Below are 72,089 nucleotides of genomic sequence, written 5' to 3'. Positions count from 1 at the left end.
CTAGAAAATTCATTTCCTGCAAAATAAAGTATCTTACATAATATTACTACACTATATTGTGACATTGCAATTATCTGTTGCAATGAATCATCAAACGTATCATAATAAATGCACTATCAGCATATTTATACAAGTTTAGAAAGGTGTTTATGTCACAGAAAAATATTCCGGAATTCATACAAACACTTCGTCAAAAAATGCATGCTTTTTCTTCTAGTTACCATTGCAATTGATACACATCCATCGGTATCTATGATGTAAAATGGAATCTATTCTTAAAGATATAATATGCTCAAATTTGGTTTTTAAAATTATGGTTACTGCTATAAAGTCTCTTTGTAAAATGTTAAATAAATATGATTTGAATACACGCAGACTAGATATATTACCTTTTAAAAACTTCACACACGATAAGCAAGACAATATAAATGCAAAGTGTCATTAATAAAGGCGTTTATTTTAAGAAAGGAATTTTAACTTGATCAGTTAAAGGAAATCTAGGTTTAAACTTTAACTGTTCAACGATTATGCATTCTCTTATTCCATTTAGACGTGTACCGGTTTGAATTTTCTAGATTCCAAGAAATTTCTGCAATAAAAGTATTATTCACTATAGATGAGCGCAGTATGTCTGTAATTTTGTTTTATTGATATAAAATGTACAAATTCAAAGAATGTTTGCCTAATAAAACGCTTACAGTTACATAAGAAATGTTTTCTATAACCAAAAGAAGGACACTTTTGTTGATAATGAATTAATTACGATTATAACGGAATTTAATAAATATTTTATCAATATTTCTCCCTAATGGCTGCATTTAATGTTGATATTTTATTGTCTTGGAACAAATCGAACATTCCATTATATAAAAGTCAGACGACAAGAGTATTTTAAATGAACAATAAAATATAGTTTCACTAAAAGGAATCCTACACGAATTTACGGCTTATAAAACACGAATCTGCATCAACATCTGATATTTCCTAGTGTACAGGAAATTATATTTCAAATTTGAGAATTCCCTGTTGTTTATATTTATAAGATTTCATTTTAATTGTTTCATCTGATCTTAGCGTGCATTGATATTTAGAAATCGCTGCATTTATCAATTTCTGAATATAAAACTTATACTTTTAGAATTGCATGTCATTGAGACATTATTATTACTTACTTACAAGGGAAAACAATAGAACTTTTTATATCACATCTTATAAAATGTTAACCAAGGAAGTACCAGCATTTACACCTCGTGATGTTCCAATATCAATCATTCATCAATTTAGCCACTTTTTCCACGAGCCCACAAATTTTGTATCAAATGTATACTGTATTTCATATTATAGCCTTGTTTCCATTTTTCCAGTCCTAAATTTCATATCTCACTTCTACTCTGTCTAGCATCGTTTTCATTTTCCGAGTCCAAAAGTTCCATATCCAATTTATGCTCGAAGTAACGGTTTTTATAATTAACTACAAAACAGTGTTTCCTTTAATTGATGTTTTTTCACCTCTTCATCATTTAAGCTAGAAAGTCGCCAAATGTAGTCACGTGTGTTTAAACTATGCTAAATTCTTGAGAGAGCTACTTTCTTGCTTTCAATTAATCAGTCGTTTTACATTTTCAGAAGTTCAAAACTTCTTCTAGAACCTTCCTCTTGAATAGTAGAAAGGTTACTATATTTCTTTTACAGCATTGGTGTGACTTTAAACTGTGTATGGCCTAACAAAATATTGATTCTTAATTCAATCTATCGTTGGAAATACATGTATATCACCTTGAAACTTAATGGATGAAGAAGAACTCTCAAATCTCGGCTTGTAACTTTTTGGGTAATTGCATTCTGGGTATGTATAGTGCGAATGGACTTTTTGTACTGTTTGTTGTAGAATTTGTCGGTATGTGGTGAAATACGTAAAATAACTAATAATTTATTCCTTTGTTGAAATCAGATATCATAAAGTGAAACTTAACACTTTATAAAGATCCATTCGTGTTATATAAAACATATGCATTTATCATATCTTCAAGCAGAAACATGTTTGCTTATTGTAGCAACTATAAGAAAAATCTAGAAATATAAAAAGGTGCTTTAATATGAAATGACACTGCTTGTTAACAAACACTTTAAAGATTATCTGTGTAAGAGTGTTTATGGTTTAAAAATTCTTAGCTACATTAGTTGAAGAAGAAATTCGATCCTCCAGGAAACTATCGAATATATGATGTATATATTGTACAATGTAAGACCAAATTATTTAATAATGATGATCTTCCTGGTAAACATTATATTTAGCCATTTTTTGGGTGTGTCCGTTATTATATGTATTAATTTAGAGGATATCGCTTAACAAAATATTAGGAGGAACAGGAAGAGTCAGGTTTCATTGATATGTTGCGAATTGTTTTTTGTGACAAATCGTTATCTTTGCTATTTTATCTGTGATATGTAAAGCTAGATAATAAAATTATAAAATTTACATCATTTAAACTCCGGTAACATTGCGCACAATCTTCAATCTGTATCATTACAATATACTGACCAGTTCTTAGACTTACTAGTTACATTTGAATAATTCCTTAGATATATTTTTATTTTTTCTTTATTAATTAAAACATAAAAATGGTTAATTTTCTTACTTCATTTAAATAAGGAATTGCTTTTTGTATTCAATTTTTACATAACATGATATAATTTAAATCATTATTGTGAACTTGTTTATATTGAGTTTGAATACGAAAATTGCTTAAGGATGAATGCATGCAAGAGCGCGGACACTTGGTATGTTAAAATCTCTATATTCGTTCGGCCATTACACGGCTAAATATTTTTGTGATTGACTAGCCCTGTTTAGAATTAAATCATAATTTTATTAACGGGGTTCAAAACTACGTTAACGGTTAAGCACAGAACAGAAAATCACTGGTCTATCATTAATATTATGTGTTTTTCCTTTATCTAAATTACTGTTAAAACAAGCATACAAAAATAAGTACTTTGATGTCTATAAATAATTCATTTTCAGGAAATTAAATGCTTTCTTAAATAACAATGCATTTAATACATGTATATAATATGTAAACTTGTTTACATTATACAGTGACATTAACTTATACATAACTTATTTCAAATTTCATGTCACTGTCGAACTATTGATAGCATAGAGTTTAAAGCATCGAATAAAAATGGATGATCGTTACATGCATGTTTATTATGATTTAATGTATTTCATTCTATTAACAATTTCTTATTTCTTTTCTTTTCAGGAAAATGATATATACAGTGAAGAAGTGCATTTTGTTGATGCATAAATAACTGCACTAGAAGATGCACAGAAAAATGCATAGGTTTCACAACATAAAGTGCCCTTTATAGTTATCTCACTACTCCTCATTTTTCATAATTCTGTTTGAGTTTCCTTCCATTCAATTTCGCAATTTCGCAATTTTATACTGAAAGAGAGTTTTTATTCGCTTAAACATCCTAAAAAACTGTCTGGAAACAGATTAAATTCACACACTCAATGATGAAGAATTGATCACTGCCTGCTAATCAAGTGTAATGAGATATTAAATAATTTATAACATCCTAATACCTCGTATATTTAATAATGATACTATTTTCATCCGTTCAATAATGTACGACACGCTGCAGGAATGAATAAAAAAAACTGTAAATGACAACATCAGTTTTGTTTGTGGTGCAAATAGTTCTCCTAGGTGAAAATTAAAGTCCATGTGAAGTAACTACGACAAAGGTTAAAGAGTTTTAGAGATTCATGTTACGTAGCCCTGAATGTCTGTTTTTCATTAATTAATTTTAATGATCAAAATAATGTCATATATGTTCGCCAATCATTATTAAAGGTATTTATTTTAGCTCTTCACTTTGTTTCCGATTTATTCATAGTTCAAGTCAGTAAATATTTGCATATAGCAAATGCCTTGTCTTCTATAAATTGTTTTGTTGTATTTTTGTGTGTTCTTTTTATTCTTTTTGTTGTTGTTGTTGTTGTTTTGGTTTTTGTTGTTGTTGTTGTTGTGACAAGTTGTTGGGAAGCTAGTGAGTACATAGAGTGATTCGAGGGTTCACACTCTATAATGAGAACACTGCCATGTGATCTCATGCGACAACCATACTGTGTCCGAGGTAATATGAGAATTTCTGAGTATCTGATAGCTCAAAAAGGTTTACACTAACCACTAAAACAATTAAGTTGTGAGACAAAGCTCAGGAAAAAGTTTTATAAGCTAGAGCTCAGATAAATATAATAAAACGGGAGCGGGGGTGATAACGTACATTGACGCTATAAACATGAGTAAATTCTCATCAAATATCTACAATCTGAAGGGGAAGTTGCTGGTATACATGCATATATTATTATTCTATAAACATACATTACACATGTACTATATTATGATATAGTAATACATATTGTAAACTCGCATTTGTTGAGACAACAAGTGATTAAGCAGATTTTTTTAAATTCAACTTTCAAAAAGTTTCACATATTGTTTTATCTGATAAATACGGAAGCGTCCTGGTGCCAATTCATAATGTTCTATAAAAAAAACTCCTACGTAGGAGATTAAAAAGCCTAATAAGGAGTTTGTAACTCCTACGTAGGACTTATATAAAGTCCTACGTATGTTTTTATAACTCCTACGTAGGACTTTATAACTCCTATGTAGGAGATTAAAAAGGCCTAATTAGGATTTTTTAACTCCTACGTAGGACTTATAAAGTCCTACGTAGGTTTTTATAACTCCTACGTAGGAGTTATAAAGTCCTACGTAGGAGTTTGTAAGTCCTACGTAGGACTTTAAAACTCCTAATTAGGTTTTTATATCTCCTACGAAGGAGTTTAAAAGTCCTACGTTGATTATAAACTCCTAATTAGGCTTTTTTATCTCCTACGTAGGAGTTATAAAGTCATACGTAGGAGTTACAAAGTCCTACGAAGGAGTTATAAAGTCATACGTAGGAGTTACATTTTTTATAGACCATGTTAAATTGGCACCAGGACGCTTCCGTAGATTCATTGATGACATGACAAAACTATTGTAGTAATGTGAACTATTGTAGTAATGTGAACTTTTTGTTAACGAACATTCATTGCATGTGAAAATGTTTGTTTTTTGTTTCTTGTTACGTGATGTCTTAAATGCACTGTGAAACATGATTCAGTGGTTATTAAATGATTCCATTACCTGCATATTCCATTTTGATATAATTGTCTCGAAACGTGACACAATCGCACATGTACATGTTTGTTAATGGCTAAATCACAAAAGCAATGCAACATCAATTAAATGTTTGATTTAATGCTGCATGTTACAACAGTTACATCCTCGGTAACCCAGGCTATTTACCGTATACATGTATCTTAAGGTAGAATATACGGAATGTGTACCGTGGGTTCCGACGATGCAACAGTTACAACATGTTACAAAAGCCACATCATGTTAAAATCGCTACAGCAACATGTTACAAAAGCCACAACATGTTGCAACAGCTACAACATGTTACAACAGTCACAACATGTTACAATCGCTACAGCAACATTTTACAATAGCCATAACAGAATGTTACAACAGCCTCAACAATATGTTTTAACAGCCACAACATATTACGACAGCAATCACATGTTTCAATAGCCACAGTAACATGTTACAACAGCCACAACAATATACTACAACAGCCATCACAGCATGTTACTACATGTTGCAACATCCACAACAACATGTTACAACATCCACAACAACATGTTACAACAGCCACAACAACATGTTACAACATCCACAACAACATGTTACAACAGCCACAACAACATGTTACAACAGCCAAAGCAACATGTTACAACATCCACAACAACATGTTACAACATCCACAACAACATGTTACAACAGCCACAGCAACATGTTACAACATCCACAACAACATGTTACAACAGCCACAACAACATGTTACAACAGCCAAAGCAACATGTTACAACAGCCACAACAACATGATACAACAGCCAAAGCAACATGTTACAACAGCCAAAGCAACATGTTACAACATCCACAACAAAATGTTACAACATCCACAACAACATGTTACAACATCCACAACAACATGTTACAACAGCCAAAGCAACATGTTACAACAGTCACAACAACATGTTACAACAGCCAAAGCAACATGATACAACAGTCACAACAACATGTTACAACAGTCACAACAACATGTTACAACAGCCACAACAACATGTTACAACAGCCAAAGCAACATGATACAACAGCCACAACAACATGTTACAACAGCCAAAGCAACATGATACAACAGCCAAAACAACATGTTTCAACAGTCACAACAACATGTTACAACAGCCACAACAACATGTTTCAACATCCACAACAACAAGTTACAACATCCACAACAACATGTTACAACAGCCACAACAACATGTTACAACAGTCACAACAACATGTTACAACAGCCACAACAACATGTTACAACAGCCAAAGCAACATGAAACAACAGCCATAACAACATGTTACAAACAGCCAAAGCAACATTGATACAACAGCCAAAGCAACATGTTACAACAGTCACAACAACATGTTACAACAGCCACAACAACATGTTACAACAGCCACAACAACATGTTACAACAGCCATCACAGAATGTTACAACAGCCACAACAACATGTTACAACATCCACAACAACATGTTACAACATCCACAACAACATGTTACAACAGTCACAACAACATGTTACAACAGCCAAAGCAACATGTTACAACAGTCACAACAACATGTTACAACAGCCAAAGCAACATGTTACAACAGCCACAACAACATGTTACAACAGCCAAAGCAACATGATACAACAGTCACAACAACATGTTACAACAGCCAAAGCAACATGTAACAACAGCCACAACAACATGTTACAACAGCCAAAGCAACATGTAACAACAGTCACAACAACATGTTACAACAGCCAAAGCAACATGTTACAACAGCCACAACAACATGTTACAACAGCCAAAGCAACATGATACAACAGTCACAACAACATGTTACAACAGCCAAAGCAACATGATACAACAGTCACAACAACATGTTACAACAGCCAAAGCAACATGTAACAACAGCCACAACAGCATGTTACAACAGCCACAGCAACATGTAACAACAGTCACAACAACATGTTACAACAGCCAAAGCAACATGATACAACAGTCACAACAACATGTTACAACAGCCAAAGCAACATGTTACAACATCCACAACAACATGTTACAACATCCACAACAACATGTTACAACAGCCAAAGCAACATGTTACAACAGCCACAACAACATGATACAACAGCCAAAGCAACATGTTACAACATCCACAACAACATGTTACAACATCCACAACAACATGTTACAACAGCCAAAGCAACATGTTACAACATCCACAACAACATGTTACAACAGCCACAACAACATGTTACAACAGCCAAAGCAACATGTTACAACAGCCACAACAACATGATACAACAGCCAAAGCAACATGTTACAACAGCCAAAGCAACATGTTACAACATCCACAACAAAATGTTACAACATCCACAACAACATGTTACAACATCCACAACAACATGTTACAACAGCCAAAGCAACATGTTACAACAGTCACAACAACATGTTACAACAGCCAAAGCAACATGATACAACAGTCACAACAACATGTTACAACAGTCACAACAACATGTTACAACAGCCACAACAACATGTTACAACAGCCAAAGCAACATGATACAACAGCCACAACAACATGTTACAACAGCCAAAGCAACATGATACAACAGCCAAAACAACATGTTTCAACAGTCACAACAACATGTTACAACAGCCACAACAACATGTTTCAACATCCACAACAACAAGTTACAACATCCACAACAACATGTTACAACAGCCACAACAACATGTTACAACAGTCACAACAACATGTTACAACAGCCACAACAACATGTTACAACAGCCAAAGCAACATAAAACAACAGCCATAACAACATGTTACAACAGCCAAAGCAACATGATACAACAGCCAAAGCAACATGTTACAACAGTCACAACAACATGTTACAACAGCCACAACAACATGTTACAACAGCCACAACAACATGTTACAACAGCCATCACAGAATGTTACAACAGCCACAACAACATGTTACAACATCCACAACAACATGTTACAACATCCACAACAACATGTTACAACAGTCACAACAACATGTTACAACAGCCAAAGCAACATGTTACAACAGTCACAACAACATGTTACAACAGCCAAAGCAACATGTTACAACAGCCACAACAACATGTTACAACAGCCAAAGCAACATGATACAACAGTCACAACAACATGTTACAACAGCCAAAGCAACATGTAACAACAGCCACAACAGCATGTTACAACAGCCAAAGCAACATGTAACAACAGTCACAACAACATGTTACAACAGCCAAAGCAACATGTTACAACAGCCACAACAACATGTTACAACAGCCAAAGCAACATGATACAACAGTCACAACAACATGTTACAACAGCCAAAGCAACATGATACAACAGTCACAACAACATGTTACAACAGCCAAAGCAACATGTAACAACAGCCACAACAGCATGTTACAACAGCCACAGCAACATGTAACAACAGTCACAACAACATGTTACAACAGCCAAAGCAACATGATACAACAGTCACAACAACATGTTACAACAGCCAAAGCAACATGTAACAACAGCCACAACAGCATGTTACAATAGCCACAGCAACATGTAACAACAGCCACAACAGCATGTTACAACAGCCACAGCAACATGATACAACAGACACAACATATTACAACAGCAACAACATGTTACAACAGCCATGAGAGCATGTTACAACAGCAAGTTACATAGAAAGTACGTATTTTTAAGAATATATTGGATCATATAAGATTTCAGGTAACAAAGATTGTTTTAAGCAATTCATTATAGACAAAAGTAGGATACAGAACAAAAATCAAATAAATAAATAAATAACTTAGATACCATTGCAAAGTTCCCTTTCGTACTGTGAAATACATCGATATTAGTTACTCTTAGGAACTGTAAGCCGTTAATACATATAATAGTATTTCTTTAACCGTATTTTTAAGTAAATGTTGGTGCATTCTTAATGTACCTCTTCGTAATTGAGCAATGTTGCTTTGGGATGTATTTGCTCCGAACTACGACATATTGTAGGAACCGTAGTAGTTCATACTGACTGAGATTTTAAAAGCAATTTCCATAGGCTATATTTCTATCAGCTCCATTACATGAATTCTCAGAAACTGCACTCTAATATATAGATATGTCATACGTACGGATTAGTACACAATATAAATTAAGTAAATATTGTGTTAAACGTACTCAACTGAGGTCCAAGATCCTAAAAACATGAAATTTGAATGTTTTATTTGGATCATCTTGGCCACTTAAAACAGAAATACATGTTATTTAATATAATTTAGAAATATACAGAGAAATAAGCTGAAATTGGCATTTGATCGTGTTATTCTTGAATGAAAGCGTTTGATTTGGGCTATTTTTCACAATATAAAATGAGCAGAACTTTATAAAAGGTAATGAGTTGTTGTTGTTTTTTTTCCTCATAGCTTTCGAAGCAGTGATAATTGAACAAATTAAGCTGTTTAATATTTTAAAACACCCACCGTCAAATTCCACTTGCAAAAAACTTTACTGATCTTTATGCCTTTTGCTTGTTTTCTCTAGTACTAAAGGGAACTTTGCAATGGTATCTAAGTTTGTTGCTGTTGTTGTTGATGCTGCTGCTTAATCATTTTATTTATTTCATTTGATTTTTGTTCTATATGTGTTTTTGTTTGTCTTTTTGTATCAAGAAAGGCTTAAATTAAATAAAATATCATTCCAATACGCGATTAGAACTGTGTGTTTTTCATTATTGCATTTCATGTTATTAGTTTAGATTGGAAGTTAAACAAACACAAAGTTGTGATAATTCGTTACTCAACTTTATTAACAACTAAAGTCTAACAAAGTACATTAAGTAATGATTTTTGTATCTCAGTTGTAAAATATTGCCAGGTTTTTATCCTGGTGTTACAACGTTCCCTTAACCTCTTTAATAATGTCATTGTCGGGGTTCGAATCCTGCTTAAGGTGGGGCTAGATGCTTGGGAGATATTTAAGTTTTCATTGTTTCTTTTGAGCATTGACAATAAATATGGTCGTTTATCCTTTTACACATCTGATACCAGTTTCCATTATCTTGGAGAAATCTTCCCTTTTTAAAAGTACTAGAAATATTGATCTAGACGAATTAAATATAAGGATATCTATCAAAATACAGTTGAATGTGTAACAATTTTAATCCACAATATCTCACATATCAAATATTTTATATTTTTAATGTGTTGCATGGTATGCGGACGACGTATTACATGCACTTATTTATGGACTGCTAAAATTACTGTAATAGTATCAAATCACAACGCAAAAACAGAAGATCTCACTTTACAAGTACAAACAAATTATCTTGATTTAAAATCAGCGGACAGAGTGATCTTTTTGATGTGATGACTCAGTTTATTTGTTGCCACTATAAAAACAGATAACAAAAACAAAAAACAGGAAGAAAATGCAAGTACTTTCATGTTCGGCGTTCATTCTTTCTAGAGATGAACATACACAAAAGAATACATCTGTCAGACATTTGACAAAAAATGAATGAAAAAACAACCAAAAATTTATCCTTCTGGTTATTTGTATACATTTCACCACCTATATAAATTCTGGAGCTTGTTTAGGTCTAAAATGAAATATCAAGTACTTCCACTACCTGCCCACAAACATTCATGCTACGTAAGAATATATTGAATGACAAGCAATGTAACTCTTTTTCAACTAAACATGGTAGGAGTATTTGACTATATAAATCACACCTTTACATTTGTCTCATGGTTTGGCACTGTAGCTACAAAACTAGGATACTAGTATATAATGCCTAAAACTTTGAAATTTTGATTCTGGACTTTAACCTGTTGCTTCAAATTCACGATTTTAAACCAATATAATTCAGGATATCAATAATAATAATTATTATCAATTAAAATCAATCAAATTAAAAGATGTTTTGGATAAAAATGTTTAACGTATTTAATCTACGTATCCTACCCAAATTTGCATGAATCGTTGGAGGGGTAACAAATATATGTTTTAGGCTGGTCTAAATGTATTATGGTGAACGGTTTCTGCCACAGATACATTTAAATTGCTTTATATCTGATATACAAGATTAATACAATATTACTATCAAGTTTTACAACATTTTCTCCTCTTTGATTTGCCTTTACGATCAGTGTCTACATTCACAATCTCGTCACCACTACTATTCATACGACCTATCCCTTCTCGGGTAGACGTCACAGTTTGACTTTTGATTCTGGCAACAACCTTTGAACCTGGAAATAAGAGAAATACATTTCAATGTAGCCTATATTCAAAACAAGTTTTCGAATTCAGTGGTGGGTAGTTAAAGGCCCATTAAGCCTTAAAATTATATTATTTTATTTCTGAAAAGCTTTTTACCATTTTGATTATTTTTGCTTCCTTTCCGACATTGTTATTTTTCACACATTTAGTACTATTTTCTTCAGGTGATCTGCATCTCACGTGACGTGTTCTTAATCAATTTATTACAACATTGTTTTATTTTACCTTTCCAACGAATGAAAATTTGATTAATTTTGGACGAGTAATGTGTCTTTAAACAAACAAATCAATGACATAAAATCTTCGTGGTTAGATAATATAATCAAAATATCACCACAAAAATATGAAATTACTGCCAAGGGCCCATTATGCCCTCGAAATGATTCTATTATTATTTCTCAAAATATTTTTTTATTCTTGGTGACCTTTTATTGTGTCCAAAAAGTTACTCATTTGTCAATTATCTGAACAATCTTTTACATCTGTTGCTTTTTGGCAATGAGTACAGTTATAGTGATATTAAACAAATGTAAGAAGTCAAGATACTGTTTACATTTTATTACTTAAAGAACAAATAATTTAATAATTTATCTAGCGTCACTTTCTTCAAATGATGTACATCTAACACGCTCTAAAACTTTGTTAAAACTTGATAAAACTTACATTTGCCCTATCTGATAAAGTAAAAATATATATATTCATTTCTGGAGCATAATGTGCCTTTAAAAGATCTTAAATTCTAAAATGTACTATCATGTTCTTGTAGTCTATTCGTAAATAGATTCTACATATGGTAGCAAAATGTGCTTTACATGCATGAATTAGTATGAGTAAGTAAAGCTTTTATTATAAGTAAATAAAGCTTTTATTATGAGTAAGTAAAGCCTTTATAAAGTTTTTATATATCTGTATTAATATTTGTTTACCGATGGAATGAAAGAGCCTTTCTACATTGTATCCTGTCTTTGCTGAAGTTGTCACAAACTGTAAACCATGCTCCTCTGCAAAACTTAATGCCATCTGTCGAAAAAAAAATCAAATAACTAATATCTGATTATATACATGTATTTTGAATAGCAAAGTTCATAAATTCAAAATATCACTTCCAATTTTTGGTGTAGTGTTTATTCAATGATAGCAAAAATATCTACATAAATAATGGAAATGTAGTTTCTGTTGTAAAACTATATCTATAAAAATTTTATTGTTCTTTATAACCAAACAGTTTTTCACATTATACGAGAACCTAAATTGAATGAAACACTAATTATAGTCTTTATTAACTTTCTTAACGAAGTAACCCAAAGCTAAATTTGCATATCCTCGTGAGTAATGTAAGAAATTTAAATTTGGAATGCAGTGCAATGAGTAGATATATGATCATTGCTAAATGCATATGAATGCAGTAATGAACTGAGTGGCGGTCTGGCTTAGTAAAGATTGCCGGCAATAATCATAATATTTCGTTACGGAACATTTTATTTTGTTTACGTACATTTTTCATGTTATTACAGAGGCATTTTATATAAATCAACCATATAATAATACAACCAATATAATTTTACTTTTGATAAATTTTATCAAAATATTTCATAAGATATAATTATAAGATTTCAAACCATATAAGGGTCACATAGTGCATTGTGCATTAAAATAACCTTTCTTTGTTTGTTTGTTTTGTTGTTTTTTTTTTGTTGTTTTTTCTCACGACCGCTTAAAATAGAAATACTGAATGGTACAATGTGTCTCTTTTCTTCTTTTTTTTCAAAGAACCAGGAAGAGATATACAACAATAAGTTGCGAGTATAACAAACGACATATCTGAAAAAAATTTCCATCATACTTTTAAGTCATCAACAACGAATGATAAAATATGCCTAATCTCTGTTAAACCGTGAGTTGATGTTTTGTTATCGATTGCAGTCCAATACAAGATATTTACATTTAACTTAATTCGAGTAGATTCTATCAAGATCAAAAGATCTTTGAACACGTTTGTCTAAACAAACATTTGACGTAAAGACAAATCAATGCTTCAAATATAAAATCGTATGAATAATTTGCTAGCTGACAGTAATTCAATAATTTTTTCTTCAAAAACTTCACAGTTGTGCACCTATATATATTTTCATTCCAATTATGCGATTGATTATAACGATAATAACCAAAAACAACTCCCCCAATAACCTATTCTTTATTGTTCATTAATAAATATTCAATAGATATAAAAGATATCAAATTATAAAAATGCTAGAAATTTAGTAGCTCTATGGAGACGTAACCTCCGAGAAAGAATTTGTTTTGTACTCTCATCACCCTATCTATTAAGTATCATAACATTTTTTTATTTTTTTGTTCTGAGAATTGTTCCCGCAGCCTGGCGTATCTAAATATTTTGTAAGGCAGTTGTTTGAATTTTGGTGATATATTTCATGGCCAAAACAGAAGCACGTCTTTTCTATTGATTTATGAAATTGATAGGTCATGACCCCATAAAAGGTCACATGTTAGTTACCCACACATATGTATAACATTAAATAGACGATTGTTTTAAAGTAGTTATACCATCTGTTCTAGAAATATAACAGTTGCCGAATCAGTCGCATAAATAAGCCTGAAAATTCTAAATTTAACAAGAACTGTCGGAGGACAGTAACGCTTGACTATTCGAAAAGTTGTCACAAGGGTGTTTCATCGAGTATAATAATGCTTAGACCTATGAATACATAAAATTGTCCGAAAAGGTACAAAGGCTTGTTATTAAGATGTTTTATCGAGTAAATCACTGCTTTATTATAATGAATGCATAAAATTGTCCCAAAACAGCACACACCCTAGATACCAGCTTACAAGCAAAACCTTTACCAAGAATTTCGAAGCCGAAAAGGGGGCATAATTATGAACAAAAACAAATCAAGAGTTATGGAACTTATGCCAATCATGTAAGATAATCACAGAGAACAAGTGTGTGAAGTTTTAATTCATTCCCTTCAGTAGTTATGGAGATACCAGCTTACATACAAAAACTTTACCAAGAAGTTCTAAGCCGAAAAGGGGGCATAATTATGAACAAAAAGAAATCAAGAGTTATACTACTTATGCCAATCATGTTAGATAATCACATAGAACAAGTGTGTGAAGTTAACAGCAGTTATTGAGATACCAGCTTACGCGCAAAAACTTAACCAAGAATTTCTAAGTCAAAAAGGGGCATAATTATGCAAAAAAGCAAATCAGAGTTATGGGACTTGTGCCAATCATGTTAGATAATCACAGAGAACAAGTGTGTGAAGTTTCAATCTATTCCCTTCAGTAATTATAGAGATACCAGCTTACACCAAGAATTTCTTAAGTCGAAAAAGGGGCAAAAAAGCAAATCAGAGTTATGGGACTTGTGCCAATCATCTTAGATAATCACAGAGAACAATTGTGTGAAGTTTTAATCCATTCCCTTCAGTAGACATGGAGATACCAGCTTACAAGCAAAAACTTAACCAAGGATTTCTAAGTCGAAAAAGGGGCAAGAAAGGCAAATCAGAGTTATGGGACTTGTGCCAATCATGTTAGATAATCACAGAGAACAAGTGTGTTAAGTTTCAATGCATTCTCTTCAGTAGTTATGAAGATACCAGCTTACATGCAAAAACTAAACCACAAGGACGCCGACGCCATCTGCGAATAGTCGAGCTAAAAATTGGGTTTTGAGAAAGAAAGTAAATACTTTGATACAAGAACGGCAGGTCTTACTTACTTTTTTCGTCAAAAAACTGACTTTTTGCCCAAATTTTTTGGGGCTACAAAGGCTATTGATACCATATCACAGTGGTGTTTTTAGAGATCAAACCCAAAAAAACTATATGAGAAAAATTTTCCCAAAAATCAAAAACTTTTTCCATACCAAAAATTTAATTTTTAAATAAAAAGGGGAACATTTTTAGATATGTGTTTTTTTTCATTGTTTTGGGGCAAGGGTAAACCAAACTGGGAAAATTTTATTCGGGCAAAAAACCCTTAAAAAAACAAAGGTTCTTTAAGCTCACAGATAAATTGACCCTTTTTTTTTAAAAAATTTCTTTGTTAATGCTCTTTTTCCCGTATTTGCAAAACAAAATTTGAATTAAATTTAAAATTTTTTTAATAACCAAAAGGGTGTGAAAACATTTTAATTGTCAGAAACGTTTTCGGTTCAGTTGAAGACTGAAAATGATTTACGTTTGTAAACTTTAGTTCGCTCAAAATAAATTGTTTGCGGTATTAGATCTGTCATTTTTAAAGAACTGAAGAACTTGTTATAATGCCATTCTTTGTCTACTTTAAGCTCAACATATGTCTTGCTTTTTGATAAAAGTCATTTATATATTAACACAGACAGTAATATGATTGCACAACCACGGTACCTCGGTCGTTTAATGCACTAACGTTCTTTCCGATTCACAACCTAGATGATACCTTGGGGTGGGGATCACAGGAGGCACAGTTTTGAAATCATATAATAAGATAATTTAACATATGATGCTAATTCACGCAGACAGAAATAAACTTACTGGATCAGTAATGTCATAAACAATGAAAGCCATGTGTGCTCCACGCAGATACATAGGAACCAAACTTTTATACCGCTCCTGGCCGGCCGTATCCCATATTTGAAAATGTATCACGTCACTCTTTACTATCGCAATCTTTGATATGAAACTAGCTGTCAAAAGAGTGCAAACAAAATGATTCTTATTTTTCCTAAAATATTCTTCCGTTGCGGAAATATATACAATTACTAGCACTTTACATTTTGGAAATGAAATCGCTAATTCATTTAAAAAATAGAAATGTTTTTTGTAACAATATTTTCATTGAGATAACAAATATTCAAAGTTAGGTATGTGACCATTATATACATGATGAAGTTATATCATATATGATCTTCAAAAACTTACCACCAATAGTTTGTTTATATCTATCATCAAATTTGTCTTGTGAAAATCTCATTGCTATCGACGTTTTACCGACATTAATATCCCCAATAAGAACAACTTTTAACTTGAAAATATTTTCAGAACTATGAAAAAACGCTGGTTGAGCACGTGATCCGGGGGATCCAATAAAAGTATCATGTGTTTTAGGTTCATTGTCGTCGGAATGTGTAATACCCTCATCTCCAGAGTCGGAGTCCGAGTCGGACATGACGTTGGTTACTCGTTCCAGGCTGTCGTCGTCCCTGAACATCATAGGTTTTTATACTTTTAATTGTAAATAACAACATCCACTTAATATCTCTTTCCTTTTTTCTTTTTTTTCCTCTTTTTTCTAGTTGAATTTCAAGCTAGATAACTTGTAATATTATTTTTCGATGGAAAGATGACTTTTATCCCATGATCTGTCAGGTTTGTTAAAATTCAGTAATTGATTTTGATTAATATATGATATATCCGAATTGTGTTGGGATAAAAATTTATAATTCATATCCCTGTTGTTAAAAATATCTCGATCTCACTGATATCCGAATGTTAAACTTCAGTTATGTTTCTATTCACTTCAATGATTAACTCATACACATTTTTTTTATTTTAATTTACTTCCGCCTTTTCGGTTGACACAATTGTCCGACGCATACACATCTTTATAAATACATGTGATTATTTCGGTTAAATACTGATATAATTTCCTTGAGAAACTAATAAACTGAAAGTCAGTTTGATACAACCACTAGAAACCGAAAGTAGTTTCGAAATGGAACTGAAACGCACAGACGAACGAACATTTATCTTCGATCATACCTCATATTTGGTCATATCATATAGTATGTCAAAATGAGGTTTTTCTGATCTGTTTACCTTGTCACTACTTCCTAATTCAGTGTCTGATAAGTATTTACTACTTTGGAGCGCATGAAGTAAATGTGTCGCTAATAAAGACTAATATGCTTTAAGATAAGTGATATCAAGTATTGTTTTACATTTTAACATGTTTCGTAAGTGACCTATATATATACAATGTTTAAATCTCACATTAGACTACTTTTTCGGATCTTAAACGTGGTTTAACTCCAGTATGTTAATGTTCAGGCATACCGGAATTGGGGGTGGAGCGGGGGTTTTCCTTTATTCCGATACTCAAACCTCACAGTAATTATTAACATAGTTAATACTAAATTTTTGGCATTTTAAAAAATGCCTTTAGGCTTATAAATTCAACAAACCCATGACTTCTTGAAGCTGCAAAAAGTTAAATTTTCAGGATATGTACGGCGGTTTTGATTCCCCAAAAAGCGGAAGTTCTTGAAAAGCGCGCGTCAAACTACACAATTGCGAAAAAGACGGACAATGACAAATAATGGCGCGGAAATTGCAGATCTATTTCCTCTGACCTAGTGACATTGCTAGTATGCAGTGATCATATGATTAATATGCGCGTCAGTTTACTATATGTATATACAATGTTTACACTGTGAGAAACCAGTTCAGGACAATTAAGGACATGAATGCTGACACGTCCGAGGTACATACTCTTAGTGCCTGAAAGGGCGGATGGGTCCTCATTGAGTCTAGAATACACACATACATTTCAGGACAGTGTGAACAATGAAAAATTGGTCAAGGTATATCAAACACAATATGAGACAAATATAACGCTTAATAAATTAGGTAAACTACATAGCATCGTGATGTATCTTTACTCATCACATGTTCGTCATATTACAATAGAATAATTGTTTTGAAACAATTTATAAGCGCAAAATCACTTTCAATGTAATCTCCATCATTTTCTATTTTTCTAGCTGTACATGTCATTGGTTATACAAGTGTTGCTGACAGTTCGGTACAGTAATGCTTTTGTTTTATAACTGTATGAAAATAATAAGAAGGAAAAAATGTTAAGATCTCCCAACAATATCTCAGTCTTTTACTGATGAATGTTTAGGGTTTTCTTGTTGTTGTTGTTTTTGTTTTTTGTTGCTGTTTTGTTTGTTTTTAATTGCCCAGGAAAACATTACTAAACGTTCATTCAATCAATCCATCAATCAATCAATAATTTTTTTCTGTTCTCTTTTTTTTTTTTTTGGGGGGGGGGGGGGGGGGGGGTAATTATTGTAGTGGTATGTCGTTTTTGGTACAGATAATCATAAAATCATCAATATAGTCATACTCCTTTATTTTGCAGTTTAGTTGTTTAGTTTAATTATGTTACTAACAGTTCTTCATCAAGTAAAATACGTACATCACGCAAAAAACAACATTGAAACAGCATGGAAGTTTACATTTTAGTTCAGGTGGTCAATGCAAATTAATTTAATGAATATCCAGTTAAAAAAGTTTAAAAGTATGTTGATGATTTATGAAACTAGATGCCCCCACTGTGCAGATGTGCTCGTAAACAAGAGCATGCATGTCTGTATGTAAGATTTTTATGTGGAACTTTTTATTAAAATCTGCCATCCGGTTTAAGACGAGTAGTGTTCACAAAATTTCTATATGCTATGGTATATAGTGAAAAAATCAACAAAGGGCCATAATTCTCTTAAATTTGGTTGCAGCAAAAATTCCTTCCTTTACTACCATCTACACATTAAGGTTGTTCATCCCTGGAAGTTTAAGCAAAATCTGCCATCCGGTTTAAGAGGAGTTGCGTTCACAAGATTTCGGGACGTACGGACGGACATTCCAACATTTTGGGTTTAGGGGCTATTTTCTTTGTTTTCTTAAGGGCTACTAGCCCCTAAACCCTTTGATCACGGAATGAACCTATTGTTCTCTTTACTGTTATATAGCTCCTAAACCCAAAATGTTTGCTCGGATGGACGGACAAGTGCAACACTATATGCACCCCACTTTGTGAGGGCATAAAAGGCTATATCAGTTTCTATATATCTTTTTCTTTCTTTCTTTTTTTTTTTTTTTGCTTGGACTGTCCTTCAACCATCAATAGGTTTGGTCAAATCTATTCGCTGGTAATAGAAAGTTCTGGTGGCTTGTGGCTTGCAATAAATGGGCCTAATATGTATACGATCAGATTACAAGAATACTTAACCACAAAGTTTAGACTAAATATGTCTAACCAATACTTGTTGTTGTTGTTGTTATATAAGGAACATTGTCATGCCCAGTAGGGATTGAACCCACCATGCTTTTGTTAAGAGACAGACACCCAGACTTTTTAAACAGTTTTCCCCTAAGACTAAGGAAAACAATTACGCTTTCACAGTAAAAAACACTCATTATCCATGTTAATAACCTATACACGCTATCTACCCATTTTTTTGGGAAGGCATAATGCCAGAACATGTACAAATTCAAGCAATAACCATTGCAAACAAGGCGTGATACTAGGGATAACACCTGGTCATGCCCGTGAAACATTGACCTTTGAACTATGGACCATTTTACAACTGTTACAGTAACCTTACCCCAGTGGCCCCAAATCCGTCATTAAATTTTTCCCCCTTTAACCCAAAATATGGAAAAATATAAATTAAATAAAAAGGGTTTAAATTTGGAAAGAAATTTAAGATAAAGTAAACTTGCGGGAATGGTTTAAAACCAAAAAATTTTAAAAGGGCAATTTTTACCCATTCTTTTTTAAATAACTTATGTAGAGTATCACAATGTGATTCTACCTGCCAAGTATCTAAAAGCTCTGGGCATTGTACTTTCAGTAAAGACGTGTAAGACATTTTAACTATTCAAGTTTAGGTAAACTAAGTGACCTCCATGGCATGGCCATTTTTTGACTCAGGGGCATGACTTAAAAACTTAGTAGAGATCCACTGGGTTAAGCTTTTTGTATTGTAGTTTCTGAGGGGAAGATAATTAAGATCTTTTTACAGTACATGTCAATATAAATTGACCCAGGGGTGGGACCCTTTAGACATGATTGACATATCTTTTATAGAGATATAGGTCCACTTGGCAATGCTCCATGCCAAATATCTTAGCTCTGGACATTGCATTTTCATCAGAGTAGACTTATATGTATTTTCTTATACAAACTTATGTTAACTAAGTAACCCCTAGAGTAGGGTCAAATTTGACACCAGGGGGCATGATTTATAGAACTTTTGTAGAAGACCACAAAGTGGTGCTACATAGCACATAGTAGTGACTGAGAAAAAGATTTTTATAGATTTCATTTTTAAAGTCTAATTTTAGCTTCTGTGACCTACTTATGCATAATTACGGACAACACAAACAATTAACAAAGGACAAATTGCCATCACAAAAGCTCATCTTTGAGCACAAAGTGCTCTGGTGAGTTAAAATCAAGACTCCTCTATTGCTTAAGATCTAGATTTGCATGATGTTACACATCTTTTCATAATGGTGAATATTTTGTTGCTACTTTAATAAAACTCCACCTAAGAATGACAAAGTTATGATTGGGATGTATTACAAGTAAATAAAGTCTTTTATTTACTGTCAGATGGCACCAGTCAGTCAAATCGGACTGACAGACAGACAAGGTAAAATTTCTATAATGAGCCCTTCATGACAAAAACCCAAAAATGATGGGTTTTTTCGACCAAACCCTGGATCCCCCGACCCGCCTGCGCATTTCCCCGTTTTCTGATCAGGATCCATTTCTGTTCGCTATAGTTTCTCTACTTGTAAATGATTTGGTTTAAGGGGAAAAAGATGGGTCCCGAAACAGGCTGCGCGGGTGCCAGGCTTTGGGCTGGATCCATGATGGTCCGGGGCTCCTATTTTCTTTTGGGCATGAAAGGGGGCTCAAAATGGTTAACACAGTGGAGATAAAAAATAGCAATTCTTTCTTTACAATAATGATAACTTTATTACATTTATAACCTTCTGTAAAATAAATTGTGCAAAACACACACCTGTCTCATTTTGTTCATATAGTAGCAAACATGTTTTCATCTTATATTTTAAAATGAATTTAAATCAAAAACAAAAATGCTACTTAAAATAGATAGAAATACATACAACATTACAAGAGCTGTCAGTAAGACGGTTATATTATTATTATTCTCAGTGCTTAGGCCATCCTTAAAATATTGTTTGTTTGCAGTAACCCGACCCAGAATTTTCAAGGTGGGTAGGTAGGTCGATTTTTTTTTTTTTTTTATTGAACTATACTCCCAAATAAACATGGAATTTCAAAATGCTGGACAATATATGCTTTGATAATCTGGTAACAATTAATAAATTGATAACTGAATTCTAATTCAATAAGACCTACATTTTATTTCTTCCATTAACCTTTAAAAGAACGAAAACAAAGCACAAGGCATAATTTTGAGATTCAAAAAAAAAAATTTTTTATCCAGACCATGAAAAAAATTTTGAGTAGGTGCAAATTTTGTGAGTCGGTCGCATTACTGCAAACAAACATTTTTTTAAGGATGGCCTAATAGTGGTAAAATATGAACCCTGATAATTAACATGTATAAATTAACTAAGAAGAGAAATTCAACCAAGATACATGACGTAACTATGAGTCTTGGACATTGACCAAGGAATTTTTAAGTTCTCAAAAGGCTATACTTAAATTTATTTAACTAGACCTCCGTGAGTCGGATGTGTTGTATAGCTGTCAGTTAGGCATTTTCTTCTTAAATATAAGTTATTCATAAATACTGCTCTTGCGATGTACATGTACCATTAACTTTAGTGGCATTTGAACTGATTGTAACAATGTTATGTCAAGATTAATAAAACTGTTATATTATCAAAAATAAGATAAAAAATTTATACCATGAAAATATTTTACACTGACAGATCAAATGGAGGACTCTGTGATAGATTCTTAAGCACTGCACTTCAGGTCAATGAAAAAGGCTTACATGTATACCAAATTTGAAGTCAATCAAACTTATAGTGACCAAGTTATGCTCTGGACAAGTCTATTTACTTTAATTAAGTATGAAAATTAACAAAGGGCAATAACTCAAAAATCATGAAATGCAGAGTACAATTCTTGTGCACTGCACTTTTTCTCAATGAGATCTATCATTCTATTAAGTTTCAAGTCAATAGCTTTTTAAGTGTAGGAGAATTGGCCCAGACAAAAATAAAGAATGAAAATTAACAAATGGCAATAACTCAAAAATCATAAAGTACAGACTCAGAATACCGGCTTTTTGTGCACTGCACTTTTTCTCAATGAGATCTATCATCCTATTAAGTGTCAAGTCCATAGCTTTTATAGTTTAGGAGAAATGGTCAGGACAAAAATAAAGTATGAAAATAAAAAAGGGCAATAACTCAAAAAATATTTTTCAAGGTGACACAAAAATACATGTAATTCCAGAGACATGAATTTAATTTCCTGTGAATACCAACAGTATTTTTAATATGAATGCATATGTTGCATGCAAAGCTTAAATCAGGAATTTTCTAATATTAAAAAGGCCCATAAACAAGTCAAATTCCTTCCAGAGTTATGAAAACTGTACAGTGACCTCCAATTATAATCTCAAAGACACATATTGAGTTTCAACTTTCACTTGAAGTACTTTTGAGGTTGCATCCAAATCTTTAAGCTAAAATTTTTCTAAGTTCACAATATGGCCACAACTCACTAAATATCTTTGTCATAGTTTTGAAGACTAATGTAGTTTTAACCCAGAAATCTTTAAGATCAACAAAGATGGGTGGCATTCAATGACCACCAGCATGCACAGCAGGACACCAAACAAAAACAGGAAAGCATAAAAGGGTTGTAATTCAGTCAAATTCTATGTCAGAGGGCTTAAACAGTGACCTCAAATTATGTTCAAAAAAACAAAAATATATATGAATTAGGAAAGGGATTGGAGCCAAAGTTCAACCCAAAATAAAACATGAAATGACTGCCCTGCCTTCAGTAGTTTAAAGATCAATGGTTTATTCAAAACTGTAATGTTCACCAAGAAACATAATTCATTCAAAATGTCAGAGTGAGTTTAAGCCTCAAATCAAATGAAATGAATAACACGAGTTATTTTGAAAACTGGTGTTGCATGCAAAACTTTTACACAGAATAATCAAAGTCAATATATGGCCAATATTCTATTTAAAATAAAATCCAAACAAGAAATATGGGCATTAAACAGTGATCTCATATTATGATTGCAAAGACATATATTTGCAATGTTACAAACAAATATACTTAATGGTTGATAAAATAATTATGATGTATAATTGTAACAGGAAGATGCAAGTACAACTTCAAATTTAAATGTTATGCAATCTAGGATGGATAGACTTTTAGTGTCTAGGATGGCACCACTATTTCTTCAAACAGTCAAGCTTATATGAAATTCTTATAAACAAATATGGATCAAGCTTTTCTTAATAGAGGATATTTAATGAGTTTTAAGTTAAATACTGAATTTATTGAATGAGTTAAATCAAGTTATATTATGTGAGCCTCTGGCAAGCATATTATTTTATTCAAGGAGTTCAATAAATTCAGTATTGAACTTACATGTATATGATATTCTATTTATCACATATCCAAAATAAGAGTGTTTAAAGTGAAATTTTTAAAAAGAATCATTTTTCAATGATGCGCCTATAGCGTAACGCTAACATTTAGCATGTCTTTACACTATCATGTTTATGTATTAATGCAAATGATATCATTTTAAAATATATGCATGTTAAAACAAAAAATATAAACATATCTTTTTTAATCTTTAAACTAGCTAAAACTAAATTGGATGAAAATAATAATATAATAATTTAACTTTTAAGATGCAATTCACTTTGATAAAAATAAACTTCACATTTAAGCTATGTTTCCAACCTGATAAATCATTAATTTTGAATTATTTTCACAATATCAATAATAGTAATAGTAAATTCCAATTAAAAAAATAGTCAATTTTGATACCAGTTAAGATAAATCTGGATAAGTTGATTAAACATCACAGAAACTCTGGCTTGTCTAGCACAATGACCTAACAGATCTTAGGCAAATCATTATTTATAGCACTGACGTTTCAGATTACTACAATAGTAACAGACTTCCCGAAAGTTGAAAAAAACTGTCAGATATTCGGTCTGACAAACCATGAAAATCTGTCGGACCGAAACGAAATCTGTCGGACCAAATAAAATTGATCAAAATCAAAGAATGACTTGTGTTTGTATTTCTAAGACACTTTTTGTTTTTATTTTTTTCGCCGTAAAAATCGGCACATTCCTTACAGCGCATTTTCATCTCCTCCCTATCATAGTTCATACACCAACGATTCACTGTCTTGCTTCTATTTTTCATTAAATTTTGTCTCGGGTCTCTTCTTTTTATCCTTTTACTGCTGTTTTGCCTGTTCCTCTGACGTAGATTTTTTATTTTTCTGAGGTTTGGCACCTTTAGCGACGCCATTTTGTATACATGCGGCTTGGATAAAAGCCACACAGTCGGACCGATCCGGAATAAAAACTCGTCGGACCTGATAAAAATTTATCGGACATGTCCGTCGGACCGACGTATTTCGGGAAGTCTGTAGTAACATCTGGTGGTTCATGCTGCACTTATGCTGATATTAATATCATATCACTGACACATAAAACACATATTATCTCATAAAATTCTTATGACATCTGCATCATAATTCATATATGATGATTACAATGTAAATTTATCCTTTATACATAACAAATATATTAAATATTTACATCATATTTAATATATGATCCTACAATGCAATACATAATTTTCTAACTTTGCAGTCAACCTTTCAAGAAATCTGTTAAAGTGTAAAGTGAGAAAATGCCGCAGCAGCGGCCCTTCACTATACAGTATACTGGAAGAAGAAATAAAAAACTAAGCAAATAAACAAATAAAGAGTAACATATATAATCTGTTTTAGTCAACATAAATGAAGTTCAATTGAACACTGTCTACTTTTCCATAGTAAACGTTTCAACAAAAACTTATCACAAATGAAATGGCATCAACTTAATACGCATACAGTCATCTGGATGGCTAAGAGCTATGTCAACTTGAAGAAGCAAGTCAACATATGGTGGCCAATATTTGTGGTCCATTACTATATAAGGAGAATTTGGAGTGTCAACACAAGCTTTAATCAGCTCGTCAACAATATCCTTTAGAGGTTTTAATGACTCTAATCTTAACAGTTGTGTATCATCACATTCATTCACAGGAATCTTTTTCTTCACCTTGTTAAATGCGTCTTGGTCAGGTAGTGGGTAATGTTCATCTAAAAATGCACTCAATTCTTTCCAGCCTTTACTATTTGCCCTGTCCAATTTGGAGCACTTTGATTCCAGTCTTCTAATAACTTCTGATTTATTATGTTTTTCATGGACAGTTTCTTTTAGTTTCATTGCAGCAGCAGCATAAACTGCTTTTAATTCTTCATTTGTTTTTTCTTCTTTTTCAATATCCTCATTAATTTCTTCTCTTTGTACATTAAGGAAAGCAGCGCATGCACGATACTGTGCATTTCTTTTCAAGATGTCATCTTTTAAAGTGATATACTGCAAGTCTTGATTGTCAGGTAGTGTTGATAATGCAGTTTCCTTCAGTGCATGTAATTGACCGTTCATTTGCTTACATTTTTCTTTCAAGATATTTATATCAACTGACGGTCCCAACTCATTATCTGGTTGATCTGAAAGATCTACCTCCAAAACCTCTGGAGATTTCCTTACAGCGGCTACTCTCCGTGTAAGGGCGGCGTTCTCTTCTTCTATAAGAGCAATTTCACGCATCAAGTCATTCATGATTGCAGTTTATAATCGTTGCAAAAACCATGACACTGTAATTCACGGCAAATACCAAATTCAGTGAATTGTACTTTCAAAATTTTGTTTTGATTTTTCCGCCATTAGTAACAACAACAACAATACGGAATTGGTACGGATAAAAGTAAAGTACGAAAAGGAAATTATTTCGCGAACTGGAATACTTAGGGTTTTGACTCTGACAGTACTGTAGGCGTCCTAGCAGTCTTTATATTGACAAAGCACTAACTAAAATGTGTCTAATTAAGATACTGTGTGATTTTGTTTTGTTTTGTGATTAATTAAAACTAAAGTTGATAGTGTGATTTACAGACGGTTCACACCTTAATCTGACTACTTATTTCTTTTATATAGATTTGAAGACGACTGTATATGTTTCGCCTTCTTTATAATTCAGATTTCCCGAGAAAGCTATTTTAACCATGCAATCAAACCGGTTTTTACATAGGCATTAGGAGAAGTATCAAAATACCGTTATACGTGAAAGTTAAACAAATCAGAGATGTAGATAACAGAGATACGCAGCTCCAATATACTACATTGAAATATCACTCATGTCTATCAAAAAGTGAAATATTATGCATTTTGTAGCAAATAAAACTTAATGGATGTGCATTTGATCCTTTTTATATTATACACCGTTTTAAAGTTAACTCTTTTATCTATTGCTATATGTTAAAATACAAATGTATTGGTTGCTTTTTTTTCCTTGCCTTTCACTTAGTAAAACATAGATATGAATAGTTTTGTAACAAAAACTAGTAAGTAGTAGTCTCTTTAAAAATTGATGTGTCATTTATTTAAATGGGAACTATAAATGTTTTACCTGAAGCCATAGACAAATGCATCAGCTTTCAGAAAATGTATTATTTTACTGATTTTGATATCTTGTCAATAAGTGTTATTTGCTACAAGTTTAAAGTTTAGCAAGCACGCATGATATCTTAACTGGCTAGGAACAAATTGTATATTTTTTGTTAGAAAAAAAAATATTTGAAGTAATTTTTAACAAATAACTTGAAAGAATAGAGTCAATTTTAAATGGACAAGATTGTTTTGCAAGTTTACCTGTCGGCTATATGGACAACGCCATGTTAATTTTCTCGAAATCATAAAATTTACCTACTCAGTATTGGTTTTCCCAGGGTTTAAATTAGAAACCAGATCGCTTTCAAAATTATGAAAAGCTCGCATTTGATTGCCTGTGTGAATAGTCACCAGAAATAATTTCTTATATAGTCACGCTCAGATCTAAAAGCGGAGCGTTATTTAGAGCTGTTTTAATCAGATTGGTTCACCCCTCAGACACTTCACAACATACTATAGTTTATATCTATAAGTGTTTGAAATTTGTACTTCATTTTATTTATTAAAAGTTTATGTTAACTGCAATAATAATAAACATATATCGATAAGAACTTTATTTGTTGTTGACAACTTATTAACTTTATAAAAAATATTGGATGAGGTATTAAGAGTCTTATTGATTTTTTCGGGGGGGGGGGAGGGGGGGCGTGACGTGTCTTCAAAATTTGAAGATTGAGGTGTTTGGGGTGAAGTGGCCTATATGCTCAGATGTCATTCCATAATAAGAATTACATCAATCTACAAGAAAACAAATGCGGGAATTCAAGGTATCATACATTCTGCAATACTAAAATAATAAACTTTTCATTTAAGGGACTCAGGATCTTTTTGAAAGAACCTGATTGAGATATTTTTACATGCATATTAGGGTTTTTTTAAAGGTTTTTTTACGGAACGGGAAGTATTTTCCGAGATTAATGTACAATTAATGTAGGTTGACCAATAACTTCTGTGAAATTTTCAGATCATTCGCACAGTACTGGTTTTTCATAATTATTATTTTGATTGTGGAAGATAACCAAAAAATGAAAAAGCGTCTATATGCTTTTAAGACAATCGGGTCAAGAATCACACAAAAGATTCTAATGTAATTTTTATTATCTTATGTTTATCTTTCCATTTTAACTACTTCATGCTGATAACTACATGCTAATGGCAATAACTCACTGTAATAGTGAGAAACATTTAACAAAATGAGATTCATGGCTGCAAATATTTAATTGTTTCCATAGATGAAGGTACATGACATGTGCAAAAGGTCATTTACTTGCGTAAACTGTAGCAATTTGCCATTTCATGTTTAAATGTTGATTTCTGCTTAAGCCGTTGCTAGGGGACATTGACGGTAGTTTGCACTTGACACTACCGTCCATGAATAGGCTCAATCAAACCGAGCCTGCAACATTTTCAATTTTGCCGCTTGGGCTTTCTTTAGGGATTCTTATTTTCTCTATTGTAACAGTACTGTTGAAAATAGGTTGGCAGAAACAATAATACAATGTACAAATACTAAGAGATTTTAGTATATATCAACTGAACCCCACTGAAAATTGTGACTTCTTCTATCCGCAGCTTCAAACAAATGAAGAAAATATTCCCTTTATTTATTTTACTTTGGTGCAACCAGTACTCGTTAAGTATAAGAGAGATAAGAAAAGTTTTACATTGATTCGATAGATAAATTATTCGACTACATATTACATAATTCCTTTTTATTTATGCTGTATCGTATAAAAAAACTGCGAGGCAAAAACCCTGATTGGGCAGAGACACCTTCTTATGGGAGTTGTTACCCTTGTCTATATACATTGTGTTGTATATATTAGTATATAGTGTAATGGGAATGAACTTAGAATTCATTTCTAAATTAGGATAAATGTTTTCTACCATCAAATACATATTTTGTGAACATTCAATAAGCTGTACCCCTTTGGGACGGTTGTGGTAATTGAAACTATCGCACTTGACCCTAGCAACGGCTTAAGTAGTATTCAATATCAAAAAATTCAATATCTAAAAAGTAAATTGTTGGAATTTGAATTTAGAAACAGAGGTGTTCATAAGACAGTGGCCAAGGAACTAATAATATGACTTGTTCGCGCCATTCCTTGTGTCCTGAACGAGAAAACAATGGGCGGAACTATATGAATTGATTTTTTGAAAAGCGATCAGAGGTTATGAAGCCTGCATGTCACTGAAAAAAAACGGCAAAAACCCAATTTGAAAAAAGGCAACATATCCTATTGATGACTGAAAACTATTCAAGTAATATACTGGAACAGTTCAGTTACAAAAAAAAGTTAAGTAGAAGGAATTGGAAATACCACTTGCGATTATGTTGTGCTGATCCATCTTCAATGATCGAAATAACCTCTTTGATTGAAAGTACGGGCGACATTTTACGGCCTCCGCAAGTCACAAACAACACTGCAGTGACAATGAAATATAGAAATACGTAATCCCTAAAGAAAGCCTAGAACAACAAATTTACCATGTTTTGTAAGTAATTGTGTGAAGAATTTTACATTTATACTTTATTTCAAATGTCATCAACAGAAAATAGATATCCAATGCTTTTTTAGAAAAACGAACGTACTTTCCTTTTTTAGCAACAGATATAATAGGTCTCCACTGCTTTTTTAGAATCACATTTAGCTGCATACGAATGTACTTTCCGTTTTTAAACACATGATCATTTCGTACTTAGCACGTATTAATTACGGGTGATATGGAAAATAGACAAGTCTTCCGGTATGACTCATGCTAGTAACAAACAAAAACGCCCAGCCGACACATTTAAATTCGTTCTCAATTCTTTCGATATCAGACAGTTTCTTTCGTCTGCAAAATCTAATAATAAATTGCTGTTATTTAAGAAGTTTTCTTTTATGGTTTTTGACGCTTATCTGCGTTAAAGCATAAATATATGGTGCAAAATTGAACGTAAAAAGACAAAATCAGATTTCGAAAAAAACGAGTACGAATAAAAATACTTGACATCTGTTCGTGTCTGCCATATTGTATTTATTGATTAAGATATAGTCACTTCCGGGTGTTTTCGAAAATTTTGGAATTTCAAGTTTTATTAATCATGGTTTAAATATTCTTGATATATATAGTTTGCCAAATAAAGCAAAATGGGTATGATAACTTTATGTTTGATATGTTTTAGTGTATGGAAAGTTGTTTGGTTCTTTGAGTTAATCATATTGTTGTGTTTTTAGTATTTTTTAGTTACTGTTTATTACAAAATACATGTAGGATGGTCCCCTATAGTACCATTGTTCATATTATTTTCAGCAAATTGTACAAACAAAAAGAACTTGTATTTACTATTTTATTGAATTGTGTTTAACTGTCACATCTTGACTTTAAAATACACATGTCATGCATAGAATAACTGAATGATTTAAATTAGAAACATCTATGGTCAGTCACGGATTTATATTACAGGGATCGGACACTCCCAGTTAACCCTATATAAATGCTTTAATATCTTGTCGTGCACCCGATTAAGGTACATCGATCGATAATTTACCGGCGCTAAGCGTAAATGCCCGTTCGCAGCGGATACCTACTTTACAAAATACCATACAGCTTTTCCATTTATTATCCGATTTTGGAGATTTAAAGTTTATTTTGAAGAAAAATACTTATTTAATTCAAATATCTAATTTATTTTTTAAAGGTACAGTTTATCTGTCCGCAACGACGGTTAAAAAATTAACTTGACGAAATCCGCGGTAAATTTACATTTTTTATATAAAAAGCAGGTATTTGAAATTTATTATTACGGTACCATAATACTTTCAGTTTCAAAATAAAAAAGAAGCCGATGTAAGTTATTCACAGATGATCAAAGATGCAATATTTAAGATTTATTGGGTTATGTAGTCAAATTTATTAACGCACAATTGTTTTACGGGTAATGTATTGCGGCCTTTACACGTGAAGAAAATTTATTCATTTTTTAGTACAAAATATTGCCGAAATTGTCAATATTGCCATAATTATAGAATATTTAAATTTCATTCATCATTTATATCATTATTATTTTTGTAAATCTGTTTTCAAATGTCGGTGCAGTGAAGTAGACAATCATCGTAACAGTAAAGTTCTCTCGTGTGGCTGTCTCGATTCCGGCCTGTTTAATGTCACTCGTATATTTTAATCCGTATATTTTAATTATTCTTTTTATTTGAATGCCTGTAGAAAGATATTTATGATACTTATTAATGTAACGCTAGAAAAACAATAAAAATCTTTACAGTTTGGGTCAGTATTTTGCGAAATAAAAGTAACTGTTGATTATTTTTTACACATCGCTTAAATTTCTTTCAAGTTTAATTACTTTTGAAGGGGGTAAGTGATAATTAAAAAACTTTATTTCCAAACTTTCATTACCAGGTTACATGTGATAATTGCAACACTCAATCTTCCAAAACAAATAGAATTTGAATGTATATTTTGTATATGCGCGGTCTTTAACTACAGTCCATGGCATATGTGGTAAGAAAATGATTCTGAAGAGGATATATATAAATACAATGTAAATCTATTTTCTTTATTAACATTTATAAATGAAATTGAAAATATACAACTAAATTTGTATAGTGCTTTCTCTGAAAAATAATGAAAATAAACATGTGATAAATAAATCATTTGACGTGAATTGTTAAGGATAACCATGAAAAAAATTATGTTTCAAAATAAAAAATAATATTATAAAACAGCTGTTCTCTATGCCAATAAAAGTTTCTTCCTTGCCAATCTAATGAATTCATCTATAGGAATGCTTGTCTAGAATGGTCTGAAAATATATTTAATACACTTATTAGTAGAATATTTACTATATTTATACTAATATACAGGTAATCAAATAAAAAATGTACAAATCATTTGGAAATAATTCACAGAAATAAAGACACATTTCAAACATGAATTTCTTTAAAAGTTATTTAGCAATCAATAAACATTTTTTGCAATGCCATTATTAAACCATGTAAAAAATAATTATCTTATTCTGAATCGCGGTAATAATTCGTGCTTGAAGTATAAGGGCGGCGAAGTGTAGAGAGTATGCCTAAACAATAGGCGAATATTTTTCAAATTAGGTACTTTTTAACTAAGCGTTGCAGCGTTCTATCAGCATATTTTCATATATTAATACTTTAGCGACACAAAATAATACTGCATCAATACTTTCATATGTGTATAATTTTTCACAAAGCTGCAATAACACCACATACTCCGGTGAAAATCTGTCATATTTCGTACTCCGCGCATTCCGCCATCTCATTCTGTCCACCTTTATCCGATTCCGCGCATGCGCGCGACGGGACTTTAAGCTAAACGAAAGTGTCCGATCCTTGTAATATAAATCCATGGGTCAGTCAACCATGTTTTCTTCTTCTTCTTCCAATATACTGGCCACCTTCAACTAACTGAAGTTTACTGCCAAGTTAATGCGCAAGACGGAAATAGTGAGGAATATATACAGTGCAGGTTAAAAACAGACTAGAGTGTGGTTTAGATATAGAGTTGGTACAGATGAGTAAGGAATGACTCAACTGTACCGGCTGACGTAGCATCTGGAGGTAGGCTGTTCCAGTCTTTGATGGTGCGTGGGAAGAAGGATTGTTGACGGTATTGTGTACGGCAGTAGGGAATCTTGTAGGATAGGTTGTGTGAATTTCTTGTAGATGTGGAGTTTGAGGGTATGATCATGAGTTGTGTCTTGTGAGTTGTCTAGAGCGACCTTGTTGTTGATGACTTTGTAGAGCATGATCAGTCTGGCCTCCTTGCGATGTTCTTGTAGTGAATTCCATTCAAGGTCTGCAAGCATGTCTGAGACGCTGGACCTGTTGTGGTACTTGTTCTTAACATACCGTGCAGCAAGTCGTTGGACCATGTCTAGACGGTGTATGTCTCCCTTCTAGTGGAGGTCCCAGACAGTGCTTGCATACTCCACTGTGGGGCGGACTAGAGCTTTGTAGGCCGTTTCTTTGGTGGAAGTAGAGGCGATGTTAAGGTTTCATCGCAGGAAGCTGGTGGTAGGGTTGGCTTTGTTACAGATGTTATTTATATGTTGGCCCCAGTCTAGGTTGTTATTCAGGGTGCATCCAAGGTATTTAGCTGATGTGATGTGCTTTAGAGTATGACCATGAAGAGTGTAGTTGTGGCAGATGGTGAGGACTTGGCATTTGTCTGGGTGGAATGACATTTTCCTGTTCTCTTCCCAGACAGCTAGTTTGTCATGGTCAGCTTCTAGGGTGGAACAGTCAGACTTGTTCGTGATGGCAAGGTAGGCCAGCGTATCATCTGCAAATAGTGGGACGACTGCGTTAAGACCCTCTGGGATGTCATTTATGTAGAAAAGGAACAGACTTGGGCCAAGGACTGAGCCCTGTGCGAGGCCAGATTCTACAGATACTGAATCTGAGGTAACTCCTTCCAAGACTACAGACAAAAACTCACCTTGTTTATCGTGTCACACGTCCTAGATGGGTGCTCACAACAAGGAACGGAAGTTGCTCACAACATTTTTACCGATGGACATTTTACACTCGTTGTGAGTTAAACGGGCGTGACTTATCTCCTCCATGATATATCTTGCATCTTTATCAACTATGGCTTTAACAGTATTCTTATGTCTTTTTCAGAGGAAGCGAAAATTGGCCGCCAGGGCAGGGATCATCCTTAACAGTCCTACCTTCCTCAGACTTTAACACCCACCTGGCAATTGTACAATATGGAAGGGCATTTTCTCAATAAACTAAATCTAGATCCATTTAATTTCTGATGTGCATTTACCCAATAACCCACAAATTTTGCAATAACCTCATTGATCCTCTCTCAAATCACAATGCAACTTAGCCATGTTTACAACCAGTACACAAAACCACATGTATTTAAATCAATAAATGACCTGCTAAAAGTTTACTGCATGTGTAAATCGTGCCAAAATAGACTGTTGGTTAGTCACCAATAATGTTGTTTAGAAACCAATAATCTTTACAACGGTATATTAGACATGTATGTACTTTCACGTTCAAATCATGGTTAAATTGAGTTGTTGCCATTACAGTTGACTCTCGTTATCTCGAAGTCATCGGGACCGTCCAAAAAATATCGAGATAACAATAAGTCGAGATAAACATATGAGAGTTTGAACAAGGCAGAAACTGATTTTTACAAATGACATGTGCATACCTTATGTCAAATAAACTATGATATCCCCGTGTCTTGTTTTCATAAGCGTAGTCAATATTTAACAAAGTAACATTAGCGGATGTTTACCAGCGGAAATACAGGTGTCTGTGATAAAAACACATGGTAGGGTTTACTCAGTAATACACCAATATAGTGAAAACATTGTTTTCAGGGTGGTTGATCCTGATATCCTCCCAGGTTAGTTATCAGGTCTTTCTCAAGATTGTTCGACCGCTGATTGATTTGTTGATGTTGTGAAACAATATTGCAACGATAACGTTTCTATACTTTCACTATTTCATTTACATTTAAAGTCATAATGAATTGATACAGTGTTTGAATATTTATAAAGAACGTAAGATTCACTCATTTTGGACATAAGTCAATCAACACGCTAATTAGATTAACTTTTATAATAACAGCTCAACTTGTTACAAACATAATAATAATGTAATCATCTTTATGACAAGTGCTATTGAGCAACTATCGTCTGGTTTGTGTTGTTTCACACGTCTGAAGGGAACAGACGAAAGAAAACTATTAGTCGAGATAAACAATAGAGAATAGTGTGAAAATAACTGTCCGGGCTAAAATTTTACATCGAGATACTGAAAATGTCAAAATAAAAATATCGAGATAAACAAATATATCCAATATAGATAAAGAAGGAAGAAAATCGGGACTTTCAAAATTTCATCGAGATAAAGAAATATCGAGAAAAGCGATGTCGAGATAACGATAGTTGACTGTAATTAAAATATGCCCCTTGTAGATGAACTTATATTTCATCTGTAATGTTGGATAGAAAACGTAGTTACTTATGGAATTGGCTCAGGATGTTTTTAGGATCGTTGTATGATAATGTCCATCCACATGTAATTATATAATGGTAATTAAATTGAAGCATTTCCATATTGATTGTAATTAATTAATTACATTGAACCCATGTTTTACAGTTTAATTAGCTAACTGTATCAATTAAGAGCCTAAGACCCTTAATAATCAGGTGTGCGATATAAGGGCTATCAATTTGCCCCCTTGTTTTATTATAACATTAAACAAAGTCAGAATTCAGTTTTATCCTGTCACTTGTATCAATTTCGGCCCGATAACAAGGTGCCGTATATTTTTACTGATCTACGGCACTTGATCACGTGGTATGCATAGTTTGTCTGACTACTTTTCAAGAAAAAATATAAAAACTGTCGTTAAATCTTCTGTGTGTAGAATAACGAATTTTGGAAACGTTGATAAAACTTTGTTTGTTTATTTTATTTCACTCTATAATTTTTCAAGCGAAATAAAAATTATTAAAAGTGAAATAAATGTAAAACTTAACTCGTTTGCGACATTAAAATAGCGTACTTGATTTGATTGTTTTGCACGTGCTGTTTGGCGTTACATTGTGACGTCACGTAAACAATACTTTAAACGTCTGTACAGCGTTAACGACTGAATAAAAGATATTGGTGTTCGGATTCATTTTCTTAGTTAGATCATTTTCTTTCATTCTAGATAGTTTTCACAACAAAATTGTTTTTATTTATCACATTTTTCAAACAAAATGGCGCCCTCAATGTGAAAATACACAGGGAGATAATAAGAACAGCGAGTGCATTGTTGTAGAATAATGCACGCTTAGGGCCTTCTTTGTTTATAAAGAAATAAAACATTTCAGATAGTGTGATTAAAGGTAGTTTGCTTAATAAAATTCTTTAAAAAAAACGGTGACAGGATAAATAGAATAATAGATTGGTGCCGTGGATGGAGAAAGTTTATCTGGCGAGGCGGAGGAATTTATTTGGTGAGCCGAAGGCGAACCCAATTAATTCCGGAGCAGAGCCAGATAAACTTTCTCCATCCACGGCACCAACCTATTATTCTCTATGTTTAGGGTTGGACCACAGGTGTTTGGGGCATGGATTGGTCACTATGCAAAAAAAATCAAATTGCATCCAACTAACACAATAACTAAATTACAATGTCAAACTAACATTTTTTTGTTTGTCTTTTCAGCTTTCACAGAAAAGATAGGCAATATACCATTTGCCTCACTGATAGCATGTATTATTGTGTTTGTTGGAGTCGGGGTATTTTGTGGCACGTTATATCGTGCGCTGACAATCATTATTAAGTCTGTAATGCAGGAGCTCTTCCAATTCAACGTATCATGGTAAGTTATACTCTATTATAATGCTATTCTAATTGATTATAGATTGCCTTTGGTGAATTAAATTTATTTACTATTTAACCTGCATGAATTTGAACTGAAAGTGAATATCACATCTAACTGAGGGTGATAGAAGGAAATGTTCACCAGAAGCAAGTGATGTCAACCATGGGGTAGTGACATTCCCAAATTTCACCCTTTGATGTCATATAAGTACCATATATAAAACTTGTTAGGTTACAGGTATAAAAATAGCATTTGCTGCCAGTATAGAGCCAGGCCAGTCTGTTTACATTCCACATTTTTCTGGAGACAGAAGACATTTTTTGCCTTAATTTTCCTTGCCTGTTTGATATACACTGTCTCCTTATGATCAACTTACATGTATTATTGCAAATGGTGCTATTCAATTATTACTTTGGTTTGGATCTTGGTACTTTCTTGAAATTATTGCTTTTCAAGTAAAAGATGTGAAAAAAAGATTTGTTTCTTTTGAAATAATCTTCTAAATCAGTGTCTTGTACATTGCCTTCGCAAATTTATATACATGTAAAATTGATACATACATGTACATTTATTTATTTCAGGTTGGAGGTACTACAGATTGTATTTATAGTGATTGCTGTAGTGATGGCACTGTTTGCCATACTTCTGTTGATATTTTCTTTCCTAGCAACAGGAGCAACTAGAAAGAATGTTTATTCTGGAGCCAGTTGCATTATGGGTGGCCGAATTTCAGCAGCATTTGTAAGTATCAGTGTGTATTAATGATTGTGAAGAGGTTTCCATACATGTAGGCCTCCTTGCTTGAGTTGATAAGATCACTGTGTTATAATAGCTCACCTGTGCTTAAGGATGACCATGAGCTACAAGGAATGATCAAGTGTCCACCCATCTTCTATGATCTAGATCAAATCTATATAAAACTTGCTCAAAATGTCTCCCATTACATGTAACTCTTAACAATTTTACGGTAAAGTGTTAATTTGAGAAATCTGGGTGCAATAACTTGGTCACCAGGTTGCATCACAGAAAACCCTTGTTATTTAGAGGTTGATTTTATTTATGAAGCCTCGGGAAACAGTATTTTCCTTAGGATGATATTTTTACTCTTATTTATTTTATATTTTTACTGTTACTCACAAATATACAATGTATGTATTATTTGATTAATTACCCGAAAAATATGTCTTTGGGACACTGTTAAACGTGTTTCTATAGGTTTTTATTTTTCAGATGTTTACTTTGAAAATACTATTACCTGTGTACATGTAGCAATACAAACACATGGTTCACAGAAATACTAGTAAACAGTAAGAATAACTCCTATTGGCCTATGGGAAATTAACATTACAAAAATAGTGAGGGGTAATAAAACCATCTATTTCTACTTTCAATGTTTACATATTGTAGAGTTTTATCTGTCATTTGAGCACCTAATTATAGTTAATATAATCTTAGGGAAAGTTAGGGTACTCCTACTAATGTAAATCAAGTTTGAAGTTTTCATTTTTCATTCACCTTAATAGGATTTGGTTTCATATAAATGACCTTAAGATAAAGTTCTTACTAATAGTTACTTTCAAAGGGAGTGGCAGTTGACAGAGATTCATCTGTTTTTACAATTAATATTTTCCTTAACCTTTCTGTTGTATTTTGTGAAATGATTAATATTCCTGCTTGATCCAATTGGGTTAAAGGTTAATATCTGTACATGTTAAATTTTTACATTTAAAATCTATTATTTAATCATATAAGGTAAGGGACCCTCATCAGGCTAAATATCTAAAATGGACTTGTCCGTCCTTGAATCTGGACAGAATAATATATCATGTTTAATAAATATGATAAGCAAACAGTGCAGATCATGGTTAGTCAGCAAAAATGACTGGTTTCATGGGTAAATGTGCTATGGGTAAGCCAATAACATATCCGGGTTTGAGCTCACTGTTGTCATTGTAATGTTTCTAATTTGATACTGTAAATGTGACTTAAATTTTTCATCCAGGAATTGTACTAGGGAAGTGATTAATCTGAAGTTGGTTAAGATTTCGGATCAAAAATATTTTGAATTTGATTTGAATTAAAACACTGCTTATAAATACATTATAACATCTGCTGATTGTAATGTAGATCACTATAATGCATAGTAAATTCATTGAGCTTTCCAAGAATTCTTTAGATATTCAATGTTTTCTGTGAACATTGAACATTCATAAGAGAGCTAACTCTGCCAGATATATTATATTCTTCATTCAGTTAAAATATTGAGTTGCTTCCCTTGGATAAGTAGATTTTTTTATAACTTTTAGAGATGTTGCATAGAAACAATCAAACTACAGGGCTCACGCTGTCGGTCGCCATAGTCGCCATTTGCGATTATTTTATAAGATTGGCGATTATTTTTGCATTTTGGCTACAAAATCTGGCGATTATTTTTTACTTCCAACTTTATTTTTTTTACTTAACTACATTTACCTTAAGCATACTGCCTATAAAAGACACTATTTAAAATGAAAATATTAGGTTCTTGTGGATATATAAGTTTGCCAGAAATTGTGCCTAGCATAGGTTGTTATATACATGTACAGTAGTATTTTATAGATCTATAATTATGCAAAGCTGAAATAATATTCTTTTGTGTTATATCATCATTCTAAAATTAAATCTTGTGCAGTTTGCCCAGATGTTTATAATTTTAACAGCACTTATAATTTTCGGTTTGTTTTCTTGAAATCTCCTGAATTTTTAACTTGTATCTTAACATTACATTGAGGAATAGTGATGGGGGCCTTGAACTCAAACTTGGGTCTTTAGTCTTTACCATTTTTCTTTATATGGCACAACTCCAGTATGTTTAGTTGCAGGAAACAGACTCAAGAATTATTTAAATAAGCTACAATCTTATTTTGCTATCCAGCTTTAAAAAAAAATGAAGAAAAAAAAAAATTGTTTAGAAATAAAAATCTATAAGGTTGCATGTGAGCAAATTTAGAAAGTGCTGAATACGAATTTTCTCGCTTTAACATAATATAAGCTATTCAAGGCCATCCTACTTATATAACATTATCTACAGTAAACCCAGTTATCTATCTTTCACTTAGTGACATTTTCTATGAATGCGTATTTGACTGAGTAACTTTTTCACATATAGATTTTTTGTGTTTTGACCGAATTCTTTTATCTAGTTGTCATTAAAGATAATGAGGGGACCATCATAAAATAAAATGAGGGGAGCGGTGGCCTAGTGGTTAAAGTGTCTGCCTCTCAACCCAGGGATTATGGGTTTGAGCCCTACTTGGGTCACAGTCATGTTTCCTCATATACACTGTATCACCAGTACTGGTTAGTTCAAGGAAGCAGACTCGAAAGTGATTAATATAAGTTGCAAGTACTTGTTTCATAATGGAGTTAGATATAAATATGTTTAAACTAAATACAAATTTATGAAATATGTGTGGAAGCTATCGTGCTGAAGACGTTCAGAAGATCAGAAATTTTGAGGTGCCCTCTTGCTTTCAAAATAAAACAGAGCCGGGCACCAGCTAATGCCCTTTTGCTTTCAACATGATACAGAGCAGGGCACAAGATGTCCTTCTCCAACAGTGAAGCATAAATGTAGCAATTTGCCCATTGCAGTATCCATGTGACTAAAAAATTGGACAGTAAAATAAACACAGAAAAATTGTTTTCATGATATTAAAAATGGAGTATTTTTGCACATATATATTTCAGTAAAGAATTTGACATATGGGAGATAATAAAAAAAAATTGTATTTTTGTCTACTCTTTATAAGGAAATCTCTTTTTACTATTTGACTTCTAAATTTGTCCGTTTTATTTCTGTACTTTACTTAGGTTCACAATCTCTAACGGAAAGATATGTCCCACCTATTTTCATACAATATGAGGTGAAAATTAAAGTGAAGATGGTACCTTTTTTCATTGCTTGTTCGAATTTATAGCGGACAAAATCATTAACCTTAATGCACTCTTCCTAGATAAATCGGACAAGTTGCCCACATGTTTGTTCATGTAGGAGAAACCCTTCATTTCCATCTTTAAAGTGAATTGGTCTATAATGGACGATCTGGTATTCTATAAATAATTATGTTGATAGTGTTTAGTATCGTACATGAAAACAAACCACCAAAAAATTATATATGGTTGTTGATTGTAAGTGTTAGATTACATGAACCCTTATGACATAATTGTTCAAATATAGCAGATAATATAGTGTTCCAGAACACACACAACAATTATTGTACATCATATATAATTATGTTCACATTAAATCACTTAAGAACTCTTTATCAACATTTTTTTCTGGAAATATTTCATAAGGATATCTAAGTGTTACATTTCTATTGTTTTTATCAATATTTGAAATACTTATGGAAAATGTGTCCCGTTGTAGACCAATCCACTTTTATGATATTTGTCTAATATGAACACATAGTTGAACTGTTTTTTCCTACATTGAAAAAGTAATTTCAGACACCATCTTACTTAAAATTTAGAAATGATTCAAATGAACATTCTTTTGTAACATTCTTCGGTAAAAATGATTAACTACCTTTAAAAAACAGTTTTTGACATTTTCAAGCGCATGCATGTCACTCATGTTTCACTTGTGATGCACTATGCTCCTCCTTGTACTAGCAAAGTACGAGGTGTCAGATGATACTATTTATAGAGCAAACTAACCTTCAAAACAAATTATAAATATGGATTAATGGCATCTGTTATACTCACACTATCAGAAAGCTGCTGTTTCTGAAACCTTCCAGTAGTGTGAACAAAACATCGTGCAGGCTTTGTTTAACTTCTTTAAGCTGTATGTATTAGTATAATTAATCATTTTCAGACAATGGCAAAGTGCTTATAACCAGAATAGTTTAATATATAATTATTATAAATGACATTTTAATCCAAAACATTTTAAATTTGTAGGATGGACTTGCCCTATTTTGAATCTGTCCTGGAACAGTCCATTGTTAATGGGACTCCACTGAGGTTTTTTGACACGATGGGACTGGAAATAATTTTTTAAAGATTAATGTTCCATTTTATAATAGTCTTGACCAATAACTTGTGTGCAAAATTTCAGATCATGATCGCTTATTATAATCGTGTCACAGTGCTCAAATTAAGCAACAGCTCACTGTATGGAGACTTAACTAACTTGACAACTGAATTAAGATTTTGATGATCCAGAAAGTGGTCTTCTTTAATGATATTAGTTTAGTATTTACAGAATTAATTTTAGTTCAGTTGTGTCAGAAGCTATAAGCTTATAGACACACTCTCAAATCAGTTCCTCTTAGCAATGAGTGTAAAGTTTCTTGCTCATCCTGAGTTTATTCTGCCAAGCTAATGACAATTATAATTACCTTTAAAACAGTTATGTACTCCAGGAATTTCAAGGCCAGGGTTCAAGGTTATATAGAAATTCTCTGAGCTCAATCTCAGATCTCAAAGTATTTGATTGGTCAGAAACGCCAACCAATGAAAATCCTGGGATTAATGAGACAGAACTCAGGAAAAAAAATTTATAATCTCCGGGCCAGATAGTATCAAGGCTGCTAATGCTTCATATTGACAAAAGATGTAATTATACATAAATATATGCTTAATAATTATAACAACCATAGAGAAAACATTTTGTGTAGGCAACTAAATAGTTATTCACACATTTATTAGTAATATTACATTTATGTCACATGTTCCCTTTTGTGGCGTACATATGATTGTACTTTATGTACAATTATGTAGAGCAGAATTCAATCAGTAACCATACAAGTTTTTACTCATTATTTCATCACAAAAGAATTGTTATATGTGTAGGATGGACTGGCTAACAATATGCAAAACATTATCATTGTTAATACCCAGGATTACTTTTTAACATTTTCTATGTAAGACACTAGTGATGACTGGAACAGTTATTGTGGTGATGTTTCAGCAAATGTACACCAGTCATGCCATTACTCTTATGCACTAGAAAACCAGTCAATAGACTTACTCCGGAATTAAGAATGTTACAGGGGGGGTACAAACAAACTTTTACAGTTACAGCTTTGAAAATAAGCGCAATGAGTTGACTATTAATCTATTATGACTGCAATGCATTGGAAGCTATAATGTCTAAAGTGGGGGCGAGGAATTATCTCGGAAAAACCTATATTTGCCAAGTTCTGGATGATTTCTCTTGTTACAACGGTCACCTTTCCCACAAACTTTGGGCCATACTAGCATTCTAAAATGGTGTAGTTACTTAACAATTGACAAGTGCTTCAAGTGTAACAGCAAATCATTACCTGTATAAAAGCTACTCTTCAGAGAATTATTTTTGTTATGAGGAAAAAAAACAACAAATAATGTAAACATAAACATCCACGCCCCCTCTTTCTATGGATTTTTTGCCTCATATTGTAGATCTGATATACTATTCAGTACTACAGTATATCTAGATATACAATCATTCACAGAGTTTCTAAGGTAAAGATGGAGATGTCATCAACAGATCCTTGCATCATTCGAACAACGTGTGTACGTTAGAATGCGCAATAATGGCAATGAACCTGTTCTAGATATTGTGATGTAAATAAATAAGGTTGACGTTGTTTATCAATAATAAACTAGGTCAGAGATATTGTAAACAAGATTATCTGGATAAAGATGGTATTTCAAAAATTGAACCCATGTTGAGACTGTGAGATATTTACAGTAAGATTATAGTGTCTGTGTTTACTATTAGTATCAGAAACTGATTAATGAATTGAATCCCTCGGTCCTGAGGTCAGGCGACCTACGTGAAAACATTTTTGGTATAAAGTACTTATTACTGTGTAAAGTACAATGAGATAACAATTTTATTGTATAAAATCTTAAGATATTAGATGTGTAGTTGACACTTATTCAAAAAAATGTATGTTATTAAATTTTAGTATATTTTGATTTCACATTTTAGATATAAATAAAGAAAGAAAATCATAATCTGATTAATCAAAAAGAAGAAAAAGTCAAAAATTGAAGGAAAAAAAATATATTGCCTCTTCTGGGGTTTGAACCCACACCCTATCGAAGCTCTGTCTCTTCACTGAAAATGAATACTCTTCAGAAAGGAGATACTGCTTAGGGCATCTAATACCTCAATGTCGTTTTTCAACATGACAGGACTGGAAATATTTTTCTGAGATTTGTGTTCCAACTAATGAAGGTCAGGACCAATAACTTGTGTGCAAATTTTGAGGTTATTCTTACCAGAATAATAATTTTTATGGAGAAAATGACCCAAAAATAAAAAGCAGGCAACCCAGTCTGCCTAAGAATCATACAAAATACGATTTTTAGTTAAATCTGAGTATATTTCTTTGTTATCTTTTGCAGAATTTTCCATATTAAGTTCTTCACTTAATATTTTACCTTCACTTAATACTTGTGAAATTTTCTGTTTTAGACCTTTAGACCTTAGTGGAGTTCCTTTAATGATAAATGCACCTGCCATGCTGAATTTCAGTTTTTTATGGCCTTGAACTCTTAATACTTTTGAATTTTCGGAAGTGTAAAAGTTTGAGAGAATTCATAACGAAAATAATAACACTGAACAGGTAACAATAGACCTGTCGAATACACTCATAATCAGTGAGAAAGAGATCAAATTGCAAGATTGAAGTACTTTCAGTGCATATAATGTTGAATTGCATTTATGCACCAGTCAGTTATGGTGAACTGCCCCAATTGATGTCCAATTGAGACTTACTACATCTCTTTGTAATCACGATTTGAGGTCACTATCCAAGGCCTGTTACTCTAGCAAAGATTTGGCAGAATTATAGCCCTTTGTGAAAATTCTTGGTTAAAGTTTTGCATGCAACATGAATCTTCAATTTATCTACTAAAGGTATTCACTTGAAACTTAATGCATGTCTTGTATGTCACTTTCCGAGGGCCATATATCTGCCATAAATTTTGACTGAACTATGACTTTAGAAAAATTTTGGTGCAGCATATATCTTTCATTAAACTACTGATTGTTTCTCGAAGGTCACTTTCCAAGACCCATTACTCTGACATGGATTTTGAATTTATAAACTGAACAAAATTTGATCCTCATCATCCAAAACTCATAACTACATGACTGTATGTGTCATGTGTATTATAAGTTGTTGTGTTTTTTGTGAATGAAATCTTCATCTTTGTTAATACCTACATTAACCAGACTTTTGTTACTGTTAAGCACTGAGAATAGTAGAACTCACTGTATGACTTACAGCTCTTGTTTGATAACATAATACTAAATATTTCAGTGTCTCCTGGTTATTTTAAAACATAATAAAAAATTTGGAAAAGGGGTGGATCTTTATCTTTTGAATTTCAATTTATTTGCAATAATATTATGTTTATTGCATTTTGTCGACCACCTCTTTTTGAAATGAATTTTGTAAAAAAAAGTGATTTTCAATTTAGATCTCAAGTAGTTGTCTTCATTATGGGTTGCTTATTCTCAAATATTAAGGGCACTTGTTGATTGATATGCGAAAATTTCAAATTTTATATCTTCAGACTTTAGGACCTCAGTGGAGCTCCTTCAAAACTATCACATTGATTTGCTCATACTAACAGTGAACGTTCTGATCTGATAAAATGACCCTTTTCTCTCCAATCCCTAACCCCCCCCCCCCCGCCAAAAAAAAGGTGTAGAGACGATAAAAAGAAATGCCCATCCTTGCCGAAAATCATAGTATATGATTTGATGGGTAATTTTCCATTCATTTGTAGGTTTCCATTGCTGTTAGATTGAATCGTTAGTTTTTATTTTGATACATGACTTTAAAATCATCAATTAAATGTTACATTAAATAGATAAAGCCCATTAATAGTTGGTTTTTTTCTGTTCAGAAATCATTCAACTTAGGTTTACTTTGGTTGACTAGACTTTTTCTGAAAACACATACAAAAAAACTAGGTAATTTTTAATCTTAGGCTGTTTGTGGCAGTTTATGTTTTGAAATGTTTTGTATTGTGGAAAGGTTAACCAAATGTCAGTATATGTCCAAGTTCATGTGGTAAAGAATTTCAAGTAGGAAAAATGTTTAGGAAAAATTAAATTTCAGGTGCACATGTCTGTTAAATTTTGAATGACTGTCCATTTTTTATTAGCACTTCTGGTTATAAGAAAAAGTCAAGCTGTTACTATTTATGATAACTGCGGCCTCGTTGTTGTGCAAAAACTTTAATGTAGGCCATTACTAAAACAATTTTAAAGATATCAATATGAAACTAAGAATATTTGCCTATCATGACAAAAGGGAGAAAAAAATTGTAATACAAAGGGCATGATACTGTACATGTATATATAATTGTTTAAAATTTATTGATTAGCATATAGCTGATATGGCAAAACTTTTCTAGTATTCATTTCTGTTTGATCTTTTATTCTTCACCATCCTTCACCCTTAGTCTACAGAATTTCAAAAATGGAATTGTCTGGCATCCGTAATCATCAGTTATAGAGGTATCAGGCTGACAACTGAAAGTCAGGTCTGCCCACTGAATAGAGCGGTCTGGTCAGACTGTATGGATGTACAAGGTGCTGCCTGGCACTATATATGAGCCGCGTCATTACAAAACCAACATAATGGGTTTGCGACCAGCATGGATCCAGACCAGCCTGCTCATCCGCGCAGTCTGATCAGGATCCATGCTGTTCGCTTACGAACCATATAACAAGACGAGAAACTGATAGCGAACAGCATGGATCCTGATCAGACTGCGCGGATGGGCAGGCTGGTCTGGATCCATGCTTGTCGCAAACCCATTATGTTGGTTTTGTCGTGACGCGTCTCATATATATATAACTGTATTAAGAAAAAGGCTTATCACTTAAGGTTCCTTCTGGGTAAAGGTTAAGCTAAATTTTTGTTTGCACTCTTTGATAAAACTGGTACTTGTGCACCATACAATATATTATCAGTTTAAAACATTGTAATATCAATTCAAAGGTCATATTATGATAACAGATATGGTGACAAATATTTCAACATTATACTATAAATATTTCTCATATACATTGTAATGTGTGGAAAATTTAAATTTTCTGTTCTTGATCTTTAATACAATGGGAATTTTTTTTTGAAACAATTTACATGTAGAAAGAAATGCTTCTGTTACATTACAGTGTCAGCAATCAATAATAATTTCAGTAACTCTTCGGCAATAGTATTAATTGCTTAGCTAAGCAGTATTATAGCATTTTGAATTTGTTTTAAAAACAATTTATATAGAAATGTTTCTGTTACAGTGTCAATGATAAATGATATTTTCAATAACTCTTAGCCAGCAGTAATGGCTTTAGTTAGTTAACAGGAATTTTTTTTTTAACAATCTATACAACAGTGTCAGTAATCAATGATATTTTCTGTAAGTACCTATAAACCAGTAATCTTAAGCCAAGCTAGCTTGACATTCAAGCAGTCTAATAGATTCTTAATTCTGATAGATTTTTCTATAACCCATAGTCTAGTCCAAATAATGTGACAACTCAGGCAGATTCAGACTTTTATCAAGCTAGGTCACAGGTATTAGCAGAGAATATTTCCCAGACATAACATCTTGTTTTAGAGTATGATTATTTGGACTAAAAGAATCTATATTGAATGTTGCTTACCTGTAAATCTTAATATCTCGTATTAATAGTTGGCAGTTTCAAATTCCAAGGACAAATTCTTTAGGCCCCTTCCAAAGTAGTAGGATGTCCCAACTTTGTACCAGTCCTACACCCTTTTTAGCTCGACTATACGAAGTATATGGAGAGCTGTCCTACTCGCCCCGGCGTCCGCGTCCAGATTTTAGATTAAAGTTTTGGTGCAGTAAAATATTTTTCACTATAACTTTGTCATTTCTTAAGGTATCAACTTCAAACTTCAAATATATGTTCCTTATCATCAACCACATCTTATGTGACAAGGTTCATAACTCTAGCACCAATATTTAAGATTTATCTCCCCTTGAACTTAGAATTTTCCTTAAAAAATACTATTTTTTACTGTTACTTCTTTATTTCTTAAGGGATCAACCTCATACTTCAAATATATTTACGTTATCATCGCCCCCATCTTATGTGACAAGGTTCATAACTCTAGCACCAATATTTTCAGATTTATCTCCCTTTGAACTTAGAATTTTCCATAAAAAATATCATTTTTTACTGTTACTTATTTATTTCTAAAGGGATCAACTTCATACTTCAAATATATTTACGTTATCATCATCCACATCTTATGCGACAAGGTTCATAGCTCTTGCACCAATATTGCAAGAATTATCTCCCCATAAAGTTAGATTTTTTTTACTAGAAAAATGTTATTTTTTATTATAACTTTTTTATTTTTAAAGGTATCTACCTCAAACTTCAAATACTTATTCCTTATCATCAATTACATTTTATGTGACAATGTACATAACTCTTGAAGCAATATTTACAGATTTATTTCTCTTTGAACTTAGGATTTTCTTTAAGAAATATAATAACTTCTTTACTTTTTAAGGTATCTACTTCAAACTTCAAATATATATTTCTTATCATTACACAAATGTTGTGTGGCAAGGTCCATAACTCTAGCATGACTATTTCTAGAATTATTCCCCTTGATCTTGGAATTTATGTTAACAAATGTTTTTTTACTATAACTTAATACATTAAATTATACATAATTGATTTTTCTTTCATAGTTTTGTCCTCCTTACTGCGTCCAGTATTTTATTAGTCGAGCTTCGCTGTCTCCTGTGACAGCTCTTGTTAGTGCTGACCATAGACTTTTTATTTGCCCTTTTGAACTTTCTATACAATCAATTTAAAAAGTTGTTTTTTAAATATATAAATAAAGAAATTATCCTACTTACCCTACACCACACTTACTTAGGGTTACCATGCCTTATGTATTTTCAGTTTATGGTGATATCGTACATCTTGAACCTAGCCTGGCTGGTGATCATGTCTGTTGGTGTTATACCAGTGATTGTTTACCTCATGTTGAGGTCAATATGTAACACAGAGATATACAGTAAAGATGCTGCAAGCCTCACAAATTATTGTTTCAGTCTGACACAGTTTGGTAAGTATGATAATTATAAATATATCAAAACCTGAATGTTTCCTGTAAACAGTGCTTAACCCATACATGGTTCATACATTAAATGGACTTGCTGTCGGGTCATCCATGGCCAAGTGCTTAAGATTGTTGACTTCAAATCACTTGCCCCTCACTGCTGTAGGTGATGTTGGAGACATTCAAGGGTCTTTGGATTCTTTTATGTGAGAATGCCACTGAAAGTCAGTAGTTCTCCCCAGGTACCTGCTGGTGGCTGAAATAATGCAAAGGGGCACCTGTAAAGCTTGAAAGTCAGGAAAAAAATGATTTGCCCAATTTACAATCTGGACAAAACTATTTATTATTTATCAAAAGGGAACTTTTTTTTTATTTAAATATGATTGAATGACGAAAAATGCAACCATGATCAGTCAGCATGGAAGTGCATGATGGTATCATCAAAACTACTAAAAGGAATGGGTTAAAATATCACACACTTGTTATACCCCCACCACAAAATGTGGGGGGGGCTATAATGGATTCGCTTTGTCGCGTCGGTCCGTCCGTCGGTCGGTCGGTCGGTCCGTCTCCATTTTCGTGTCCGCTCTATAACTCCCATACCAATTGAAGGATTTTCTTCAAACTTGGCTCAAATGTTCACCTCAACAAGGGGATGTGCAGAACCCATGTTGCCCATGTGTCAGCTCAAGGTCAAGGTCACAATTGAAGGTCAAATATCAAACAATCAAATATTACACAGTATGTCGTGTCCGCTCTGTAAGTCCTACACTAATTGAAAGATTTTCTTCAAACTTGGCTAAAATGTTCACCTCAACAAGAGGATGTGCAGAACCCATGTTGCCCATGTATCAGCTGAAGGTCAAGGTCACAATTGAAGGTCAAATATCAAACAATTAAATATTACACAGTATGTCGTGTCCGCTCTGTTAGTCATACACTAATTGAAGGATTTTCTTCAAACTTGGCTCAAATGTTCACCTTAACAAGGGGATGTGCAGAACCCATGTTGCCCATGTGTCAGCTCAAGGTCAAGGTCACAATTGAAGGTCAAATATCAAACAATCAAATTTTACACTGTATGTTGTGTCCGCTCTGTAAGTCCTACACTAATTGAAGGATTTTCTTCAAACTTGGCTCAAATGTTCACCTCAACAAGGGGATGTGCAGAACTGATGTTACCCATGTGTCAGCTCAAGGTCAAGGTCACAATTGAAGGTCAAATATCAAACAATCAAATATTACACTGTATGTCGTGTCCGCTCTGTAAGTCCTACACTAATTGAAAGATTTTCTTCAATCTTGGCTCAAATGTTCACCTCAACAAGGGGATGTGCAGAACTCATGTCACCCTTTTGCCGGCTTAAGGTCAAGGTCACACTTGAAGGTCAAATATTGACTTAGAAAATATTCTTAAATTTTAACATTTATTTGAATATTTCTGAATATAGAAAAGGTATTTGCTTGAAACTTAAAATGTATATGAAGTGTCACAATTAAGATATGCTGGTCAAGTTTCATAATTCTGTATTGCATTTTAACAAAGTTATGCCCCTTTTTAAGTCTTCAAATTTACATACAATCAAATATTAGACAATATGTAGTGTCGGCTCTATAAATCCCATACTAATGGAAGAATTTTCTTCAAACTTTACTCAAATGTTCACCTCAACAAGGTTATGTGCAGAATCCATGTCACCTGTGTGCCTTCTAAAGGTCAAGGTCACACTTGAAGGTCAATAATTGACTTAGAAAATGTTCTTGAATTTTAACATGTACTTGAATAATTCTGAAACTAGCACAGGTATTTGCTTGAAACTTTAAGATATACGAGATGTCGCAAATAAGATATGCAGGTCAAGTTTCGTTACTCTGTATTGCATTTTGACAAAGTTATGCCCCTTTTTAAGTCTTCAAATTTACATACAATCAATACTGGACAGTATTTTGTGTCCGCTCTATAAATTCTATACTAATGGAAGGATTTTCTTCAAACTTTACTCAAATGTTCACCCCAACTGGGCGATGTGCAAAACCCATGTTACCTGTGTGCCAGATTAAGGTCAAGGCCACACTTGAAGGTCACAAATTGACTTAAAAATAAAATGTTTAGTACATAGGGAAAATGAAAAGTTTTTTGTAACTGTTTCGAACATGATTTGATAATATATTTATACTATTACCTGTACTATTAGTCTTTTTTTCACCAGAGATAATTTCTTTTTATGTATTTGTGCCACACAAGTTATTGCCTTAACCACCTTTCCAAGTCCTCTTCTGTCAAGGACATTGGTGGGGGTATGAATCGCATTCAGCGATAGTTCTAGTTTTGTGTGATATTCCAACAGTATGTGCACAAGACCCATAACTCTGAGTTACCTTTAAACAGAGGTTTGTTCCTTTTCTTACTATTAAAGCACACTGTCTTATGGACACCTGTTGTTCTGATATCTGCATATGTAAATCTTTATGTATGTGTAATATAATTTATAATAATTATTTTTGTCTTTATATTTAAGGTGTGTATAGAAATCAGAGTTATCCTCTCAATATACAAGCACCTGGTAAGGAAGAGTTATGTGGACATACAGAACTAAGAAGATTCTGTGATAGAGTGAGTACTAAGTTCATTAATGATTATTAATGAAGTTCATTTCAGATGTTTCATAAATTTTATATGGCTTTTCAGTCTTGCAAATCTTTAGCATGATGGTCATAGTGTTTTAATGGTGAAGATGTATGTTTTTGTACTCTATAATAAAGTGTTGTACATGTATACATTAGTTTAACACTTTTTACATACATGTACCATCAATTGTGTTAAATTTATTTCAATCTGAATAATACTTTACTGTAGCTACATGTCTTCTAGTGGATTTAATTATCATTTTTTATGGTAAAGGTATTGCCATTTATTCTTTTCATATTTAAAGCACTTATTCTTTGATTTAGAATTAAGCAATACATATAATTACAATTACATGTAAAACTCCCAATCCAGGGATTCTCTGTAATCCAGAATCTTCTTGACTTCAGTTCAAACTCTTTAAAAAACCTTACTTTGTTCCTTCTATATTGATTATTCTATCTAGACATGCAATACCTGATAGCAAAACTTCCAATACTGAACATTTTTTCAGGACTAAATGTCAGTAAAATATTTATTTTTGACTCCATAAATCTGGAGAACCAAACACAGACAAAAAAATAAAATGTGCTGGGCCTTTATTTTTTCTTTAAGTTGTAAATTGTAAAAATTTTGACATTTACAACATTTAAATATAGTCATACATTTTATGAGTGTGTTTTATGGTTTAGAATATTTTATGGTTTTGTTATCGCCCATTAGTTTCCCATACATAAATAACTAATGCTTTTATAGGGCAAAAAAAGTCAATGTAATACTAATAGTTTATGTCATATAAAAATACTGCAATAAGTTTCACGCTCTACATGTTACATGATTATGATATATTTGTATTATACAATTTGTTTGTATTGTATTATATTTGTATGATATAATATTTGTAGATAGAAGAGGCTGGCCCACTATTTTGTATAGCCTATGTTGGTGCAGCTTTAATCTGCCTAGGCATGGTGAGTATTATGATCAATTATAGTAAAATATTTCATGCTTTAAGCTTATACAGATAGTTAACCCTTTTACCACTAAATTTATTAAAAAGATGACAACAAAGAAGTGTAGGTTCAATACTGAATAGATTGAACAAGTTGAATAAAATTAAATGAGGGCTTCTGGAAAAGCATAATGTTATTTCATTCAACAAGTTAAAATAAATTTAGTAATGAAGCTACACGAATACAATGTTCTGTTTATCACAGTCATGCCCAAAAAAAGAACTGTTTTTTTCATTGATGGGCACTTACATTAACACTAGCATTTAGACACTATGATTCTTTACCGCAAATGACATCATGCCAAATATAATATGCATGGCTGTGCAATACCGTTTTTACGGAGTCGCAAAAGCAACACGGGTCTGTTACAAATGGACTTGTCCAACATTGAAATTGAACCTGCACATTGTTACTTAAGGGGATTTCAATATAAAAAATGCATGAACGGAACAGATTGCACAGATGGGCAGGCTGGCCTGACAAACTGGTGTCATAGGCATGTCATGAATGCCATTAGAACTGAAATTGTTAAGTAAATTTATTACAAATGTAATGATATGTGTTTTTGGGAAACATATGGTGTTCCAAGTTGGTCATGACATTGTGTCACTCATAATGTGTCTGCAAATAACATTAATGATAAACTTGTAAACAGTGATTAATCTAAAAGTGCATCCTGCTTCAGAGATGCATAAAAATCTAGAAAGACGCACAGCTTCAAAATATATGCATCCTATTTGATGCATGCAAATCTGGTAGTTTGTAACCCAAAATATCATGGGTAGTGATTTGTATGTACCGTTTTAATTAGTTTAATTTGCATAGTTTGATAATTTAATCTCCGCCAGATACAGGCGCAAGGTCCATTTGGAAGAAATCATCGCCGAAAAAGTTAAATCTGTGTATGATAATAATAACATATTGCAAATCATGCATATGTTTTGAATATCAAAAGCAGCTTTAATATTATATTTCCCTATCAAGATGTGATAAAAACTTAGAATCCCCCTATACTGCATTATTATTCTATACAGACCTGTAGATCTTTTTTTCTGCCATTAAAGGTATAAAGCTATACCTTATGAAATATTTTCATTCAATTAATCAATAGTAAAATTATATTGTTTCCACAATCTTATGGTCGATTCTCGAAAAAGTTGTAAAATAATATGTCTCTGTTACTTAACACACACGAATATTGTTTGCAAACAGAATAAAATGTTCTGGAACAAAATATTATACTGCTATTTTAAGTAGGGCAATGTTTTTAGTGCATTTGCCATTTGTTTTTAAGGCAATAAACTGCAGTATTTATTTCATACAATCATTTTGGAAGTACACATGTAATATGGTAATGTTGGTTGTAAACAAGATGAGAGCAGTGAGATCATTTGTATGTCCATATGTGTCTAATGTCTTGTTACAAACTCCCATTTCACCAAAACAAACCAATATATTCAACTACCGTAATGCATGAAAGGCAGAATATTATGCAAATTTTATTCAAGCTATTGATTTGATAAAGACCTTAAATGCTTTTTACTCTGGATACTGTCTACAATGACTTCTAATTTGCATAAAGAAAAAAATCTCAAGAGAATGGCATTATTTAGAGGTTGTTTAAGAGATTGTTCAATGTCACAAAATTGTTTACTTCAGAAACAAAATTATTGAAATACTGTGGTTGTTTCTAAAAAATTTAAAAAAAAAACAAATTGTCAGTTAATGTGCATTTTACATGTATTTCAAATGATTATGTCTTAAAGGAGCTCTACTGTTCTCTAAAAACGTAAAAATTGAAATTTTAACATAGATTAAGTGAAGCACTTATTCCAGAGTCATTAGTCTTGATGCCCTTATGCTGTTTTACTAGTGCATTTTATATAATATTGAAAAATCTGAAAAGGATAATAAAGAAGCATACTCCGACTTAAATTAAAAATAGATAGTGCCCATTTTGAGTGAAAGCTGCTGCAACACTTTTAATTTTTTGGTCATTTTGCATGATAAAAATTAATATTCTGATGGAATAATATGAAATTTCAGACCTACATCAAAATTAATGTTACACAAATCTCAAAAAAAATTAATTTTTGGTAATCTCATAACAAAATTCCTAAGAGGTGTCCCTTTAAAATTGATTATTAATAGTCATATATTTTTTCTTATTCCACAGTTACACTTTATGATAACATTGGCCGCAAACTACACGCGAATCAGGATATCGAAAGAGCTGACTGATTATCGTGATGCCGTTGACATGGAAGAGCTGGAACTTCACTCCAACATGGACAAGACCTCGACACAGCAGTACTGACATACAACACGCTGGCTGGACCCCTCATCGAGACTCACACGCGATAATGATGATGATAGTGCGTACTCGGATGAAGCTTTCGACTAGAGGGTGTATAATAAGTGACCACAGGGATTGACATTCCAAATATGCTGATATAAACTATACAAACATTGACATTGAATGCAATGATATTACATTTCGAGCCAGTTTGAAGTCAAATAATCCCAATTCAATCTGATGGACAGTTTCATTATATTATTTTCATCACCTTTTTCTTCACACAATATTCTAGTTATATTTTCATGTATATGAGATGCAGCTGGTATGCGTGTATAATGATACAAATGATAGACAATGAAGCAGATGTATAGATGCCCTACTTTGTATATGTAAGGTTGACTGACACATATAATTGGAAAAAAAGAACAATTTTTTTGTTATGCAGAAGTTCAGTAAGGTTTCTCATGTCTTCTACAGTTAGGAAAGGTTAATCTGTAAGAATTTTGCAAAATACAAAATGCTTCCCATGCCTATTTACAGGCAATAAATATATTAAAAAAAAGTATAATATTTCATTACAAATCTAATATTGTACTTTTACAAAATCAAAATATGATATTTAAAGTAACATTATGCTCGTTTTTCACTGTTTAGTTGAGTTAATATAAATCAGTAATATGTATCAAGAGATTGACTGTTATAATGGTGATTGACCAATATTTGATGATGAAAAATGTTTAGAAAAGAAATATAGAAAAACTACTAATTATTTTTTTTTAAGCCTTTACCTGTGCACTCACCAATTACACATGGATGGGCATAATGTGATTTGAATTTACCTTTTGGTGTTTGTTATTCCAACTTTTTTAGGGAAGTATTTTTTTTAAACATGGATTTGAGACAATCTTTTCACGTCATTACAATTTGTGTACAGTTGAAATTTGCATTTTGAAGTTTTCGATAACTGTCAGTGCCTTTATTTGAAAAGTCTGTGTGAAAAGATTGTTTCTGTGTTGTCATATATTGTTTTAATGTTCATAAAACATATCATTTTTACATATCACTTGTGCAAAACATATCAAATATTGTATTCCTTTATAAAACATATCAAATATTGTATGCCTTTATTTTATAACTGTGACTTCTTTTTATATATTTTTATAGTAACTATATACATTGTTTGTGAATTACTTGTATATTTAATGAATTTACTTGTATAGTTTTTTAAAGAATTGTGCCAGAGTTTTAGAATTTTATTGTTGTGATTTTAATTTTTGTGTTTGTTCTATCTGTATAATTATATGCATACAATGAGTTGTGTATGCTAATGTTGAGGATTTAGCAGAGAAAAAAGTGTACATTGTATTTTGTGTTAAGTATGAAAAGGATGTCACTATAATTTTAAGTCAGTTTACTAGATAATGTCAGACCAATAAACAATATAATATTTTCAGATAAAGTATTTTGCAAGGACATAAGTAGCATGGTTTTAAGATAAAAGACAATAAATGAATAGTAAAAGATAGTTTTAAAAAGAACATGAATGTTTAAAATAAATATAAACTAAGTACTTGACATTGAATTTGTATGCCATTGTTTAAACCTTGGATTTCAAATAAATAGGACTATATTTGATTATTTTGAAATACTGCATTGTACTTTGGTGGGAGTCCTAGATTAGATTAAGTCCATGTAAGAGCCATCTGACTAATTGACAAGTCATGTGGTCAGTTTTATGCTTATGTCTTCAATATTCCACTGTAGGCAGTAAGATTAAATCTGTTTTAATTTGATTGTTTAAAATATTTGGTTTGGTTTGGTTAGAATCACTTCCAACAGGATATTTATTCCATCATTGCATAATAAAATTCAGTTTGATCTGGGTGTTATTAAAGTGACTGTTAGCTGCTTAAAAATAAAAATATTGGAACCAATTGTAGTTTAAAGTTCAAAAGGTGACAAATCCATTGTACAATTTAAGTGACATTATTCTAATTTTTTTCACTGTTCAGCTGAGCTGAATTATTAATTTATTCCAAAAGATTGACTGTTATAATGGTTTTTGATCAATTATTGATAATTACAATTGTTTTAAGATAAATTTAAAAAATTACCCCTCAGCATAAAACAACCAAAGTTGAACATCACCCATACAATCTGAAGGATATTTATAGACTTTTTTGAGAGTCATATCATTTTACACTTATAAAAAATAAAAATTGAAAATTGAAAACAACTATCACCATTTACACTGTGATTGACATAACGTCACTTTAAGCATGGTTAGGATTTAATAAAACAGTCAAGTTGAATGTTACAGTAGTTCTGTGTAACCATAAATGTTTTTATCTTACCGGTAATTCTAAGTGACCAAACTATAAATGTCTGTATGTACAGAATGACCTGCGGTGTCTGACTGAGCGAATGAAAGGTTATTGCAAACTCATGGAATTATTTAGTTTAAATTATATAGTACATTTCATTGTGATATACTATACCCATAATGCATTCCTAGCTTGTCCATCAGACTTGTGGTCAATCCAGCCAGCTTATGTTTGATGAATTTTTTTACCAGAGGAAATGAAATTTCCATTCCTTAAGCATTATATTAAGCTATGTTTATTGTTTATCATATGAAATATTTTCCATATCTTTCACTGACATGTATATTTCCTCATTGTGTCATATGTTCACTTTAGTTGTGACTTTTATGAAATTTATGAATTTTTACTTTTGATATATATGCATATCATTAATACAGTAACTGTTGTTGTATATTTACGTATATTAATACATAAAACTTTTTGTCAATGTTGTTCTTTGGGTGGTGATTTTTATTTCGGCAACCATGCAAATGTGGGTTTTTCCCATCATATCATGGGTGACAAACAAACTTTTACCATTAAGTGTCACAGTGCATTACGGTTCACAATAAGTAAAGTGATCAATACAACGGGCTTATTAGCCACATATTTACCAACATACCAAGTTTTTACCATAAAAATTTGTTGTACTCTATGATCAGATGGGAAAAAAAAACATGTTTGCAGAGTTTTGGAGTACTGGAGTATCTCTATTGATGTGTTTTTAACCAGGTTTTCAAATCCTTGTTATTCATTTGATAAATGGCTGATGAAATCAGGCAGGCAACAAACAAGTGGTTTCTCGTTAAGAATAAGATATTGTAATCAAACTTGGTATATATCAAGCTTATGTTTGGACCAATCTCTAGAAATGAGTATGATTCTTTACATTATGGTATATTCATTAGCTAATACTGTATTTCCTTATTAATTAACACATACCATTACATGATAATTTTCTCTGTGACTAATATAATGGTTACTTATTCTTACTACACATACTATCCTTGTTTCAGGGAATAGGGCATGTGTTACTTTGTTATTTAGTGCTTATACATGGATTTTGTTGATACTTGGACAGACTAAAACATCACAGTAAGTAATTCCAATATGACCTTGACCTTTTTATGACCCTCACCTCATAGCATTTTTGGTACTAAAAAAGAGTTGAGAATGTGGCCCCCGTTTGCAGTTGCTATTGTTGAAAACCTGGTTTAGTAGCATTGTTTTGTCTTGTTACTAATACATGTTTATATTATGTTTAAGACACATGTTTATTAATTCATCCAAAAAAATGTACATTTGTTTGTCTTACTTATGTACATGTTCACACAAATGTAGTGATTTTTATCCATTCTTTAGAATTTCATTTTTTTGTATTGTATATAACAGTTCTTTCATTTACACAATACAGCATATAGTCCTTAACTCTGCATGTAAATAGCTGTGGAGCATTTCTCTAACATACTGGCTTAGTTCTGGTGGTAAAGGTCTGTAATATAGAACCATTGGAGCTCAGGGAGTAGATCACCTACAGTCTTTATCATATTTCAGAGGGTTTGCTTTTTCAAATTCTTATTAATTTAGGAAATATATGTATATAGAATTTTTTCTGCTTCTTGTATACATCTGTTATTTTAATGATAATATTCAAATATATCACTGAGATAGAGGTCATATCAAATACTGCTAGAAAATGGGAAAGCATTGAAGCTGTTTTGAAAATCTGAAGTGTTAGTTGTGAAATCCAAACACTTTTTGAACCACCAAAAAGCGTTCAGGTTTAATGAGTTCAGAAATACAGCCTGGGTCCGAGGTTGTAAAGAAATTCTCTGAGTTCAGACTCAGATCTCAAGTATTTGATTGGTCAGAAACTGCTACAAAATGTACATTGACCAATGAAAATCACGAGATTTGAGACAGAACTCAGAAAAAAAGTTTTATAACCTCCCAAGCAGAAGTCTTAACTTTCATGAAAGAAGGTTTTCTTATACCCAGAAATATTTATATATTCATTCTTACATATATGAAGCTGGTCTTTAAAGTACAAAGTATTTTACAGCCATTTAATATATACCATTACGCTCAATCTTTATATTTCAATCTATATTTATATCTTTTTTATGTAAAAATCTTTTATCTTTTCATTCATGTTCCTATTAAAACGATGCATTCAATCCTTATTCATCTATAAAACCATCTGTCAATCTTAACTCATCTATAAAACCATCTGTCAATCTTAATTCATCTATAAAATCTTCTGTCAATCCTAAGTTCTTTGTTCTTTGTATTTTCACTGAATTTTACATGGTCAAATGCAATGCCATCCAATATAATATCTGTGAACATTCCCATATCATGTACCGGTATGGTGGTTGTAAATTTCCATATTTTCAGTACAATGTACATACAAATTATATATATCTGATAGAATTTTTTTATTATGCAAAATTTTGTATATGTTGTATTTTGTAATTTTCCTCTTTTTTCTATTTGATTATGTAGATAAAATATGTAGATAAAAATCTATTGTATGTTTATGTAACATTCCCTGGCAGACAAACTGACAATAAAAATATCTGGCAGCCGTCTAGAGTACAGTTGTTTATGAGAGAATATTTATATAGAAACATTAACCTCTAATAAAATTTCTAGAGCTACCAGGCGTGGTTTAGTGTTCATTGTAAAATGCCAAAGAAAATGCAGGTGATAGGGAATCTACCGATTAATTTTTATAATAATTTTTTTTATAAAGTCATTAAAAGACAGTAAGGAAATATACCCATTGTACTTCTGATTATATCAAGGGTTGTAAATTATGTCAGTATGGGAAAAAAGGAAAGGAACTTTTGCTTGTGCTAATTTTCTTGAATCGGTTGTAGATTTTAAGAAAAACAGTGCAAATAGGAAATCTTTTAAGTTTATAAGTGAACCTTTTTGCACTGATTCATTAAATTTAACTATAAGTGCTTTTAAAAACATGCTTTGTTAGGCATGTGTTAAGTAGTAGACATTAATAATTCTCATTTCAGTCTAAAGTGAAGTTTCCTTATTTCAAAGATTTCTGTAAAAATTATTTAAATGTAGTCCCCTAACACACTGACAGGGCAGACTGCATTTCTGTGCCAGCTTGCTTGGGTTTATATTACAGACAAAATACTTATATTATCTAACTCACTTTGAGCATCCAGAGAGAAAAGCAATGTTAATTTAGAATAGGGCATTGCTGACTAGAGAAGAGCAATGTTAGCAATGAAGAAGAACAATTTTCACTAGAGTAGAGCAATGTTAATTTAAAGAAGAGTTATATTATTAACTAGAGAAAGGAAGAGCAATGTCAACTGGAGAAAAGCAATGTTCCAAAGAGTAGTTCATGTTAATTTAGAGAAGAGTAGTATTAACTAGAGAAGGACAATGTGTTAACAAGAAAATAGCAATGTGTAAAGAAGAGCAATTTTAGCTAGAGAAAAGCAATGTTATCTAGGGAAGAGAAAAGCAATGTTATCTAGGGAAAAGAAGCAATGTTATCTAGGAAAGTGAAAAGCAATGTTATCTAGGGAAGAGAAAAGCAATGTTATCTAGGAAATTGAAAAGCAATGTTAACCAGGGATGAGAATAGCAATATTAACTAGGGAAGAGAAAAGCAATGTTAACTAGGGATGAGAATAGCAAAGTTATCTAGGGAAGAGAAAGGCAATGCTAACTAGGGAAGAGAAAGGCAATGTTAACTAGGGAAGAGAAAAGCAATGTTAACTAGGGAAGAGAAAAAAACAATGTTATCTATGGAAGAGAAAAGCAGTTATATAGGGAAGAGAAAAGCAATGTTATCTAGGGAAGAGAAAAGCAATGATATCTAGGGACGGTAAAAGCAATGTTATCTAGGGAAGAGAAAAGCAATGTTAACTAGGGAAGAGAAAAGCAATGTTAACTAGGGAAGAGAAAAGCAATGTTATCTAGGGAAGATAAAAGCAATGTTAACTAGAGAAGAGAAAAGCAATGTTAACTAGGGAAGAGAAGAGCAATGTTAACTAGGGAAGAGAAGAGCAATGCTAACTAGGGAAGAGAAGAGCAATGTTTACTAGGGTCTAGGGACGAGCAATGTTTATTAACTAGAGAGAAACAGTGTTAGCTAGAGAAGAGAAAAGCAATGTTAGCTAGGGAAGAGAAGAGCAAAGTTAACTAGGTAAGAGAAGAGCAATGTTAACTAGGAAAGAACAATGTTTACTAGAGAAGACCAATGTTAGCTAGAGAAGAGCAATGTTAACTGAATAAGACAGAAGCTATGTTAATTAGAAAAGCAATGTTTACTGTGATAACTTTTAGTTTAAAAAGTTTTACACAAAAAGTATTTATTGCAACTTATTTTTATGAGTTATTGCCCTTGATGTAATATTCAAAATACCTGCTGTGGATATAATGATGGTTATTGCTTTAAAAATATTGTTTAACTGCATAAAGATTAATACATTCCTTAACTGAAACATGTCTGATTCAGTCAAGTAATTTCAGATGCAAGTTCTTTCATATAGAATTCATATAAACAGAATAATTTAAAATATATATATACAAAAATCTACTCTATCTTACTACCATTAATTTTATCTTTGTCTTTGATCAATCTTACTATTATTTTATATTATCGTTTTTATTTCAAACTTCTATCAAATATTTGATATGCATAATTTTAGGTTGGACCCTCTAACTATTTGCCTTGACTGTAAACAACTTTACAAATAATTTCATCAACAATTTTGATTTTTAGCTCACCTAAACAGTGCTTAATTAATCTTTACAACCAAGTCTATAAACTTATCTTGACTATCCGGACATACGCAATGTTGAAAGTTCATTCAAGGGTGTTATTAGTTAAAGTTTGGCCAAACTTTTATTAAAGGTCCAGCTTTACTTTTATTTGGGTGAGGCTTTAAAGTTTAGATAAATCATATCGCCAAACTCTATATACTAGTAATTGTAAAGTAACATCGGAATTTTGTCAGAAAAATCCCTAAATTTATAAATAAACACATAATTTATCAACAAACTTTAAGAAAAGCATTTATATATTTATTCAACTGACAAATTTATTTTGATGAATTGTCATTGAAAGCAATTTATTCGTAGGACGCGGCTCATCAAATCATGGCATATAGCTTGCTTGTTGTGTAAGATTTAAGGTTATCTTGGCATGTTCCTATTATAGTGTCATTAGGATAGCTTGCGAAATGGCTGTAGTACTACAAGTATTCGGGCGATCCGAGTTCAGCGAACGAAGTTTAACTGTACTAAGCCGCGGATTCTGATTAAAGGGCACCTCCAGTTATGATGAAAGTTGCTATATGAACGTACATTGTTGGTGTATCTAAAAACTAAAAAAAGAAATATTATGCACTAGTATTTAACATTAGATTACTTATATGACTGTGTAAATGTTTGCGACGATCACTTATATGATTTTGTCAGCTATAATAGTCAAGTCTGCATATCCCATTGGCTACTCATTATTAGCACAGTACATGTACTATAAGAATATGTAATATAAGTCTCTGATATAAGTATTTCTTGACAGACAAGTTGGATTATAAATGATGTTAGAGACCTAATAAATTAACGTTTTACTACTGTAAAAATAGATGAAACGCATGTTTAATGGACAAAAAGAAAATGTTTTAAATTTGACAATTGAAGGCAAATGGTATATAAACATTATCCTTATATTATATTATATCTAGGGTTACTTAGTGAAGTATACCAATCTAAAGTGCTTACTCTTCTAAAAAAATGCCTTGTGATATATACAGTAAGTAGTTTGTTTCACATAACACTTAATTTGATTGTAAAAACAATCATTTATCCTACCTGAAATTATGCACGGAAAGGCACCTGAGGAATTCTTCCACAAGTAAAGCTGGAAAGTCGCCACTATGACCTATAGATAAAAAATTGGTACCACGTAAAACCCAACAAAAAAGAAAAGTTCCTAATCGAAGATGAGAAGAATATGCCCTAGATAAAATTCTATCAATTATATGATACAACTTCAGTTTGCACACTCTAAAGCGCACAATGATCTAGTTCTTGCTATATCACCGCTGTCGATATCCGACAACATTTACCTAATTATGCATTAATTAACTTCCTCTACGAAGCTTTGATGTTATGCAGTATTAGCAGAGATATGAACCAATTGATAACAGTAAAGGAATGTTTCTGATATGCTGATGATGCAAGTATAAACGCCGGTTTATTGGTCATAAATAAACACCCCGTGCTTGGAAACATGACGCACGTGCCAGGAAATAAACGGAAGGAATCATAGGAACGTTTAATGGGATAGCAATAGATTTACTTCTGTAATGATTAATATTGTGAAACGGTTATACTTCCATCAAAAAACAAGATTATGTTATCGACCAGCGCCAGACAAGACTGGTTAAAAAATGTTTATACAATTATACAGATGTTGGTAATGTCGGGAATAAGATCGGAAACATATAGCACACTTGAAAAAAAAGTGTTCAACATCATTTGCCAACCAATGCAATCTCTCCAATTTTCAAAAACATGACCTTCTCAATCGTATAGACAGGCAAATGTTGTCGCTTATTTATTAAGCTATCGCATGGTTTCGAATTATTTCTTTGTTCTTACTAACTCATGATACTCAGTACACTTCAATCTTCACGCCCGTTTAACTCACAACGAGTGTAAAATGTCCATCGGTAAAAATGTTGTGAGCAACTTCCGTTCCTCGTTGTGAGCACCCATCTAGGACGTGTGACACGATAAACAAGGTGAGTTTTTCATAATTTTTGAAGATTACAGACATTTATGTAAAAATATCGGAATGCAGTTAGCTAGCGATGTGTTTTCCGAGTATGCACATGTAAAGATATTGCCTGTTGGTCGACAATTTGATGGAAATACCGTGCGACGCAGTCACTCGGGGTAGCTGGAAAATTGGAGGACCAAATTTAACATTGAAAACGTCGATTCTGGTGACGTTTTGTGCATTCTAACCTTAAACAGATGCCCACAAGACTTCAGCGTAAATTATTATCTGAAAGTCTTCATAGAAACGAAGATATACCCTTTTTAGCTTTAATCCTCGTTGTGAGCACCATAACCTCGTTGTGAGCAAGACAAGCGCAGTGCTTGTCTGGTTTTAATATGTAATTCAAATCGCGAGAATACAATTTTCAATCTATCAAAAGCAATCAAATCGTTTTTGCACAATAGTTTTTCTTTGCAATAGTTCTTTTTTTTCTACATAACTTGGCCAGTCTACCATGAATGAAGCTCAGGATAAATACATGCATGTTTATATCACACAGACTGCCCTCGATGTTAACTCTGGCAAAACGAAGTATATGCAATTAAATACATTATTTACCTCCCCTTATTACTTCACCACCATTTGCACAAACTGCAAAACATTTGTAAAATCGTAGGTATATATAGTTTTTTTGTTTACCATTATCGATTAAGCTAAGAATATACTTGTGTAGTTGACATTATGGCCCATCTTAAATGTTTTTGGACAATTTGACCTTCAAGGTAAAGGCCATTCAGTGGGTCAAGGTAAAAATTACAGGTCCGTAGGAAGGTCTTGTGCAAAGGGATGTTGTGTTCAAATATGAATCAAATCCGTTTACTTATAAGGAATTTATGGCCAATGTTAAAGTTTTCTGACGGACTGACGGACGGACAGTTCAAAACTAATTTGCCTCCCTTCGGCGTATGCACAACGTCTTGCATAGAAATGCTGCTGTGCAAAAACGTTTTAATTGCTTTGGTAGATTGAAAATTATATTTTCACCATCTGAATTACATATTAAAACCAGACATGCACTGCGCTTGTCTTGCTCACAACGAGGTTATGGTGCTCACAACGAGGATTAAAGCAAAAAAGGGTATATCTTCGTTTCTATAAAGACTTTCAGGTAATAATTTACGCTGAAGACTTGTGGGCATCTGTTTTAGGTTAGAATGCACAAAACTTCACCAGAATCGACGTTTTCAATGTTAAATTTGGTCCGGAGAGAAGTTTTCTCCAGTTTTCCAGCTACCCCGAGTGACTGCGTCGCACGGTATTTCCATCAAATTGTCGACCAACAGGCAATATCTTTACATAAACACATCGCTAGCTAACTGCATTCCGATATTTTTACATAAATGTCTGTAATCTTCAAAAATTATGAAAAACTCACCTTGTTTATCGTGTCACACGTCCTAGATGGGTGCTCACAACGAGGAACGGAAGTTGCTCACAACATTTTTACCGATGGACATTTTACACTCGTTGTGAGTTAATATGGAGGGCGTTCGTTGCCAAAATTCCAGAAATGTAAAGTGTTCCTTTTTAAAATGACTTTTGAAAATGCGAACTTGCATGCCTACCATTTTATTTGTTATGCCTCTTAATTCAATCTTTTAATTGAAGGTTACCGCCTTTATATAAAAGTTTACATATATATCGTAACAACTGACCTAACATCTAAAACGACAACAAATTTACAAGTTCGTATCTTCCATTGCATGTAATACATACGCGTGTTTGTACACTGATAGATCTGTAATGTACAAATAAAATGTAAAACTCGAATACGGAAAATAGAGTTTAAGAAAACGTGTTACCAGTTGTAGAACTACAAGAGTACGTTAACACAGTAACATGTTTAAAATGACAAAAGTAGATTCACAAAGTTAAACGATTTTAAGTCAAGCATAACGCCCCGCCCCTCTCGGAGTATTTACGAACTTCTCTTGCGGACAGGTATAAAACGGCGCCTCTCCCATTATTTTTAAATAAAACAGAAGGACAACATACGGCATTTTTCATGACATATATATGTTAAATTTGTTACAAAAGTTTTGTCACTAGCAACATCACTTTGAAAATTGCTGATTTTACCATTTATGATGAAGATAACTTGTGCATTACCTTATTATTTAACATCGTGTTCTTATCAGTTACAAATTATTTATCATTTTAGTTATTAGCCTGTCCGTGCTATGCCTAGTGCCCTGTCCTGTGTTTTTGTTTGGGGTCCGCCTGGGCTTCTTGCCACTTGTTCTTGTTGCTGGGTCATGTAGGGTTGCGTTCATTGAGCGCCGCCTTTCCTTGTTGATCTTGTTTATCATATACTCCTGAGAAAACATCGGCGATTTGGAAATTTTTAGGGGAAAACAATGACCAACTTCAAGGGAGTAATTTTATTGATAATGTAAAAACCATCCAATATTCTTATTGGTATCATTGAAAAATGTATTGGCACAAATTTCATTTTCAACAAAACCTATGCAAGTATTTGCAAAAATAGGATTTTAAAGCGGCCACCGAGATTTCCTTTCCGAAATCAAGAAAATACTTATCCGTGGCACATATGTACAATCTTTAATAAGGTATTTTCAGTATGAATTTATAAAAACTTTTTGCACTTGTTCATTATCCCCTCATGTACAGGACTCAATCAAACCGAGTCTGCAATTCTTATGTAATTTTTGTAGTGATTAATGCTTCCGTGGGAATCACTTGTTTCCAGATTTTAATACTTTCATAACAGCAGGTGTCAAGTGCCGTGTGGCAGCTGTAAAAAGTTGCCCCCGTACTTCACTTCAGTGTTTTTCTGGTCCTTCGGGATCATTGATGCCAGAGCTATTAAGTGTTGAGAATTGAGTACCGCGTTCAAGCCAGTGCTAGGGAGCGTGAGGGATGTTTGCACTTGTTCATTATCCCTCATGTGCAGATTCAATTAAACCGAATCTGCAATTCTTATGTAATTTTGTTGTGATTAATGCTTCCGAGGGATCACTTTGTTTCCAGATTTTTAATATACTTGTTTCAAAGCTTATGGTCTTAAATTTCATTCAATATTCAATTTCCTTTTAGAATAAAGTATCTAAAGGAAGCGACGTTATTTTTTCCGAATATATGAGTGTGGATTTAAGAGAATAAACAACGATAAATTAGAAACAATTTTTTTTTAATACTTCTACATAATTAATTTTCATTTTTAAGGCATCACTAGAAAGTTCATAAAGGATTCTTTTACTTGAGTCTAAAATTATCAACGCCGCCTTTCCTTGATGATCTTGTTTATTATCAAAATTGACACAGAAATAAAAAAGTAAGTAGGGGGGCGACATGTTTTTTCTTACTGAATTTCAGAGTGTTTTTTTTTTTTTACTTGGGGATCATATGCCTTTTTTCATGGTATGGCACTTACGTGTCACATTGAAGGTTCCATGATAATCGCCATATTAACACATCTGCGGATGTTTCAAAATTGTACCAGTTCATGTTGAATTTTGCTTAAGCCGGTGCTAGGGGGCGTGGACGATAAACTTGCTCTTTCCATTACCGTCCATGAGCAGGCTCAATCAAACCGGGCCTGTAACATTCTCAATTTTGTCGTTTTGAGCTTTCTTTAGGGATTCTTATTTTCTCTATTTTTTACAGAAAGTAACATGATAAACTTTTTAACGAAAAGTTAATTCAGTTTGATTAAATTCATTTTTAATTTTAGGCATTATATAATTATATATCATAAATCGTATGAAGCACACTTTTATTTCAATCCAAAATTATCAAAATATATTACGAACTTAAAAAAAAGTTTGGAGGGAACGCCGTGTTTTTCTTACCAATTCGAGAGTGTTTATTTTCAGAGTAATAAACCTAAAAATTCAATACATATATTTAATTCATTTTTTATTTCCGAGGCACTAATAGAAAGCTTATGGAGTAAACTTTCATTGATACCAATAATATTGGACTTTTTATAGAAATAAAAAAAAAGTTAGAATGGACGCCGTGTTTTCCTTCACTTTATTGAGAAAAAGGAGAGAGGCGACGGGTATTATACCTGTCCGTACATTTCCGTGATAGAAGATCGTAAATACTCAGAGAGAGGCGGGGCGTCATGCATGACTTAGAATCGTTTAACTTTGTGAATCTACTTTTGTCATTTTAAACATGTAACTGTGTAAACGTACTGTTGTAGTTCTACGACTGGAACACGTTTTATTAAATTATATTTTCTGCATTCGAGTTTTACATTTCATTTGTGTTTTTCAGGTACAGATATATATCTACAGGTGTGTAAACATGCTTATGTATTATATGCAATGGTAGATACGAACTTGTAAATGTGTTGTTGTTCTCCATGTTAGGTCAGTTGTTAAGATTTACATGTAAACTTGTTATTTAAAAGCGGGTGCCTTCAATTAAAAGATTGGATTAAGAGGCATATCATTTGCTGTGCACGAATGCAATAAAAATGCTAGACATACATGTTTGCATTTTCAAAAGTAGTTTTCAAAAGGAACACATTACAAGTCTTGAATTTTGGCAACGATCGCCCTCCATAAGTTAAACGGGCGTGATCTTGAATATTTATTAAAATTAAGAGTTTGGAACGAAGTGCGCATGTGTAAACTGAATAAAGTAGCCTTATTAGGAAAAATGTATTAACTTTAAACCTTAACCTTTAAACTGACTCACTTAAACTGAGGTTTTTTGACATAACGATACTTGATTTTTTTCCCCAGATTGTGTTCCATTTGATGAAGATCTGATACAATACCTTATGTCATGTCGATCATACCCTCACCCCGTTTTCCTTGAATAATCATTTTATTGTGCAAAATGACCTAAAATGAAAACCGTTGCAACGCTTTTCACTCAAAATGGCTAATAATCGCACAGTTTTTTCTAACAAACTCTTTATTATTCTTTGCAGATTTTTCCATATAAAGTGTTTCACCTGATCATTGTAAGAATTTCCACTGTTATGTTTTAAGGCCTTTTAACCTCAGTGGTCAGAAAAAAAATCGAGCTATTTCTACAGTCAGGTTGTCGTTCCTGTTGCCGTTTGCCGTTGTCAGTTTGCTGTCCATTAACTTTAACGTTGGTCTTTTTTTTCTATTTATCAATGGCTAGCCTTCATTCTTGGCCACAACAACCCTTTGCAAAGACCAAACTGAACTTGACCTTGACTCATAAATGACCTTAAATGTCAACTTTTTAAATCTTGCTTGATTGTAACTATAATTAGCTATAACTGTATTGTCTTCATACTTGAGCGCAACTATTTTAAGGACAATGTCTTAAAAATCAAACTTAATCTGACCTTAAGCTATAAATAGCATTGACCTTTATGGGGTCAAATTATGGTAATCGCACAGGTTTTTCCTGTAATAATATTGGCTATAACTTTGTACTTAATAAATGTATTGTTTTCATACCTGTACACAACAATTCTGGGAGAAGACAGGAAGATTTAATTCAATTTGATCCTAATTTGACCTTGACACTTAAGATCAAAGACTTAATAAATTTTGCTACAATTGGCAATAACTTTGTTATTTTCAATGCATTTGATTTATACTTAGACAATAAAACAAACAAGCTTAAGACAACCCCGTATGTTGAATCATTCAAATGTGACCTTGACCTTTTTTTACATTGACCGTCAATGTCTATCTTTTGAAATTTGCATAAATTGTCATAACTTTGTTATTTACTAACGAATTTAATCCATACTTGGACACAATAACACATTATGACAAAACCGATATACTGATATGACCTTGACCTTTAATTGACTCGTCAAGGTCAAATTATAGAAATTTGCTTAAATAATCATAATTTTGTTGTTATATATTGATTTGATTCATACTGGATAAAAGAACACATATGACAAAACCGACATAATAAATTATTCTGATATACCATACTCAGGCAAATTTATGACAAAAATATCAAAATTGCCCTTTTTTATTTCCAAATTTCCGCTTAAAATGACTTTTTTGTTAAAAGCCCAGCATAAAATTTTATATAAAAAAATTTATATATTTTGGTTTTGGAAGGGCGAAAATTTTTTTCAAATAAAAAAAAATTATTTTTTTGAACGAAATTTAAAAGAGCCGAAAAGAATCCCCGAGTGGGTATTTTAATTTAAACCCAAACCCCGGGGGAAAAGTTCCCAATAAAGAATCGGGGAATAAAATGATTGAAACATCCCTTTAAATCATTCATTTGACAGTTTTTTAGGGTTTCAAGTTTTTCACTGGGGGAAAATTTACCGTGAAAAATGTTAAAGGCTCTTCCCTGACCCACGTGTGTGGGGGGGGGGTTGGGAAAAACCCAAAACCATTCTATTCTTTATAATTTTTAAAAGTTTTGTTCCGGGTGACTGCCTAGGTTTTCCATTTTTGACAAACCCTTTTAACAGATAAATGAATAAAAAATTCCCAAAAAGAAAAAAATGAAAATTTTGCCTATGCTTTCCCTTTTAATTGCCCCAATTGACTCTAAAGGGTTTCAAAGAAAGGGGAAGATTTGCTTAAATTTTGTTAATTTTTTTTGAAAAAATTTAAACCTTGAAGTTAAATTCAAAGGGCGAACTTGGCCATTGTTTTGCCTTATGATTAAAAATTTTGTTTTTTAAAAAATAAAAAATGTTAACTAAAATTTTTCTTTTCTCTAATCTAAAAGAAAAGTCGACGGGGGCCCCCCGCTAAGGGGGTGGTTTCAAATTGTTTCCCAAAATTAAAAAGGGGATTTTCATTGTTTTTGGTCAAAGTTGTAAACAGTTTATATTTTTCTTCTCAACTTGTTTTTTGCCTTTGGGGAATATTAAACGTCAATTTTATACGGATCCCTAGCTTGGGTCACGATGAAATTAATTTTTTATAAGAAAATTGACGCAAAGAAAGGGACTTCCGGGTATTTGGGACAACAACATGAACAAATGTATAACAAAATTCTTCATACAGCCCGGTGACCTGGTCGTACTAGCAGTCATTTTCATGACTAGTATTATTCGAACTTACTACGTGCTAAGGTTTTGACGTAAAAGGCGAGGTGATGGTTAGAAAACAAATGCAAACACAACGTAGTTCAGAATCTATGCTGTTTTCTGTCGATTTGTTGTCAGATAAACAACAGTAACACGTTGTAATTTGGCAAGAGGTAGCGGTTAGTTCACGATGAGCAAACGTTTAAGAATTCCTGCATTTCGTCATGTGACAGCATCAACGGTCCAAATCAAACTGATCTGGTAACAAGCTAATATAAGAAATTCTTGTGGTTTGCGACTTTACGGTTTCCAACAGGGATCAGTATTTGCATACGAGAAAATAATGAATTCTGTAGATTCTTCAAACGCGTACGAATCCATATATTTTTCTGTAATTATATCATCCATTATTGCTGCATATTTTAAAACAATATCAATTATTAAAAGCAATGAGTTGACACGAAAGCTTAACGTAGCATGTTCAAAATATGGCCAAGAGGCCAAATCTTTTTAGGTATTTGAGAAGAAATTAAAGGTACTCGCACTACAGAGTTTTGTTTTTTTGTTTTGTTTTTTGGACATGACGGGACGGAAATAGTTTTTCGAGGTTAATGTTTCATTGGATATAGGTCTATACCAATTTCAAACCTGAGTGCACAATTTTAGATCGCTGGCTCACTCCGTTTTCCGGGAATATTTATTTTTTAAATTTGTGGAAAAATGAACACCAAAATTTTTGGAAACAGAAAAATCGTTTTCTTTTTTCCCTTCAAATCGGGCAAGGGATAAGCAACTAAAAATTCGTTTTCAATTTCATTCTTGGAATATTTCTTAATCATCTTTTGCATAACCCCCCCCCCTCCAGCTGATTCTATGTAAGAAATTGAATTTTAAATGTTTTTTTAGGTGGAGTTTCTTTAAATCACGCTAAAACTCCCTTATCAAACCATAATTTTTTTAGGTCAAACCTTCGGGTTTTCCCGGTGGGTTTGAAATGACCTATGTTAATGGTTTCTTCTCGTTTAAACTTAAATTTTTGAGGGTTTTATCCAAAAACCAGGGATGGAGACTGAAGGATTAAATATAAAAGTTTATAGACCTAAATATGTCATTGACTAATAATATAATGCAAAAAGTATAAATTAAAAATATTTATTCGTTGGACGGAATTCCGGGGCCCAAGGGTCTAGAAAAATTAAAAAATAGTAGTTTGTTTTGAAAGCTATGGGGGTGCAATGTCTTTCAAAAAGCTGATCTTTAAAGGTTTTTTAAATGAAAGTATTTCGAAAAGAGGGTTTAAAATTTTTTAATACTTTTTTTGCAACCCAAATTCAGAAATTTGGATTTTCAAAAAGGGTTTTGTTG

General features: G+C 32.5%; 3 protein-coding genes across 3 annotated transcripts; 1 reads left to right on the top strand and 2 right to left on the bottom strand.

The window, feature by feature from the left end:
* Positions 1-16,071: 16,071 nt before the first annotated feature.
* Positions 16,072-17,480, bottom strand: LOC132754158 (ras-related protein Rab-6-like). Its single transcript, XM_060744753.1, has 2 exons — positions 16,483-17,480; positions 16,072-16,247 (listed from the first exon to the last, which is right to left on the bottom strand). The coding sequence occupies exons 1-2, from the start codon at positions 16,772-16,774 to the stop codon at positions 16,072-16,074; spliced, it is 468 nt and encodes a 155-aa protein (XP_060600736.1). The 5' UTR covers positions 16,775-17,480.
* A 7,843-nt stretch (positions 17,481-25,323) lies between these two features.
* On the bottom strand, positions 25,324-26,344 carry LOC132754160 (centromere protein K-like). Its single transcript, XM_060744754.1, has one exon. The coding sequence runs from the start codon at positions 26,236-26,238 to the stop codon at positions 25,426-25,428; it is 813 nt and encodes a 270-aa protein (XP_060600737.1). The 5' UTR covers positions 26,239-26,344; the 3' UTR covers positions 25,324-25,425.
* A 3,781-nt stretch (positions 26,345-30,125) lies between these two features.
* LOC132754156 (neuronal membrane glycoprotein M6-a-like) lies at positions 30,126-55,059 on the top strand. The gene is made up of 7 exons (XM_060744751.1): positions 30,126-30,267; positions 36,355-36,511; positions 37,096-37,255; positions 48,462-48,627; positions 51,141-51,235; positions 52,153-52,218; positions 54,437-55,059. The coding sequence occupies exons 1-7, from the start codon at positions 30,264-30,266 to the stop codon at positions 54,575-54,577; spliced, it is 789 nt and encodes a 262-aa protein (XP_060600734.1). The 5' UTR covers positions 30,126-30,263; the 3' UTR covers positions 54,578-55,059.
* The last annotated feature ends 17,030 nt before the right edge of the window (positions 55,060-72,089 follow it).

Source organism: Ruditapes philippinarum, unplaced genomic scaffold (genome assembly GCF_026571515.1).
Source record: "Ruditapes philippinarum isolate M1 unplaced genomic scaffold, ASM2657151v2 ctg6247_1_1_1_1, whole genome shotgun sequence".
In the NCBI taxonomy this organism is placed as follows: domain Eukaryota; kingdom Metazoa; phylum Mollusca; class Bivalvia; order Venerida; family Veneridae; genus Ruditapes; species Ruditapes philippinarum.
This window is presented reverse-complemented; position numbering and strand designations above follow the sequence as displayed.

What these genes read in the sequence shown, in the direction of transcription:
- LOC132754160 (XM_060744754.1), bottom strand. Translation starts at nt 26,238, where the DNA reads ATGAATGACTTGATGCGTGAAATTGCTCTTATAGAAGAAGAGAACGCC.
- LOC132754158 (XM_060744753.1), bottom strand. Translation starts at nt 16,774, where the DNA reads ATGATGTTCAGGGACGACGACAGCCTGGAACGAGTAACCAACGTCATG. An exon ending in ATATAAACAAACTATTGGTG is followed by an intron (nt 16,248 to 16,482) that starts GTAAGTTTTTGA and finishes CTCTTTTGACAG; the next exon opens with CTAGTTTCATATCAAAGATT.
- LOC132754156 (XM_060744751.1), top strand. An exon ending in TTCCAATTCAACGTATCATG is followed by an intron (nt 36,512 to 37,095) that starts GTAAGTTATACT and finishes TATTTATTTCAG; the next exon opens with GTTGGAGGTACTACAGATTG. An exon ending in TTTCAGTCTGACACAGTTTG is followed by an intron (nt 48,628 to 51,140) that starts GTAAGTATGATA and finishes TTTATATTTAAG; the next exon opens with GTGTGTATAGAAATCAGAGT.